The following is a 72089-nucleotide window of genomic DNA, read 5'->3' on the forward strand; positions in this document are numbered from 1 at the left end:
AAGCTGATTCTGCTAAGTTAAGATGTATATGTTAAATCTTGAGGCAACCACTTAAAATAGTTTAAAATTATTAAAGACATAAAATATGATATTAGAGAATATTTACTTAAGGCAAAAGAAAGCTATAAAAGAGAAATGGAGGAACAGAAAAAACATGAAACATATAGCAACAAAAAGTAAAATAACAGACATAAATCTAACTACATCAATAATAACATTAAATGTGAATGGATTAAATCACCCAATCAAAAGGCAGAGGTTATAGGACTAGATTAAAAAATGTATCCAACGCTATGCTATCCATAGAAGACACACTAATATATTGAAAGTAAAAGGATGGGAAAAGATACATTTTGCAAACAGCAATCACAAGAAAGCTGGAGTGGATATACTGATGTCAGACAAAATAGACTTTTAAAACAAAAAATGTTAAGGGATAAAGAGGGAGAATTTATAATGATAAAAATGTCAATCTATCAACAATACATAACAATTATAAACAGGTATGCATCTACTAACCGAGTACCAAAATAGCTGAAGCAAAACTGACAGAAGAGAAATAATTTGACAATAAAAATTGGAAAGTTCAATAAATATTTGTTCAATAAATACATGAAAGAAAAAAATAAGTAGAGTGAGGATATATAATAGATATAAGAATTGTGCAAAGGAGAGATAGGAGGGAAGGATCAACTCTGTTTATGTGAGTCAGGAGAATTGAAAAGGCAAAGGGTTAATAGCCACTAATGCATGGCTTAACAATCTTAGCAGGTGTTCTCTGCTTATTCATGTCTTCACTGTTGTTACTCACTCTGTATAATGTTACTTTTCAAGAGAAATACTGAATTTATTGGTTCTTTCATATTCTTTGCAATATAGAGGATTTGATTGATGAAAATTGATGGTATGAGATCACTAAATTATCACTTTCATCTCTAGATATCGTCTTATATGTCTGGAGATCTCTTTCTATAAACTTGAAAAACAGGTCATAATTTTTTCATCTCTAGACATGTTACAGTGATCATATTGCAAAAAGAAATATGAAAATCTTAAATATCAGATTAATTCTTTGTTTATTCATTCTTTCTGTCCTGATGAGGTATTTGCATGTTACAGATATTTGTGAGGAAGAAGCTTCAAGATACTGAAAGTTATATTTTGTGTTTTGCTGCGAGGTACTGGTTGATTTTGGAATTGCATCAAACTAGTCCACTGAGGTAAAATGGAGTTACCCCAAAATAATGCTGAGAAATAGTATCACGAATAGATTTATATTTGTGCCATGTATTCTTAGCTGACTATCAAGATCTGTTCTCCACTCTTTTCCTCTTTGCCTTGTGCTCCTGGGGGTTGACTTCCTTGGACTGCATCAGTTGGGCTCCCTTACCCTTTGGCTTCTGGTTAGGCTCTGCCTTTGATAGTCATTGGCAGGAGAGTAGAAGGTGGGATGAGAGATTCTGGGGGACTTATCCCTCTGTATCCCTCTCTGTGGGCAGGGGTTAGGAATGACTGCACCTTCCACCAAAGGCCATAGCCCCTGCCCAGCAGCCCTCGTCTTCACCTGCAACTACAGCTCTTTCTGGGTCACCTGCAGACTGGGGGTGGTAACAGCTCCCCTCCTATACCATGTTGTTAGCCCTAGTGTGCACCACCAATCTGTGTAGCCTTTCCTGTACCACATCCATCCCTTTGTAAATATTATAGATGCACCATTTCCTCTTGGTTGGCTAAGGTTAGTCACTGCTCACAGCATTTCATAGCATATGTCTTTAGTATATAGTTAATACCAGTACTGAAAAGTTAATTTTTCTAGGATACACAAAGTATCTCCCACTTTTTAAAATCAATGTTTGCCTTTTTCAAATAATGCAGTATAGAATCTTGGAGATTTCACTGGGAAGTACTGTTGGCATCTTCTGGAGTTAATCTCTGTGGCTACTTTGTAATATTTATTTAACTTGTCTGAGGAACATTAAAAGGTATGGAGAGAATAAATGTTTCAGATCCCTTTCTCCGATGCCAACTGGCTACCCAAGGCATTCTAATTAGAAGTTACCATCACACATAGTTGAAAACAATGTAAATTGAAGTCTTCTTCCTTTAGTGGATGCAATGTTGGTACTACTGCATAGACACACTTCTCTTTGTTTAGCTTTCATCCACTCATTAGCCATTCCTTTAAAAAGTTTTTACCCAGTGGAAATGATTGACTGTATTGACTGAAAATTTTGTAGCACTGTATGCATTTGCAGATTTTATTTTCGCGTAGAGCTAAGCTCTTCAGGGGATTGGTGGAAACTAGCTGCAAAAGACTTTTTGATCTATACAGAACATCACTAAGAAAACTACTGGCTTAATATTACTGGGTTGTCCCCACCCATCAAGAAAAGATTGGCTTTCACCATGAAGAGATGTTAGAGGAGACTAAATCAGTATCTTAGCTGCTTAAATGGGACTAATAAGTAAATAACCCCAAGATAAACTCGAGGCACCTAATAAGCACCCAATGCAGTAGTCCCACCTTATCCATAGGGGAGATGTTTCAAGATCCCCTGTGGATGCCTGAAACCATGGATAGTACAAATCCCTACATATATACTGGTTTTTTTCTCTCATAACTGAGATGGCTACTAAGAGACCGGTAAGTGGGTAGTATGAAGTGTGGATATGCTGGACAAAGGGATGATTCACATCCTGGGCAAGGTGGAGTGAGATGATGTGGGATTTCATCACGCTGCTCAGATAAGTGCACAATTTAAAAATTATGAATTGTTTAGTTCTGTAATTTTCCATTTAATATTTACGGACCATGACTCACCACTGGTAACAGAAACTAAAGAAATGAAACCACTGATAAAAAGAGAACTACTGTAAATATTTAATGATTAAATTAATTAACCATATATTATAGTGTTTAAAAAGCCCTATTTATATCTTAATTGAGATAAAACTAGTCATAGCATGTGGATCTTTATCTTCAAAGAGATATTTCCAGAAAAATATTTAAAATTTTAACATGGCATTTATTATCATTTAGTACGTTATTTATAATTTGTGCCTCATTTTGAGAATTACTAATAATTAATGATTTAAATAGACATTATTTATTCCTTTGAACATAACTTGCTGCATTATTCAGTGTGATTTATTGTACATCTTGGGACGAGAAAATGTTTCTGATGGGATTAATTTTCAGTTTCATTATGAAAATAGATGAGATGCAGCATGATATATTGGAAAGAGGCAGAATGTGAATCAAAAGACATGAGTTTAATTCTTAGCTCATCCACTTACAATGCAATATTGAAAAAGCTGTTTATCTTCCCAGAACTTTTAGTTTTATCATCCAGAAAAATGAAAGTAATGTCATAAGCAGGGTTGCCTCCCAAGATTTTGTGCTTTGTAAACTGAAAACCAACAATATATGTAAGTTTGCAGAAAATCTGATAAGATTTAGGACATTGGACTTAACAAGCAGCTTTTGCAGAGAGACACTTATTCCTCAAATCGGCCCACACTTGGAGCACACGTGTGGTTTTTCCTCCTCAAATGGTTTTCTGCTGCGACCATGCTCCCACATTATAATCATGATGGTGCTCCAGCAATCTTCATTTTCAAAAAAAGCTGGTTGGTGATTTATTTTTCAATAGAAAAGGGTAAGGATTTATGGAAAAAAATCCCCTTGATATCCCATATTCTTTAGCCTTCACGTTTATAATATTAGAAGATCATGCTTCATTTCTAGACTGGACATAAAAATAATTCTTTGAACACAGTAATTTCAGGGAGTAAGTAGCTTGAGTACCATCTTCTGATTGTAAAATGGCCAGAAGTAGCTCTTCTTTTATTATATAATAAACAGGTCTGCTCTAATTGTTCACTTGGTTTTACATATCAGTGACTATAGAGTCAAAAGCCATTTTATACAGCTAACTCGCTGGTAAGATTAGAAACATTGTGATTGGCATCTTTTAATATTAAATAAAATTGGAGCCAGCTACAATTTATTGGGGAAAATTTAAAACAAAATGCTTTAAAGACTATATATATTTTACAATGCACCTTTATTCTAATTGGCAGTGGATGGCAATTTCAATGTCCCAGGCTAAGCTTAACATACAGCCAAGAATGATTTCAAAATGGCATAAACTCTGCTTTTCAAGGAAGCTAAAGTAAAAGTAGAATGCATTCGAGCAATTGCACAATATCTTGGTGAAAAATAGAGTCACCATTAATTTTCCAATTAAACAGTAGTTGCTGTTTGGATCTTCTGTGATAGTTTTATTTAACCCCAGTTTTGGACCACTCTGGATCAGTCTTGCTTGATGAGTTGGGTGTGGCAGCAAAGTCTTACTTGGCCTTCTCTGCAGGTTTCAGTGAGTCTCAAACTATGGGGATAGTGAATGGGTAGGAGCCAGGACAACAGATTGCACAATTGTGATGGAGAATTACAGGAACAGCGTTGAACTTGTTCATGTTTAATGGCTAGCTTGGGGGGAGGGGGGAGGATGAGAGCCATGATGTGTCATGTTTGCCAATTCCGATGGTGTACCCAGGTGTCCTCAAACTACAGCCCTCAGGACGCATGCAGGCCGCCTAGCACATTTATCTGGCCCTCCGGGTGTTTTTGCTGCCACTGCCTGTCCTGCTTAGCAGCCAACTGGTCCCGGGCCCGCAGTACGCACGCTCCAACGGTCTGAAGGACAGTGAACTGGCCCCCTGTTTAAAAAGTTTGAGGACCCCTGGAAACACTCCCATTTCAAAGCTACCAATGGTTTAACAACTTACTCACAACATTCCTGAAAATTTAACTGTCCACTCCCACAAGCTTGGGTGGAGCCAGCTTTAGCATACTAATGAGAGAAAGTATAGAGGAAGGGAAGAGAGTCTCCCTACACACTCCCTATGCCAACAAAAAGGGTTGGGAGTGGAGATTTCTTCCAAGTCTGAGAGTCAGCCAGAAAGAGAAAGGGCTTCACTGAATGCTTTGTTTTTAACTTGCAGAGGTTAATCATCTATTATGCAGCAGCATAATCCCTTTTCCTGTTTCCTATGTGAATTCTACAGCAAATTCTACATCGATAATTATTGAGGGAGTTCAAAGAAGACAGGTACAGTCATGTATGGGGTTACTCATGACAAAAAGTATAAAAGTTTAACAGGACACACACATATAGTCACGCTCCCTTTCGTGCTAAGAAATGGGAAATTAGGAAGGATGAGTTGGTGAACTGACAGAATTGACTAGCTATTGAGGCCCAGTGTGAGAATTTTCAGGCATTACATTGAGGGAGGGCAAGACTTTCACACAGGGAGATTTGTGAGTAGGAAAAGTCAGTGGAAGTCAGTACTGGGGAAAGTTATTACTTAGAAGCCATAATCCATGGAATAAGGAAATGTTGCTTTGAGTTTATTCAGAGTAGCTTATGGCCTCATTATATTTCACATTTATATTTAAATATACATTTCTTCAGTTAACAAGAACAACCAGTATGTCCTAGGGCTGGTGTGGCTAGAAATGGTCTGTCCTCTGTGTCTTAAGGGGAAGAGACAGAGTGGGAAACCAACATGTAAACTCATAATTAAATTCAGTGAGGGAAAGGCTAGTGTAGAAATATTGGTCAAAGCACTGTGAGAGCTCACAGAAAGCGACAACTGATTAGCTATCCAGGGAACTCTTTAACAAGCATTACCAATTTAAATGTGCTCTAAGTTCTCAGTAAATTGAATTTCAATTTTTAGATATTTGCTCTTTAATAATGGCAGATATATAGTGCATATTATCTTCATTATATCATCATGGAAAATATAATGTTTAATCCAATAATGAACATTACTTAAAGTTTTTTTGAGGAGTGAGTGATGTTCCATAAACTCCAACTTAACTATACAATTTGAAGAGTCTTAGTGTATATATATATATATATATATATATATATATACCATCACTAAAATCAAGATTATGAACATGTCCCTCACCCCCAAAAGTTCTCTCATGCTCTTTTATAATCCATTTGTCTCCCCCACACCTCCACATGTTAACCCCATCCCAGGCAACCCTTGATGTGTTTTTTTTTTTCTTTTTCCTTATTTTTTTTGGAGACAAAGTCTCACTCTGTTGTCTGGGCTAGAGTGCAGTGGTGTCAGCCTAGTTCACAGCAACCTCCAACTCCTGGGCTCAAGCGATCCTTCTGCCTCAGTCTCTCGAGTAGCTGGGACTACAGGCATGCGCCACCATGCCCGGCTAATTTTTTCTATATATTTTTAGTTGTCCAATTAATTTCTTTCTATTTTTAGTAGAGATGGAGTCTTGCTCTTGCTCAGGCTGGTTTCAAACTCCTGACCTTGAGCGATCCGCCCGCCTCACCCTCCCAGAGTACTAGGATTACAGGCTTGAGCCACCGTGGCCTGCCCTTGATGTGTTTTTGACTCACGTTGGGAGTATCATTGAAGGGAGAGAAACCCAAGAGGAAGGTAGATTTCGTGAGCAAAGGTATGGCTTGGTTGACTACATTCCCTGCCTATAAGAAATACTGCCCTTCAGAAATGAACTTGGGAGAATCTGCATTGTACCATATGTGGGCAGGGGTATAATTTTTCCTGACAAAGCTCTTTATTGCCCACTTGGTCCCCTGTTCCTTCACCAGTATATACTCTGTCATTGTGGTAGAGCCTTAATCTCTAATAGCTGGCAACTAATGACTAAGACATTAATTGAAAGAAAATATAAAGGTTTTCTCATTCAAAGTGATATTTGCATTTCAAATGAGAATGCTTAAGAACTAACATTGTATTCTATGCTTAAGGAATCAATATTTAATGATGAAGTTTCACATAGAGGGAGATCTACTGGGGACTGAAGGGCTAGGAGAGGTGTTGTGTATTGATATAAAAATTTATAGTCATGGAGGTACAATTTGAGAAGCACTGAACAGGACCCCAATCTGTTTTTTTTTATCTACTATTCAAAATTACAACTTAAGATGGTTATTTTGTGGACATTTTATCTGTACCTCTCAAGGTAAATCTGTGAACTTAGAGTTTGAGAAAAGTGACTATGTACTTATGATAAACATCTATAAAGCATATATTTATTAGTCAATGAGTTATCTTTAACAGATAAGGTGAAATACCCATAATATACACATGTGAGTTGGTGTGCTATCATGGTTTGTAATACTATACTTGGCTTATGACATGTGCAAATTATACATACCAAAACCAACAGCATAATTATTTGCAAATTGTATTTTCCTAGGCATTTTGAAATGAGTATGATTTTAATTGATTCTACTTTACCTTATTTCAGAAGAGATTTAGAGGACTAAAATGAGTCGATTATAAAAATATCCTCTAAGAAGACTTTTATATGAGATCATTATTTTCTAATTTCATTGACATTTAACTCTTAGGTATTCGGAAGATGACTACCTTAAGATTATCGCAAATATACAGAGCTGTCCATGGAAACGACAAGCAGAAGAATATGCAAATTTTAGGTAAAAATTATTTTTTATAAATAATATGAAATTTAAAAATGTCTTGCTCATTTGTGTTTTGGGAAAATAGGCAACATATCATTAAAAAGAAAAGTAGAACTGACCAGTAAGCCACAATCAGGATGATTGAATTCTAAGAGCCTCTCACGAAGCATGTGGCACTATGTTCCCATCTTTTGTACAGAAATTTGTAATTATGTTACTGGAATTAATTATGAAAATCCCACATTCAAAAGGTTTTTTACTATGCCTTTTGTTACATTTTAGAAGATGTTGCCTCTTCTTTCTAACATTTTATATTTAGCATTTATTTATTTATTTTGTAAATACAAGGTAATAGCATTAGGGAATGTTTGGAAAATATAATCTGTAATCCCATCACTTTAGAACCAAAACTGTTTGGTTTTCTTGCATGTTCTCCTTCTAGTTTTTCCTCATTAGCTTTTTAACACAGGTGACATTCAGGGGCATGAGTTGTTCTATGTAATAACCTAGGGAGGAGACATCAACCTGGCAAAACCAGGTTCTCAGTTGACCATTCTAGAGCTGTCCATCATGCTGGGAGAACTTGAAGCCCTCCCAGACAGAAATATAGAAATAAATTTTGTTAAAGCAATATGATTTGGGGATGCATTGATACTTATCTGGTAGCTCCCCCGGCAATCTCTCCATATACCATAGAGCTGGGTCAGTTGTTTCTGTGCTTTCTTGGTTTAGATTGCTCTGTTTTTTATGTTGGCTTTCATTTTTTGTTTTGGAGATTTTTTTTGGGGGGGGCTCACATTCTGGTTCTTTGCTATGCATCCCATACTGGCTTTGTCCTGTGCCAAATTATGTTATTATATTTCAATCCAGAGACATTTCTTTCTCTTTACTTATATTTTTAATGTTTACTTTAAACATCAAATCTTTTAAAAATCTTACTAAAGAGGCTTTGCTTTCCCCTAATATACGCTCAGACATATCTGCTGCCTGGAGCTCTTCTTCCCGCCACTGGGTGGACCCATGGATGTCATGACTTCCTTTAGGATACCATTTAGCATCTTTCCCCACTGGCATTTCAGAGTGAGAGGCTGAAAAGGGGATTCCTGTTTACCTATTTTATTTCCAGGATATTTTATGCTACACAGTCCTACTCCAGACTGGATTTGAGAGATGCTGGTGGCAGGGAGACAACTGTAACCTAAACAAGTGGCAACACAGTTTGACTTTGAGAGAACTTTCTACATACGTTGAATAGGCAGAAAAGAAAGGGGGAGAGATTGAGGTATTGAGCTACTGAGGATCAATCCACAATCATTAGCTGGAAAGATAGACATGTAGTGACAGCAGTAATGAAAGTAGGGGTATAGAAGCTTCTACTTCTGGCTGTTAAGTTGACTCAAACTGACCCTCTTGGCAATAATGCAAAGTATACTATACACCTGTCTGAAGGCCTTGGCTAGCTACCTGAAGCAGGGAGAATTTATACGACTAAAACCAGGAAGAAGAGAGAAACCAAGGGAGGTGAGCTCAATCTTTGGGGCTGCTTTTTCTTGGAACCTGCCAAGTATGAATGCAAAAGTGTAGCTGAAAGGCAGAGAAGCTGGGCAGAGCTTCCAGCAGTTCCTGGAAAAATCAAATCAGTTCTTAACTGAAGCCCAAATTTGAATCATTTCCATCTTGAGTTGGAGTTAGATCTGCCCTTAGCTTGGATCCCTAATAGAAACAAAATTAAATCTCCCTGGAGGAAGGTAACCTTATTCAGAGCCTAAAATTATCTCTGCAAGTTTTCACACACAATGTCTGGCTCAATTTTTAAAATAAATTCTCTGTAAAGGTGTTTTGGTTTTTTTTCCTTTCGTTCCTCCTCCTCCTTCTTCTCTTCCTTTTCCTCCCCTTCCTCTTTCTTCTTCATCAAAAATCAGCAGTCTCTTCAAATCCAGAGATGCATGAGAATCATTGCTGCAGATTGTGATGGACAGAAAAGCCATATAGATGGATGATCCAAGGATAATATAGCCATTCTTTCCATAGTGCCATCTTGGTATTAAAAAATGCATCTGTAACTATGATGATTATCCAATGGCCTATCCATCACTTCAGGGCCAATTTAAATAAACATCTGGGGCTATAATACTTATTATTTGTTGTCATTGAAGAGAATAGGCATGATGGTATTTATTTATTTACTTGAATATTTATTATACCGTAATGTTCTTTTTATGGGCATATTTGTAAACTAAATTATATAAACCCACAACAGAAGTCTGTGCAATTAAATCCTAGTAAATCATCTACTTTCCTCAATTTTTACTAATATAGCTGGCCAAATCTGAGTCATCTCCGGCTTATGTATAAAGCTGGTACCTTAGATATGCCCCCTGTAATTATCGATGTCAAATAGCTAAATTGTTTTTCATTTGATTTATTTAGAGCATTTTGTACCAAATTGAAGAAAAGTAAAATGTGAGCCTAAAAATGTGGTAATTTCTTTAGCAGCAATTACAAAAGTTACATTAAATTCTAAAGAATATGAACACACGAATATGTTCTAAACTGCAACCTGATTGTTGAAACTTCTAACAGTTGACACTTAGGGACTATTTGAAAAGAATGGGACTCTTGTGGACAAATGATCTAATAGTAAGCTTAAAGCTTATTTTTATTAAATAAATGTGCTACTTGCAAGCAAAAAGGATAAATTCTATCCACCAATAAATTTATTTAGGGTTTACTAAGTCAAAGCACTGTAGACCCCTTTAGTGCTCAGTATGATGCAGGACATATGATAGGGCCTCCATAAATATATATTAGATAAATGGATGCATGAAAGTAAACAAGAAAAAATGCAAGGTTTTCCTACTGACCTCAAAGAATTTATAGTCAGTTTTGAGAGACAAGAAATAGAAATATGAATATTTATGATTGAATGTCAGAATGAGTGATTTAGACAAATACTGTGATATATTAATGCAAGATCACTGTGGGATATAATTTTTTGAAACATTTTGTGAAAAGAGCTGTAGCTCTGTCCTGGAAGCTACAGATGGAAAGGGAGGGAAAGATACATTTTGGGGTGATGGGGCCAGAATAAAAGCCAGTAACTTTCAAGGCTAGCTGGGCTGGAGCAATGAACTTGAACTACAAGGTGCTTGAAATAAAGGGGATAATTTTAGTGAGACAGAGGAGGTTCTGATGATACACAGGGTTCTGCTTATCAGAATAAAGTCCACAGACACTTTGAGACACTAGGAGCCCAATAAGGATATTGCTAGCAAGGGAATTACAAGGTGACTTTTTTGTTGCGGGCAGCATAATGTTATGAGTAGGCTAGAATGTTAAGAAGGAGTGAATGGTCTAAAGGAACCACACCAGTTAGTAGTTAGCAGTAAGAAAAGTGAGCACTCGATTGTGAGCATCTACAACATCAATGGTGCCTATGAAAATATCAAGGGAGAGACACTTGCCTATGAGCTCTACAGGGGTGTGGCATGTCTTATTTGTCTCTGTATTCCCAATGTCTGTCACACAGATGTTACCCAATAAATAGCTGTGTAACTGAAGATGTCGTAGGACCTGATTGCTTATTGACTTTCCAGTTCTCTAAGTGAAGGAGAAGAAAAATAAAGTCAAATGAGAAATCCTGGGTCTGGTTGATTGGGATAATCATGGTGCTTCTGACAAATCGAAAGCTTTCAACGGGAAATTGCTTTTGAGAAGACAAGTCCATCTTGGACAGTATATGTTTGAGCTGACTTTGGGGACAACTGGATACAGAAGACCTTTCCTTGGTCTGGGAAAAATCTAAATGCTAAGAGAAAATGGGCTTTCTTCCCCCAGAGAAAAGCAACTGCAATTTAAAGCTGGCTTATGCAAGAAATAGGGTCTCTCCAAGTCTATCTTCTGAGCAATTTTGTATGTGTTGGTGTGCAGTGATGGAGTTTATCCTCTTTTTTATAGATTCCTAAGATTTTATTTTTTTCATACTTAATTGTGGGTCTGAGAACTTTGTAGCCTGGGATTTGAATAGTTAGTGTCTCTTAGCCTTTACCTGGAAACATGAGAGGCTTAACTAGAAAGGTTCTTCATCTGAAGGCTATGCCAGTGGTTTCCAAAAACCCTTGAAACTGTATATGAAATTTTGTACATGTTTCCGGGGAAAGAATCCAGAACTTGCATCAGATTCTCAAGGAGTCTGGGAATTTCCAAATGGATTAATGAATTTCTAAGGACTTTTCTGCCCCTGAGACTCTTTCTGCTTTGGGACTGGACTTCTTGTTTCACTTTCCACGTTGGCATGGTTATCACAAGCGTAGGTGTCTGTCTGGCTCAGATTTACCCATCCTTGTCCTCCAGACAGTCTAAGTTTCAGTTGAATCTAGTTAAAGAGGGATTTAAGTAAGAGTTGAAGATGTCCCGCCCCCTGTTTTTTCTTGGCATCCAATTTCATTTACATGTAGTTGTACAAAGTCAACAATGTTGAGGTGTCTGCCTTATCTGCTTTTAAAACCATTTATTTATTCTCTCATTAGAGTTTGTTGTTCGTTTGTTTGTTTTTTCTAAGTACAAGCTAATACATAGAATAATTTTTGGAAAATCTACCTGGATTTCAATCTATGAAATTACTGTTTTGCACATTCTCACTCTCTTGATTTTGAAACTGATTAGATAGTCATTTGCTCGAGCATGAAACTCAGATATTTGAGAATAATATAGAGATGCTTAAATTTAAATTAAACATGATATGAGATACCCCCCATTCTGCCCTCCTTTGTAAAGCTCTAGAAACTTCTGGTAAACAGGTTTTATCCCAGCAGAAGATCTTTAAGCTTCAGTAATTAGTCTTAGATTCCCTAGGTAACTTGCATGGTAATTACTGCATTAGCTTTCTTGAGTGATTTTCTAAGTTAAAAGAACTGTATTCATTTGTGTGACCAATTATGGAAAACTAATAGGTACACAGAAACAGTCCTTAATTTCCATTTTACTCTCACTTTTCCCCCCAGAAATACACACACTATTATTTTGATTTTTCAGTTTCTTTTGAAGCCACTAATACCATTTGATTTTTTTTTAGACAGCCTCATGTTTCAAAGAGGTGAGTTGGAGTCCAAGATGACTGAATATTATCAACTACATATTTACTGAAAACTTAGTGGCAGAAAACAGTGCCATTATGTAAATGCACACAGTTAAGACTAATGCAAATGAAATACCTTTCAAAGGACTTGTAAAACAGGTATTTTGTGCCTGATTGCTTTGTTACAGATAATTATTACATGGTAGTAATTTTATTAAATCTGAAATTATCCCCTCAGGTTTGATTAAATTAAAATTTCTTGAGACTTATTTTTTTGTCTTTTTGTGTTGGATATGCAAGAAAATGCTTCAATGTTGTATTCATAGATTCACTGACATTTCTAAAATAACAGCCATTGTGTTATTTTCATTTTTATTTGAGATCTTTGGGAAAAAATACAGTGTTAAACAAAATAAACTTACCTACCTTATCACATATGTTAACTTTTTAACCTATTGATGTTTGCATTGTTCAAACAGTGTCATTTAATGACACTGTTAGCTTTGTGGAAGGATATAAATTCTGCAAAAAAATAGGTAAGTTAGTATTTTGCACGGAATCATAGAACTAGGCAACCTAATTTAAGTTTTACCAGCCAAGTTTTCAGTTCTCTTCTGAGTTAGTTCTCCAAAAGCAATAATATTGTTTGATTTTCGTTTGCATTTTGTAAGCTTACACTTTTTCATTCGATCAATATTTATTGAACATTATTATGTTCTAGGCATTTTGTTCCATAGCACAGATTTCTTGGAGAAAAGCAAACATCATCTCAATTAGGAGCTTCTTTTGATTATACAAAACCATATCCATTTTTCCAAGCCACTGTTCTTCTTTCTGTCCCTTTTAAATGTTTCCATTTCATATAGGATGACTATGATGACAGCTGAAAGCAATACGTATTTTTTTTTTTAATTTAAGAAGATGTATGTACTTTATGATAGGTGTTTTGGGTCAGTTGTCAGATTGAAAAAGCTGCTTTTGTTTCCTCTGCATCGAGATCATTTTTTATTGTTAATATCCTGTCATATCATCTTCTATTTGTCATGCCATCCAGCATGCCTATGCATTTAAAAAAGGAACAGAAACCACACCATGTCATTACTTCTGCTGTATTTAATAATAGACACTAGCTCGTGTACATTTAGGGACTAGTTCCTCTTCTTAGTCTTCAGAATATAAACTTTGCCATAAAAATGTATCAAACCCACGTGGGGTTCATTGGTCTTCTAAATTCTATTTCAAAATTTATCTCCCAAGTTGTGCTCAATAATAACTATGTATCTTTGTGCTCTCATGTCAGATAAGCCCCCTTCTAGGCTGCCTGTCATTCAAATCCTCTTCTCTGTATAACATTGCTTGCAATGTCTTCACTGGTACATTATGTTATTTACACTGGCATACATCCCAGTAGATAGATCTTTCTCTGGTGTTTCAACATTGCTTCTTCACTTCTGCATTTACATTTCAGTTGACTTCCTATCCTTTGCTTTGATAATCATATTCTTTTATATTTTATGTTACCTTGGTTTAGTTCTTACATTCCACTTAAATATGTGAGCTGACCTTTCATGAAATTAAAAATAGCAGTGTACACATTAGCTAATAAAGGAAAAGCTCAGATATCTGAGTTGCCGATTGAATTTGGCCTTTTTCCCTTAAAGTTTTAATTATTTTTTAATTCAACTTTTTATTTTTAATTGACAAATAATAATTGTGTATATGTATGGGGTACAATGTGATATTTTGATATATGCATAAATTGTAGAGTGATTATATCCAGCTAATTCACCTATTTATCATCTGACATACCATTTTTAGGTAGTGAGAAAATTTAAAATCTACTGTTTTAGCAATTTTGAAATATACAGTACATCATTATTAACTGTGGTCGCCATGCTGTTCAATAGATCTTAAAAACTTACTCCTCTTGTCTAGCTGAAACTCTGTATGCTTCGACCAACATCTCTCCATTTCCCTCAGCCTCTCCTCTCTACTTCTGTGTTTGACTGTTTTGGATTCCACATGTAAGTGAGATAATGCAGTATTTGTCTTTCTGTGCCTGGCTTACTTCATTTAACATGTTCTCCACATTCTTTCATGTCATTGCAAATGACAGAACTTCCTTTTTGAGGCTGTACAGTATTCCATTGTATATAGCACATTTTCTCTATCCATTCATCCATTGATGGACACTCACGTTGACTTCATGTCTTGGTGGTTGTGAGTAATGCTGCCGTGAACATGGGCGTGTAGACATCTCTTCAGCATGTTGATTTTAATTCCTTTGGATGTTTATTCATTCTCTCTCCTTAGACTGATCAACTCGTGTTGATCCCATATTGGACACTAGATCACATAACCCTCTTGGACTTTTCCATGGCTGCCAGGTTATAAAGCAGAACATGGAGTGGACTGAAGTGTAGGTTGGACGAACTCGCAGCAAAATGGCAAAGTATGTGAAGTATCTGTTCATTCATTGTATGTTTCGTATATATCAGCTCTGTCAGGTACCTGGGTTTCTTCCACCTCCCTTTCTACAAAATCTTCTGTGAATTTTCCCAGCTCCTCCTTCCTTTCTCCCTTGCCTCTCAGTGCAATCCCAGTGTACACTCTGAGGCCCAGGGACACCAGCCCATGTCAAGGTTCCATGTTCCCCAAATGTCCTCTTCCTCAAAATCCCAGTCACTCTGCTGACCTGTGATGTACTCATTCATTTTAAGATCTGAGTGATTAATGGACTGGCTCTAGAAGGAAAGGAGGTAAATGAACACTTACTGAGTGCCTACTGCATGCCAGCCCCAGTGTTTGGCACATTGAAATAAATGATCTCATTTAATCGCCAATGTGTGAATCACGTGTTATAATGCCCATTTTACAGATGAGTGAACTAAAGCCGAAACAAGTTAGTCTTCTAGACTAATTGCTCTTGGATTTCCCACTAGCATCTTAGACTCAACACAGAAAAAAGAGGAAGGAAGACAGGAAAAAACATAATTTACCAAAAGTCAATTTTTTAAACCCGTATCTAGATGATAGATAGATCTAGTAAGATCTAGATGATGCTTTGTGTCTGAAATTATCTGTATCCTTTCTCCATTATTCAGGTATTTATTGAGACACAATTTATATATCATAAAATTCACCCTTTAAAGTGTGTACAGTGGTTTTTAGTATATTCATAGAGTTATGCAACCATCACTGCTAATTCCACAACATGTTTATTATCCCCAAAGATGCCCATTGGCAGTAACCTCCCATTCTCTCTCCTCCTAGCTCTAAGCAACTAATAATCCACCTTCTATCTCTATGAATTTATCTATTCTGGACATTTCATATATATAGAATTATATAATATGTGGTCTTTAATTACTGGCTTCTTCCACTTATCACAATGTTTTTAAGATTCATTCATTATAAATTGTATCAGTATTTCATTCCTTTATATTGTCAAATAATGTCTATTATATGGGTATCCCATATTTTGTTTATCATTCATTAGTTGGTGAACATTTGGTTTGTTTCTACTTTTTGTTATTAAGAATAATGTTTCTATGAACATTCGTGGTTTTGTGTGAGTGTTTTCATTTCTTTTGGTATACTCCTAGGACTGCAATTGCTGGGTTATATGATATCTTTATGTTTAACATTTTTGAGGAACTGCCAAACTGTTTTCCAAAGTGGCTGCACCGTTTTACCTTCCCAACAGCCTATATGTATAAAGGTTCTCATTTCTCTAGATTCTCAGCAATACTTCTTATTGTCTTTTTAAAAATTTATAGTCATCCTAGTGGGTATGACGTGGTATATCATTGTGGTTTTGATTAGTATTTCCCTAGTGATTAATGATGGTGAGTATCTTTTCATGTGCTTATTAGTCATTTTTATATCTTCTTCAGAGAAATTCTATTCTAATCCTTTCCCCATTTTTTAAATTGGACTATTTGTCATTTTATTGTCGAGTTGTAAGTGTTCTTTCTATATTTTGGATACAAGTTCTTTGTCAGATATATGATTTGCAAATATTTTATCACATTCTATAGGTTGCCTTTTAAATTTCTTGACAGTGTATTTTGAAGCACAAAAACCTTAAAATTTTGATGGGTTCCAATTTATTTATTTTCTTTTGCTGCTTGTGCTATTGCTGTCTTATCTAAGAAACCATTCCTTGACCTAAAATCATGATTTACTCCAATATCTTCTTTAAAGAGTTAACAGCTTTAGCTTTTACACTTGGGTCCGTGATCCATTCTGAATTAATTTTTGTATACAGTAGAAGGTAGGGATCCGACTTCATATTTAGTTGTTTCAGCACCGTTTGATGAAAACACTATTTTTTCCAATGAATTGTCTTGGCAGCCTTGTCTAAAATCAATTTACCATAAATGTAAGGGTCTATTTCTAGACTCTGAATGCATTTCCACTGATCTGTCTATTCTTAATGCCAGCAGCACACGGCCTTGATTACTGTATCTGTATAGTAAATTTTGAAGCCTGGAAGTGTGATTACTACTCTACAGCTTACATTTTTAGTTTGCTTTGGGAGGATATGGTTTTCTAAAAGTGTTGATTCTTCCATTCCCTTTTCTCCCTCTATGAAGATCGCTTAATTTTGGCCAATTCCTCCTTTCCTTCTTTTTACTCTTTTCATTGCAGTCTTTACACACTCCTATTTATTGATAGTCAGCCTTGTGTCAGGCATTTTTCTCTATTCCTGTCCCTCTTTTTGGGTTCTTTGGTCCCTTTGTTTAGGTGTTTAATAGCAAATGCAAATCCAGCCAACATATTGTGTTCATTATTTAGATATATCCATTTACCGTTACATTTGTGTTTGGATGTCACCAATATTATCCAGTGAGGCAGTTTTGTTATTATGCAAATATAAGTGTGAAATCTCTATAGGGAGATGGAAGAAAATTATAGGAGTTGAAAGGTTGGAAGAAGCCTGAGGGGAGGAAAGCAAGATACCAAGATGATCTGTGGTCTCCTAACAACTCACACTTGGGTAATGGAGTAGACAAAGCAGGAATCTTAGGATCTAGTCTTAGCTCTGCTGGTTCCTGGCTAGTGACTCAGAAGTTGTTTCTGGTCCCCTGTTTCCTCTCTTTACTATAAAGTAAGGAGTTATAGAGAACATCTCTACAACTTCCAGCTTAAGGTTGTGTAATTGTACTCTTCTTCCCTTGGATGAATCTCTTAGATTATGGCAGCAGAAGAGAGCTGTATCCCTTCTTCTCTTGTGTATTAAGAACAATGGAGGAGTTTTCCAAGTTGGCATACACCTGCAACAAGATAAATAAATCAATCAGCATGTTTTCACTGAATATTTAATATATATGCAGGCAGCTGGTAGGTACTGAGCATACTTGATGTTCTTCTCTTCTCTTGGTGTTTGAGATAACTTTCTCTCTAAGACCTTTAGTGTATATGATGATATATATGCAAGGATAGATAACAACCAGTAAAAGATAACATATGGCCTAAACCCATGGATTGCTGTTGATGCTCAGAGGAGGACATGGGTTGCAAAGAAGATTTCATGGAGGAAGGAAGGCTGAGCTTTGGAGAACAGGAAGAATGCAGACAGGAGAGGATGGGCATGGATGGAGATAAGTCTGCTTAAGGGTATTTACAAAATCCCAGGAGGAAGAATGGACATTTCCAGGCAGTTGATGTCATGTTATTCCTAGTGTCATGTTGGGACCCCAGGAATCTGAATTTCACCTTGTGAGTGATGGTGGAATAACTGAAGGTTAAATGTAGATGTCATGGTTATATTAATAGTGCCCCAAACAGTCTTTACTCTGATGCTGGAAGAAATTTGGCTGTTTTCGTTTCACCCATTTAGCAGATGAAGAGGTAGAGGTTTGGAGGGAAAGTTTAGGTAAATTTTCCAAGGTGTCATCACTAGTATTAATAAAGGAGGGAACTGGATGTCTAATCTTGGAATTCTGTCTTGGTATCCATTGCCCACTCTGTCATACCATGGCGGAAATGATTAATCCAGTGGTCTTGTACAGAATGGACTCAACAAGCAGCCACTCCTGCGTTAGGCCACATATGAAGTAATGCAGACTTGGACTCAGGAGCCCAATAGAGTGATCTAGAAGACGGGAAAGGAAAGGTGGCAAGATGGTGATGCGAGGCTTCTGTAATTGTTGAAGTCTGAGAATATTCTTGGCTTTTCTGAACGTGATGTCGTCCATTCCATATCTAACTCAATTCATCAAAGGGCAATCACTGACATCTGACCTTCTGACTCTAACTGTGTGGGTCATCCCGCCTTCCTAATTTTGTAAGAGAGCCAGGAGTTTGAAGATAAAACTCCACTCCACAATTAGTGTCATGGATTAACCCGAAGCAGTGATGGCTTATCTACGCCCTTGTCCTACCAGCCAGTGTGCTGCTAGCCTGATGATCATGCAGGTGAATGACAGCTCCCCTCTGGGTTGCTGGGATTTCTCCCAGTGTACCCAGTGGCATCTTCAGTAATGTGGACCAACTTTCTTTTAAACTAGACATCGATGTGTTGCTGAAAAGGGGTGGGATTTATTCGAAGCCCTTCATTCTCTTTGGATCTATTGGGGATGAAATGGAATGTTTCCCCCCATTTGGAATCCCTGTAACTCCCTGTAACTCACTGGAGTTCTTTTATCATTGTATTATTAATAACACAAACTATTTCTTGAATATGAAGTAAGTGTTTATTGTGAGCCAGTTGAGTCTAAAATCACAATAGGTCCACATGCTATCTTGATTTTATTTTTGGTTTCACTTCTTATGTAAAGACACTTTCTCTTCCCCTACACGGCCAAACCCTGGAAATATTAATATATTACAGTTGCGTGTATAGCTTTCTATACCCACTCTCTGATATTACCTTCTGCTTGTTCTGTGACCTTTGAGCCGATCACCATGCACCTCGCTGGATCCTTCTTATTCATTTCCTGCACAAAAGCCAGAGGAATTTTTTTGTTGTTGTTACATGAATCACTTTTATAATGCTTGAGTCATAGTTATAAGTGTGCCCGCCGCCCCGATAGTGTTCATTGTACCCGTGAGGCAGGTTTTCACCCATCGAAAAGTCAGCGAAGGACATGAACATTTGGTGATACTTTCCTGGGGGGATAAATAAAAAAGAAAATAAAAGACCTGAACAGAAGCTTTTCAAAAGGGATTTTTTAAAAAAATGCAAACTGGACTGTGGACTCTGGCCGCAACTCGTTTCCACCAATTCCACCCTGGTCCAACCAATTTGCAACCCCTTGGTATTTTTTTCCATTGTACTCAAGACTAAAATTAAAATCCCACGAGGTCTTATGTTGCCTGGGAACTTCCTGCTCCTCTGGCCTCACTGTGTCCCACACTCCCCCTGGCTCCTCTGTTGGTCTTTTATTTCACCAAATGTACTGTACCTGCTTCAGCCGGAGCTGTGACAATGCTGTCCCTTCTGCCTCCCGACCTTCCCTAGTTAGTGAGTGCCGATCTTCCAGATCTCAAATCAGTTGTTCCTGCCCCGGGGGAGCCTTCCCTGAACAACCCGATGAAGCCATTACTGCCTCACTGTCCTGAAATTCACCTTCTTTTATGCTGGTCACAAGTGTGAGTTTTCATTTTCTGGGCGTGTGTGTGTGTGTGTGTGTGTGTGTGTGATTATTTAATTTACATAGGTAGTTAATCTGGGAGCCATGTGTTTTATGGAGTGCAAAACAATGATTGGAAAATATTTCCATCAGGAGGAATGAAGAATCTTCTGAATGGTTGAGAAAATGGGTCAAGGCTCAGCATAGTAATGAGGGGTTGAAGAGTATAGTCTGGTTTCTGGGTTTGGGAGCCTGGGCACAGCTTTAAGTTGACTCCACACTTGTCGTTTTCAAATTTTTGGCTCCGTGTGTCTTACCATGGACCTTTCTTATTTGTTATCCCTAGTTTTTAATTTATTTAAAATTTTATCTCCCTTAGAAGCGAATGAGTTCCCACTAGAACACCTTGAAGGCACCTTTTTACTTTTGACAGTTGGTCGTTGGTGTGTTGGTGGCATCATCATCATTATTATTAGACTAAGCCACATCTCCCAGCTGGTCTCTTTGTCAGTAAAATGGAAATAATACTTGCCTCTGTGAGTTTTTATGAATATTCAGCATGTAAAATGCTCAGCTCAGAGTCTGTTACATGTGAGGATCTCAGTACTCGTGGTAGCCATCCTTATTATTTCCAGTTTAATATCATTTTGCTAGATTACAATTAATTTTACTAAAAATAGCTTAAACTCCGCACATCTATAATAAATACAGAAAGTCCATGACGTAGCAATAAAGCTGTGATAGTTTCAGTTCTAATCCTGTGCTCGGGGAGACGTGTAAACACTTACAAACTCCAGTTTTGCTTTTTTTTTTTTTTTTTTTTTTTTGAGACAGAGTCTCGCTTTGTTGCCCAGGCTAGAGTGAGTGCTGTGGCGTCAGCCTAGCTCACAGCAACCTCAAACTCCTGGGCTCGAGTGATCCTTCTGCCTCAGCCTCCCGGGTAGCTGGGACTACAGGCATGCGCCACCATGCCCGGCTAATTTTTTATATATATATCAGTTGGCCAATTAATTTCTTTCTATTTATAGTAGAGACAGGGTCTCGCTCTTGCTCAGGCTGGTTTTGAACTCCTGACCTTGCGCAATCCGCCCGCCTCGGCCTCCCAAGAGCTAGGATTACAGGCGTGAGCCACAGCGCCCGGCCCCAGTTTTGCTTTTGTGATCATTTCGTATGGGTTAGATCCTGCACTTGGTAAGGACCGGCGCTTCCTATTCAAGTTGTTCTATTTGAACTTTCTTTGATCTTTTCATGATAGAAAGTAGGCCACATGGAGCGGAAAGTATTAAACATCAACTTTCTAAGTCAGGGTCTTCCTGTGCATTATTTGCACCAGGAAAGGACTTACCTTTCTGTGAACAGCGTGTGTCCCATCCCCCGCTTTTGAGGAGCAGGTCACATCACGTGATCCAACCAGAAGTGACCCCGAACTGCCTGAAGATGAATCAGCTTGGTACTAGTTCTAGGCAGAGCCAAACTCGCGTATCTCACCCCTCAAAAATCCTCAGATTATTCAGCCCTCGACTGCGACTGAATAAGGGGTTGACAAGCTCAGGGTAGGAATGGATAATTCTTATTTGAGGTTCTGTTGGGTGAAGCCTGAGGACAGAGATGAAAAATGGGGATTTGGGAGGAAGCCAGAGGTCAAAAGCAGTCCCCAGAGGCCAGGCAACAACAGAAGCTGAGTTTGGGGCTGAAGCCGAAAAGTAGAAGATGAATGCCACAGTGAGCCACCGCGGGAGCTGTCCGGGAAGGATGCCAGAGACGAGAGCCGGCTTTCTAGGAGCATCCAGGGCCTCTCTGTGTGAGAACCAAGCTTGTTAAATGGCCATGAGCAGAATGGGCCTGCCTACTGTGTTTCCCCGAAAATAAGACAGGGTCTTATGTTTGTTTTGCCTCAAGAAGACACCCTAAGGGCTTATTTTCAGGGGATGTGTTATTTTTTTTTTTTAAGTATGGTACAACCATCTACATTTATTCAAATATAGTTAAGTTGTCTTCTTCTGGAACATCATCATAACTCTCCAAACCCCGAATTCCATCTTGAATTTCTTGTGACTCTATTTCCTTTAGAAACATTGGCCCCAATCTCTCATGTCGAGCAACAGAGCTCTCATGGGGCAGATGAGAAGGGCTGCTGGTCTTCTTTACCGCTCTGCTACGAAATGCATGGGTTGTGCAGATGCGCTGTGTAGCCACGCCCATCACTAGGTCTTATTTTCAGGGTAGGGTTTCTCTTGCGCAAATGCTTACAAATCCTGCTAGGGCTTATTTTATGGGTAGGTCTTATTTTCAGGGAAACATGGTACCTGTTCTTCCACCTGTGCAAAGCACAGATGAAGCCCTGTGAGATCTCTGCGTTGCTCAGAGTCGCTGGAGCGTATAGTGAGCACTTGGTCTGGTGGACTGAAGTTCATGAAATGGTGAGACCTTCTGTAAAAGAAAGCAGCATAAACACAAAATATACTGGGGATGTTTCCCTTAAGAAATGTTTCACAGAGTAGCATGTTGGTATAATTATACATAAGACTGATTCAGCGTTGTAATTACAAAACTCGGTTTTCATAGGATACAGAGTGTTAATTCAGGATCTCAATATGTTGCCAGACAAAGTCTGCCAAAAAAAAAAAAAAAAAGAAAAATGTTTCCTGCTCTTATCTTAAAAATATCTTACTAGAGCAGGCACAGTGGCTCACGCCTGTAATCTTAGTAATTTGGGAGGCCAGGGTGGGAGGATCCCTTGAGGCCAGGAGTTCAAGATCAGCTGGAGCAACATAGTAAGACCCCATCTATGAAAACTAAAAAAAGTTAGCCAGGCATGGTGGTGTGCACCTGTAGTCTCAAGTACTTGGGAGGCCAAGGCAAGAGGATCGCTTGAGCCCAAGAGTTTGAGGCTGCAGTAAACTATCATGATGACACTGCACTTCAGCCTGGGCGATTGACTGAGACTCTGTCTCAAAATGAAAAACAAAAACACTAAAACCACTAAATAAATAAAACTTTATACTTTATCAACCAAGGTTTGGTCAAAATGACTTCTTTACATTCTCTTCACACATTGCACAATAATGGCAGTGACCTGGATTTCTTTTTTTTATTTTTGGACTGTAAACTATTAAATAAAATATATTCAGAAATCTTAACATTCATCTGAGCAGTTGACTTTGTATTTTTAGAGCTTGTGTTTCCCACACTTACGTAATTCGCAGTTGGCTTTAACCTAACAGTTTGAAAAAGGCAGGGGACACTCGTGCAGCTAGCGAGCTGGGGGGACGAGAGAGGACAGTGGGGGCATAGCTTTGTGCTCGCTCCAGATGGCATCTGAGGCCAGAGGGGTGAGTCCCTCCTGCTTTGAGAGACTTCACAATCCTATTCTTTTCACAACCTAACTCCCGGTTCTCCTGCTGCAGCGTGGTCCCATTTGGTAGGTTACAAGCGTTAGCATGAATTAAAACCGCAACAGGTCACTACCTTCATTATGAACAGGGTGTTTCCCTCGCGCCTGTTGTTCAGGCCATTCCCCATGTCAGGGAAGGCACCACTGTTCTCCCACTGGCCCGAATCAGAGCTCCCTGCATGGCACCTGCTGTCATCTTCTTTTTCGGTGTCAATGCCCAGCCTCACACCAAATTCAGCAGTCTCGCACCCTAAATATATTTCAAATCTGCCTTCGTTTCTCAACACTGCCACCACTACTCTGGACTAGGTGACCGTGATGGTTAGTTTTGTGTGTCAACTTGGCTAGGCTGTAGGATCTGGTTACTTAATCAAATGCTAATCTAGGTGTTGCTGTGAAGATACCGTGTAGATGTGGCTAGCACCTGCAATTGATTGACTTTAAGTAAAGGAGATTACCCTTCATAATGTGCATGGGCCTCATCCAAAAAATTAAAAGCCTTAAGCGCAAAAGTGAAGGTTTCCCAGAGAAGAAATAAGTCTTCCTCCAGAGTGCAGCATCAACTCTTACCTGACTTTCAAGCTGCCAGCTTATCCTACAGGTTTTAGACTTGCCAACTCCCATAATTGTATGGGCCACTTACTTAAAATAGATCTCTTTAGACAGACGGTAGATAGATAGATAGATGAGTAGACAGATACTCTATTGGTTCTATTTTCTCTGGAGAGCCCATACTTACAGAGCTACTGTTTATCTCTTAACTTGTATTCTGTTTATCTATTTGCTATGTAATAAACTGCCCCCAAACCGACAGAGTAAAGCAATGATTTCATATTCTCTCAGTTCCATGGGCTGACTTGGTTCAGCTGGGGAGCCCTTAATGGAGGGCTTTCATACAGTTGCTGTCCCAGTCGTGGCTGGAACTGGAGTCATCAAAAGCTAGGTCGTCCAAGGTAGCTCATTCACACAGCTGGCAGCTGGTGTTGAATGCTCACCAAGAACTCAGCTAGGACTGTCATCTAGAGCAGTGGTCCCCAACCTTTTTGGCGCCAGGGACTGGTTTCATGGAAGACGATTTTTTCATGGACCAGGGGTTGGGGTGTGGCTTGGGGTTCAAGTGCATTCAAGTACATTACATTATTGTGCAGTCAAACCTCTCTCCTAACGATAATCTGTATTTGCAGCTGCTCCCCAGCGCTAGTATCACCGCCTCAGCTCCTCCTCAGATCATCAGACATTAGATTCTCATAAGGAGCCCGCAACCTAGATCCCTCGCATGCGCAGTTAGTAGGGTTCATGCTCCTATGAGAATCTGATGCCACTGCTGATCTGACGGGAGGCGGAGCTTATGTGGTGTTGCAAGTGATGGGGCAGATACAGAAGAAGCTTCGCTGGCAGCCACCACTCACCTCCTGCTGTGTGGCCTGATTCCTAACAGGCCATGTGTTGGTACCAGTCCATGGCCCTGGGGATGGGGACCACAGGTCTAGGGTGCCTCCAAAGAGCCTCTGCATGTGACTTGAGCTTCTTGCAGCATGGTGGCTGGAGTCCTTGGGGAAGCAGCTAAAGAGTTAATGTTCCAAGAGACACAGGCAGAAGCTGCAAGGCTTTTTCTGACCTAGCTTTGGAAATCCCAGAATACCACCTCTGCGGCATTCTATTATCCAAGTAGTTACTAACTCTTCAAGGGGAAGAGTTGCAGATTCTATTTCACACGTGCATACAAGGAGAGAAGGAATTGATGGGGCCATCTTTGGAGAGTATCCACAATGATCCACAAGTGGGATCGTTTTTCACATCCCACAGATCTGTCCTCCTCACTGAAGTCAGGGTGCACATCCTAAAATGCATTTTTCACGTGTCACTTCCCTAACTGAGACCCTTCCGTGGCTTGCCCTTTCCCGTGGAAGACAGCCACACTGTTTACCTTGGCTTGCTCCTAGCGCTCTTCATGGGCAGTTCTGCAATGTCCCCACCAGCGCTCTGTCTCCTGAACCACACAGGATTTTTTCATAATTGTGCGTGTTCCCCTCTCTCTCTGTCCTCCAGGCTGCCACACTCCCTCTTCCCTGCTTCTCAAATAGCCTTTATCCCTCCGTCTCCTTCTCCCACCTTGCCTGGCCAGCTCTGTTTATCTTTAGGTTTCCAGCTTAAACTTTGCTTCTTTTTGGGAGCCGAGCCCTGACACCCCCCAGTGGGTTAGGTGCCTTCTTGTGTGCTCTGGATCCCACAGCTGGCCCAGGTCCTTGGGTTTCCCTGGACTTGGAATCGGAGTCAGTCGACCTTGAACTTGCTTTCACTTTGCTCTATTATGGATCCAGCAAACCATAAACACAAGATTAAGGATTTAAGCAAGTGGATTGTTCCACTCAGAGCAGCACCTGAAGAGCTCCAAAACCGTGGGCTTCCCAACCCCACACGGGCAGGGATGCCAGTCTCGAAGGGCCACTCTGTCACAAAAGGACGTTCTCTTTGGGCTGCAGTTCCACCAGTCTTGGCTGGGGCTTTTTTGGATATGTCAGTGGTATACAGCAGGCCTGGCATGGCCTGGCCCAGCTCGTTCTACCTCCTGCCCCTGTTGCAGTGTAGACTGATGGTGTTAATTGTTTGCTATTGTCTCTCTCCCACTAGACTACTAGCTCTCCGTGGGCATGTGCTCTGTCCTTTTTCTGTTGTATTCCTAGTACTAAGAACAATAGTAAGAGCTTGATTTGCCAAACAAATGTGCACATGAATGGATAAATGAATGAATGAAATCTTTGATTTTCCTTGAACGCTGTTCCACGTCACTCGAGTCTTGACTCTACCCTCTTTTGTGTTTGCTGTTCATATTTGTTCTCCTGAGTGTGTCCATCCTCTTTCTCTTAGGAGCTTTGTCTTGGTTTATACAGACCCAATAATCTGTTGCCTGGGGAGGGTTTCTCTGCCTTAGTCTTGACTGCGTGGACCCCAGACCCCTGACCCTGTACTTGGCTGGGTCTTCCCTCGGCTTCACAAGGGAGGGATTTGGATGCTATTTTCCCCTTTTTATTACACATACAGCCATGAAAATTTGGCACTGCTTAAAATATGTAATCACAATTTCCATGATGTCCCAAGATATAGATATTTTCCCTTGAAGGTCAGAATGTATCCATGTCTTGTGGCAGTGGTTGTGTGGGCTATCTCTGTCTCTGATGTGGTTTATTTATGCTATAATAGGCAACATTTAGAAGCAGTTTAGGTTAGTATTAAGAGCACGCAGATATTCAGACTGGACATTCTGTGTTCAAATCTCAGTCCTGTCATTTGCTGGCTGTGTGACCTCAGGCAAGTCACTTCACTTCACTGACTCAACTTCCATATCTGGAAAATGGGGACAACAGTAGAGATAATAATAGTGTTTCTCTCAGAGGGCTGTTATGAGGATTAAATAAGTTAATATATAAAGAGTTTGGAAAAATGCCTGGGACATAGTAGACACCTTGCATGTATTTACTGTTATCATTTATGCATCTGTGTACATGAGCCTCAAACTCACGTTTCCTTTTTCATGTTCCTATGTGGTCCTCTATCTTGTGTCTTTCTGATCCCCTTTCTGTTGAAGGTTCTGTCTGTATAAATCCGTGACCATGTCGGTGTTTGAATTCCTCTCTGTACATTTCACGTGTCTCTATATCCTTGGTTTTTGTGTGCAACTATCTTTTACCTTCTGTCTTCCTCTCTTCTGCTTTTCTCAGGGGTTTCCTTTCTTGTTTCACTTTGTGTGTCTGATGCTTTTCTTTTCCTTCCCTGTCACCTGCTATGTCCATCTATTTCTTTTTTTTTAATTAGTTTCTGTGCAGTTTTAGTTTGCTCTTTCTCTTTAACCTCTCTACCTTTCTTCTGCAGTTCACAGTAATGTAAATGCCGAAATGTAAAATATATTTTCTGAGTTCATTAAATAGTTTTCTGTTCCCTTTTCAAAAATTTATAAGCTTATGAATACAATATTTTCTATGGCTCTTGGGAGGTGGAGGGGAATCGAATTGTTCTTTGCTTGCACAACCAGTTATTGATTTTCCTACCTGCGGTTCAGTGACCCTTTGTAGAGAAAAAGTTTCCCCTTCTTTTGCTGACCTTTCCTTCCAGACCAGAGTTAACCGTTTTTCACCGTCATTGCCTTGCTCTGAAGTGCCTTCCATGTTCTGCTTGTCATCTACATTGTGCTGTCCGGGTGCAAGGGCTGGGGTCTGACTCATTCACTGGCCTATTCTCCGGGCCCAGCACAGTGCCTGGAACATGAGATCTCTTGATGAATTCTGTGAAATGAATGAATTCCCCAGAGGGCATTGAGGTTTGGGGGGAGACCTAGAAGTGCACCTGCTCATTGAGCCATCGTCTGATCACCTGGTGGCCTTTTTTTTTTTTTAATCCCTTATCTTTGTTTTTTCCACCTACAAATCTTCCTCCTTCCCTTTCACCCTACAAATCACTTGTTTAGTGTAGGCTGTTTTAGTCTTTAATTCGGTGATTCTAGCAATAACCTGCCAGTCACTTCCCAGTCTGGTCTCTTTCCACTGCCGTCCATTCTACATGACCTGACAGGTTGTTCCCAAACAGGTTTATTCATTCAGTGAACAAATATTTATCAAGTGCCTCCTGTGTGCTGGGCACGGTGCTAACACCACAGTCATGAAATCTCCCTTCAATGCTCAGGTTAAAGTGCTCTTCCCGTGTGTTCTTAGTGTAACCTCATAGTACATTGAAATGATAACATCGAAATACCAGGCATGATTCTTGTCTGTTTCTCCTGATGTATGTAAGCTCCCGGAGGGCTCACCCATGTTTTATTCATATTTGTATTTAATACTTTGTAAATTGTAATTCTGTGACTTTGGGCCACGGACATCACCCATCTGCTGCTCTACAAATGTGTGCTGAATTGCTCTACGCATTGATCCTTGTCCTACTCCGCTCGGGCTGCGATAATAAAATACCATAGACTGGGTGGCTTCAACAACTAACATTTATTTCTCACAGTTCTGGAGACTGGAAGTCCAAGATGAGGGGCCCAGCATACTCCTGGTGAGCTCTAGTGAGGGCACTTCCTGCAGGCTGCAGACAGTCAGCTTCTCACTGTAACCTCACATTCATGGGGACCCCCCTCATGACCTAACCATCTCCCAAAGGCCCCACCTCGTCATACCATCATACTGAGGGCAGAGTTTCAACACAGGAATTTTTTTCTTGGGGTGAGACACAGGCATTAAGACTATAACAGAGTCCTAGTTCTATACCTTGAAGCTCCATAAGTTAAATCTAATTCTTCTTTCACTTTATAGTTCACGAAATATTTGAAGACAAGTATTGAATCCCCTCAATCTGCTGTTCTCCTGCCTGGACATGATCAGTTCTTCATCTGTCCTGGATTCCAATCTGTTCCCTCCAGACAGGCCCCAGATTGTCATCGTGCCTTTGAAAGTAAAGCCAAGCACACCGGCATGGTGTGAACGTTACAGGGTAGAGTGTGTCTCTCCTCTCTCCTTCTGGCCACTGTTCCTTTAATTATGCAGTTTCAGGTCACATTTGAAGTTTGGTAAGCCAGTGCACACTGCTGGGTTCTACAAGTTGGGCGAGAGCCTATAAATCTTCTTCATACCTTAAGTGGCCTCTAACCTGGGAGGACTTGTTCTCAACCCGCAATACGAGGTTATTCTTTCTCTCCCACCTTCCCCAGACCACTACTCCCCAAAGCTATGCACACAGGTCCACACACAAACACACGGACTCCTGCAGAGTCTACACAGCCCCTAGAACAGGACCACTGCGTGTGGAGAATGTGTGGGCGGGGTTTCCTACAGTATGTGGCATGAACAGTAGTAGAAAGGCCCTTTGAGCCCATCAAGCTCTCCGACTCTTTTCTTTAAGAAGTGCTTCCAATTATGAACTTGAGGATTCTAGAAAAATCAATTGGGTTGTAAGACATGGCAGCTTGGACAAGAATATTTCATTCATGTTAATTTCTCCCACTGCACACCATAGTTCTTTGTAGGGCATGCCCTGAACGTGGGCTTTGGAGTAAATGTTTGAATCCTGGGCTTGAATCTTGGCTTTGCCACTTACTACCTGACAAGTCATCCTTGTAAATGCTTTTTTCTTCCCTGCTAGATCACAAACACTGTGAAGGCAGAGACAATGCTTAGTTTATTGGCCAACGCATAGACAGCAGCACCTCTCAGTGCTTGGTATTTGTTAGGTGCTAAATAAATATGAATAACTGAATGAATGAATGAATGAATGAATATGTACTCTGGGACCTTCTTAACTTTGGGAGCCTGAATTGTTCTTATCTGCAAACTGAGAGTGTTAATTGTACCTATTTTGGAGAGCTATTGTAGGGCTTAAATGAAATAACCAATGTAAAATAGGTAGCACATGGGGAGACTGCACCAAATGTTTGTTATTGAATTATCAGTCAATCACTGAATTATATAGGGTTGGGTGGGGCCAGAGGAAAGGCAGAAAAAAAGGAATATCAACAGGAGCAGGTGGTGTATTTCTCAGCTTAGGTTTGTTGTGTGTTTGGTGAAGGAAAAGAAATTTGACTGTTTTAGAAATGGTTAGGATGGTAAATTTGTCCTTTGAGTTTCTGCAGGTGCTTACATTTTAAAACCCCTTTCTTTAGGACCCTCATTAGAATCACAGAGAATGAATCCCAGACATCTAACTTTTTATTAGTGCTTTTACAAAATGCCTACAGCCTCTACCTCCCCATAACAGCCCTGCATCTCGTTAGGGAGTCTATCAGAGGGTTTAATAAACAGAAGCGATGCCTGGGAGTTTGGGCTCCGGCCTTTAGGTCGTTAGTATTCAGGGTGTCCTAGAGTGTCCTCTGCACTGAGAGCCTTAGGTTGTCATTAACATTTCATGGAAATCCAGGGAGCTTTGCATTTAGAACTGAAGAAGAATTTTGACCTGAGACTTGAAACCAAAAAAAACAAAAACAAATGTTTTTTTAGAAAAGAAAATAGTGCCTACAATGAAAAAGAAAAATGAATTTCCACAATTTTTACAAAGGCCTCTTTCTCAAAAGTGTATTTATTAGACCATCTGTGATGCAAAGATGATTTTGCACATTTTGAGATTCCGCCTTTATAGATCAATGCTACGAGGATTCAGGCAGATTCTCCCAAGACCAACCTACTTCTTGAAAGTTAAGCACTTTTGAAAGAACATGAACTCTGAATTCTCTTCTGAATTCTGGAACTCAGTGCAGTACAGAGGGTCCCGATTTTTTTTTCCTGGGGGGTGGAAGGCAGTATATTCTCTTTTGAACCTGAGTTATGTGGAGGAAATTGCTGAAGGTGGGACACAGCAAGGGCTAGATTGTCATCAAGCTAGGGTTTCTCTTCCATTTTGTTCAGGGCACATAGACCAGATTGCCTGATAGCCCTGATCCCATAGAGGATCCTGTACATCTTCTATGTAAAATGAGAGACTCAAATGTCTCAGTTGTATATAGGATTTGAAGCATTTATATGTAAATTGCACAGTAGCCTTCAAGTAGTGCCTGGTTTTCAGCAGGGTGCTACCAGCATTACTTTGTGAACAACCACGTTATCGTGGCATCATTTCAGAAAGCGTCCAGGAAGAAGAGGCTTAAATGACAGCATTCCGCCCAATGACAACAACTGAATTGTGCAAACTGCAAACTGCCAAGAACTGAATGTCAAAAGACAGAACTTTGAGTCATTTACAACCTGCCTGACTTGGTCATATTATTTTACCCTCTCTCAATCCCTGTTTTCTCATCGCTAAGATGGGAATAATAGTATTTTCTACCTCCTTGCCTGTAGCACGAATCAGATGGGATAAGGAGTGTGCAAAGGCTCTGGGAAGTATAGGGTTGGGCTCGTGCCTTCTGATCTGACGGGGACATTTACTATTGTGGGATGGAAAAGCTCCAGTTGCAGACAGCTGTGGTGTCACAGAAATGGCAGGTGTTTTGGTTAACGCCCACATGAGCAGGGACTTGATGAAGACCATACATTTGTCACCCTGCCACTGGATGCAAAGGTTTAACAAGTCCCCTTAGTCTGTGACTAAAGGCAGGTTGCAGAAATGACATTTTGAATGATTATTCTGTTATTTTTCCTGGGAGATTATTATGAGTGTTTAGATGTGTAATGTTGACTCTTCATGGGGGAATGGCTAAACCAACTCTGTTATACCCATACCACGGAGTACCACTCCGGCAATAAAAAGGAACAAACTGTTGATGCACACGGCAACATACATGAATCGCAAAACCATTTATGCCGAGTGAAAGAAGTCCTACCTAAAAGCACACAGCCAGTATGATTCTTTTCATATTCTAGAACAGGCAAAACTAATCTGTGATGGAAAATAGTCACAAAAGTGGTTGCTTCTGGGGCTTGGGGGAAGGCTGGAGACAGGAAGTGCTTAGAGGGGAAGCATGCTGAGACCTGTAATTTACTTTGAATTGCAACAATTACAACAAAAATGGATTGCTGAATAGATATGCAATAGGGCAAATATAATGAAAAGTTAATTGGAGAATCTAGCTGGTGGATAATCAAGTGCTCATTGTCTACTTCTTTCAACTTTCCTATAAGTTTGAAAATTTTAAATTTTAAAAATATAATTTCAGAAAAAACTCATTAATATAACAAAAAGCACACAAGGAACTCTGGTTAGTGTTTTTGGTGATGCAATATTCATGTCAGTACCGAATATCCTTAGAGAAATTAAGTTACTTGTCAGAGCTAAACAGGAATTTATTATATTATGTTGTCTTTCCTAAAAATGCTGGATTAAAGAGACATTTAAAATTATAAACACATAAGGATTTCTGAGTTTGCAATATGTACATGAATTGCTATCAAATTAAATTTGTAATTAAAAATTACTTAGTATCATGTTTTTGACTACACATCACTTCATTTTCATTTTTTTTTCTTTTGCTAATCTCCATGAACTATCTTTTTGCAATGATAGGTTCTAAAATACAAAAAGAAGTTGTGAGCACGTGACAGAATTCAATTGAGAAGACTATACTATTTCAGCCATACAAGTTGACTGATGGAAGAAGCATTGTTGTAAACCTTGACTATAGGATGCAAATAATAGCATCTTGACTTTTCATACCTTGAGAATTATTGGCATTCAGGAAGACTAGATTTAAAATGACTGTGACAAGTTAGAGAATTGTATTTTTTCAAAAGGACAAAATTCATTAGAAACATGTACAAATGTTTACCATTCAGGACCAAAAACCAGTAATAAGACTGTGGAATGAGAAAGGGCCAATTCTTATGAATATAACCAGAGACAACGTCCTTGCTGAATATTCCCTCTCCTTTGTCCAGTGATTGAATCCAACTTGAATACATATTTTTAAGTAATATGGAGAAATAAGTCAAGATTTAAAGAGGAAAAAGATGACTAAACTAATGAGAAACTTTTCCTTTGAGGAAAACCTGAGAGAAAAGGAAATTCTGTAAATTCTTCAAGATTGAAAAGGTTATAGTTTTGCTTGATTACCATTTTCAATTACATGAAGTGTTTTTATGAGGAGAGTCTATGAAAACCAAATGATGAAATGGATTTAAGTGGAGAGATAGTTCCATTGTGCAAATGGAAGAATCTCTTGACTTTGCCTCTTGACAAAATCAAGGGGTGCACCTTGATTTTGACTTTAAGGTTTATTAAACCCCAGACTATTTATTAAGAGATGGTCTGGAATCTACATTTTCAAAGAATTATATCAATGGAATATAAATTCTGAGTGGTTCTATAGTCACTTGCAAGAGGTTAAGAGCTAACTAGGGTGATCCCTAAAAGCATCTTTTTGGGTCTGTATTCTCACGATGATGTTTCATTCCACAGTGATAGTTTTGAAATATAGTTGGGACTATTTATGCTTTTCTGGGCTTTCTATGAGGAATGACATCTTTAACATATTAACTGCCACGTGAGTTGTATTTAACTCATGCTAGTTTTGAGCCCGGGGCCTCGTGAAGCATATGTAACTCACACGTCTCTACTTTGGCAGCCACATGAACTATTTTTCAAGTTGCATATAAGTCACACACAGAAAACAATAAAAAATAAATTTTTCATTAAATTAGAAAGGATCATTTTGTTTCCAACGTTTTTATTCTATTTTCTTAATAAAACACCATGGGTCCAAGCGAAAAAAAAATGTTTTTTCTAATGTGGCAGTCAGTGTGTTAAATTCACTTCCCTTAAAGATTCACTGTGTTCAATAATTCTCCTTTTTGTTGGACTTGCCTCATAATAAATGATTACATACTGCTTTGGTGACTGTGATTCTGTTCTTAGTTTAGATTCTGTTCTTAACCTGTATTTTGTAAAATAACTGTAATGTCATCCCACGTTTTTCTCTTTAACGTTTTAACAATAGTTTTAGAAGGAGGTTTTTATATTTAAAACTGTCATGTTCATGAGTATTTTCTATGAGTAAGAAGGTCCCTACCTGAGTGTAAGTATGTTTAACTGCTTTGCTATTTCACCTTGACGAGTTATCATCCCACCATTCAGGGATAGTTAGAATTGAATGAGATAAAAATGTCATCTTTGTGAATAATTTATCTTCCTCCAGAAAGTCAATATGGCAGACTTTTTACATTTCCATTGTAGTCTCTATTTTTGGTTTTTTAATCTTATGCCTTGGCTCACTTGTCTTCTTTTCCTTTGCAGAGCGAAACTTGCTTCCTGTTGTGATGCCGTTCAAAACTTTGTTGTTTCTCAAAATAATACTCCAGTTGGGACTAATATGAGTTACGAGGTGGAAAGTAAAAAACACATCCCAATTAGGGAGAGTATTTTTCATATGTTTCCAGTGGTGAGTAAAGATTTGTTGTGCGTTATTTGTGTCACCATTCTAGATGAATTCTCTCTCACTTTAAGCTATAACTTAAAATAACGAAGGGATTGATTAAAACGCCATAGACTTATGTTGTATAAAATGCATACAGTGGACCATTTTAAAAAGGCAGTTTGAATGCACTGTGGCTCTGCAGGGAAAACTATTTATATCTTAAATGATGAGCTCTTCCAGTCCCAAGTCTTCTGGATTCTTCTTCAAATGAGATGTGGTGCTTGAGTTTTCTGCATACTAATTGCTGGGGCTTGTGAAGGTGGCCATTTTTCACCTGGAGTAAGATTCTTCTGGTAGCGAGTTTGGGTGGCTACATCAATTCCTTCACAAAGAACTATAGGCTTATGTGGCTTGTGTTTGGGAAGGAAATTGATATGCATTTGTGGTCAATAAACATAACCACCATAAAAACAAGGCTTTTTGTCTGTGTTCATTGATGTATCCCAAGCTCCTACAACAGTTACCAGTACATATATGCATTCATTACATATGTGTTAAGTAACAAATGAGTGAGATGATATGAGATAGTGCCAGTTGACACAGTGAGGAGAAACTTGACCCTTAATACAAATCCAAACATGGGAAATTTTTACTATGAAGAGGAAAATTACCATTGCTTATAAATATACATTCTCAGGCACCTTTCCATGATTTGATTAGAAGCAGTTAGACCAAGTCAAAAAGGCCAAAATGGGATTCCCTTTATATGTACAGTTTACCAACTGTAGGATATTAGATTGTTACCATTCTCTTTTGTTGAACCTTTGACTTCTTTCAATTAATTTATTTTTGATCATGTAAGAGTTCCAATTTTTTTATACTATGATGCAGAGGAAGAATAATTTGCAGAGAATAAATGAGAAACAAATGGAAAATTATAAAGAAGAAAATATTGTAAATTTTCTGGGAGAAAAGGGGTGCAAAAATAACTCATAAAGAATTCTCACAGTGTATAGAAATTGCCAATAATTGAAAAGATAACAAAATAATATTTCTATTCCCCATCAGGGGAAGGCCTTGGAGAATTTGACAATGAGCAACTTTTTCATTTATGCAATTTTTGCTAGTGTTTGTGTTGCTTTATGCTGACCAGAAAGAGAAGCAGCAGCTATTTTGTTTCTCATTGGGTACCTTGAAAGAAATAACTTAGCATAGGTTTGATAATTGTGATGCAGTTAACAATTGCATCTGCTTCCCAAATTTACACTGATTTTTTTTAAAAGCTGGGGAGAGGAAATTCTGCAGTCAATGTGGTAACAGTTGTAGAGCTGGGTCACTTTATGGCATTGCCTTAACCTTCACTTTCCATGGATAGATGGGGCTCATGGTCTACTCCACCCTTCTACGTGCAGCTCTGGGGGACTAACTGCTGGGCACACAGCAGATTGCTTTTGTTTAAATGGTGTGAAGTCACTTCCTCCACAAACTTTTCTAAGTCACCTGAAAAGGAAAACAACAGTTAATTTGCAACCAGAGTGAGCCAGGAGCAGGCAGTAGAGCCTTGCAAATTTGCATTTTCGCTGGAGGTTTATTTAAGGGAATGTAGAGGTTTGTAATTTATTTAAATTCCTACTGAACACGAGATACTGAAGCATATGTATGTTTTCCCCCGGTTGACCAAGAAACCATAGAAAAACATTCATTATTTTGAGTGCATAATTTGAGATATGTTTCCCTCAGTAATCTTTTCTATTTTGCATCATAAAGAGCATATTTTCATTTTTGCATTCTATCCTATCTATTAAATCCAGAATTTATTGTGGAAGCATTTAGTAGACACTGTCTAAAGACATCTTGAGCCAGAAGTTCAATGCCATGAAATAGCCCAAGGTATCTGGGAACCATTCATTTAAGAGCCAGGCCCTCTCCACTAGGCATTGCAGTTATAACGAAAAATAAGGCACTTAATGAAGTCAACATTTTAACTTAACTGGTGAGAAACTGTGCAGTGGGTTGTGGTTAAGAGCATGTACTCTGGAACAGACTGCCTGGATTCATATCCCAGCTCTACCCCTTACTAGTTTCTGCTCGAGCTCATCCCTCTATTTTCCCATCTGTAAAATGCTCCTAAGGTGGTTGTGTGGATTAAATGTGTTAATAAATTATGCACTTGGAACAGTGCCTCTCACATGACAAGCACGGTAGACAAACCTACAAAGAGAGAAGTACTGAAATGGAGTTCTCTTTGCCTGTTAGGCATCCCCCAGTTGCAGCACCAGGAGCAGACAGCAGTCCTAGGGGTTCAGGGGTGTCTGCTTGTTCTTGGGGCTGCTCAAACCACATGGGCCATAGGCTGTATTGCCAGCGCTGCTGGTAAACTGGCTCTGGGAAGGGGTGCACTTGATTTTGCACCCTTTACCAATTTCAATGCTGTAAATATCCCCATGATGGACAATTTCAAGCTACTAATGGTTTAACTACTGGCTGAAAAAATTCGTGAATATTTACCAATATGAACCAGATTGCACAAGTTAGGTCCAGCACCTAGAAACAGGGTAGGTGAATTGGGACCTCATCATTGTGGAGTATGAGCTGGCACCTTTGCTATGGGCTCCAGGTAACAGTCTTACTTCAGGGAAAGTGACCAGAAAAGGAAAAGTGCACCGTTGACTTGAAAGATTATGTTTCAGACTGTGGAGGACTTGGGGAAAGTGGGAATGCTTTTGGGGGTAAGCAAGTTGGACCCCAGGAGGAAATAAAAAAGATTCAGGCCTTGGAAATTAATTTGAAATATGTCAGCACAGAGTTGATAGGCCTCCCCGAAGCACCCTGGCTGGTCATTTGTAGAGATGGCAGGCATAAATCTAATACCATTACCAAGCCTGAAGGTCTAATTTATATTTAAGAAGCACAGGGAATTTTTGCTAAATTACCTATTAACTTTATGCCTTGGAATAGAAGATTGCATGCTACTTTATAATTTCTTTATTTTCTCTTTTTTGCTAAAAATGTCCCGTTTGTCAGAAAGGCACAATGTGGAATTTTGCCATTCTCATTTTATTTACTTTATTGTATGATGTAAGGTATGTCCAGTTATATTTGTATACAAAGATATTATATTTCATAGTATTATATTATGTTGCATATTATATGATGTATATTCCTCTCAAGAGAAATGAAATTTAGGTTCACGATGATGATTTTTTATTGTAAGTCATAATAAGTTGATCAGCATGCTACATTGCTGCTTGTTCCTTTTCTTGTTCTTTTTCTTCTCCTTAGCCTGCATAAGAAGTGAAGTTATTAGAATTAAGCTGATGTTTGTGGTTCTAAAATTAATGGTATTTCACATAGTTTTTCTTTTTCTCCTGCTAGTCGCAGCCTTTTGTGGGGTACCCTTATAATCAGTGTGCGGTGGTTGGAAATGGGGGTATTCTCAATAAGTCTCTCTGCGGAGCTGAAATAGACAAATCCGACTTCGTTTTTAGGTAAGACCTGTCAAATTGGTTTCTTTGAAACAAAAGATCAGGTGGGTATTTTAGAGGGATAGTGGAAAGATATCTCATGGAAATTTTGGCCTTTGAGCTATGTTGCTGAAGTCTACAAATTATTCAGGTTAGCTTTCCCGAAGTGTCACATGGTTCCTGGGTTTCTCAGAATGTTGATACCAGAAGGATAAAAATGTGCTATGGTCAGGTGAAAAATTCTGGGTGAAATCATGGTGAATGAGAGATTTATAGTACAAGACTTATCAGAGGTTTCAGTATGTTAAAGTGTCCCATGGCTCCCTTGGAAGAACTCTAAGGAGCAACATTTCTCAGACTCACCTGACCTTAAAGACCATTTTTCTTGCAGAGCATTTCAAGGATGTTTTGCTCTTGGATAATACTTGGGAAAATGGCGACCACGGTATTTTTACAGCCATGCAATGCCATTGTTTAGTTTTTTGGCTTGCAATTTTTAAAAAACCGTGCAGTTTCTAAATTCTGGTCTTTTTAAACATTTTCTGTCTCGATACCGGCTAGCTTGCAAAAATAGAAACAAAATGGTTTCTATGTGTGAGTGGTACTAACAAGTCATTCTGTAAAGCATCTCCACTTTCAGAATATATATGATGGAAAGATGATTTATCCATGTGAGGATGGACTTCAATTAAAATTAAATCGGTTTCTCCCAGTTTTAGGAGCACTGATTTTATACATCAGAGATATGCTTTGATCCCTAGTGAATCAATGCTGCAAATAAAAAAGAAACAGGATTTTAAATAAAGAGCTCCACTTCATTTTAAGATTTTATGCTGAAGATAATGATGGAACAACCATAGACCTGACAGTCCAACAATTACTGAATATTCATGTTCTTCATGATTAACGTTAAAATGGCCAGTATGTGAATGGTTGAGCCATTTCCTTCAAGAACTCAGTGTGAAAAGGCCATAATGAATATAAATAATTCTTCTTGCAATAGAGTTTTTATAGACTTAAAATTCCCAAAACATCTGTGTTGAGGATTATGCCTAAACATTCATTTTACTTTATAGCAAGTATAGGAAATATAAATTTAGTCTCGAATACTAAAAAAAAAAATCTCAGCAGATATTTAATTTATAACTCTAAAATAAATGCCTATGTTTCTAGATCCTACATTTGCTGATGCCAGGTATTTTTTCTGAATATAGAATTCCCTTTGAAGCCAGTTATTTAAACTGAAAGACAAAATGAGGGCTAGACATGGTTGGTGTCATTAAAATTTAATTTTTTTTTTTTTTTTTTTTTGAGACAGAGTCTCACTTTGTTGTCCAGGCTAGAGTGAGTGCCGTGGCGTCTAGCTCACAGCAACCTCAAACTCCTGGGCTTGAGTGATCCTTCTGCCTCAGCCTCCCGAGTAGCTGGGACTACAGGCATGCACCACCATGCCCGGCTAATTTTTTATATATATATCAGTTGGCCAATTAATTTCTTTCTATTTATAGTAGAGACGGGGTCTCGCTCTTGCTCAGGCGGTTTTGAACTCCTGACCTTGAGCAATCCGCCCGCCTCGGCCTCCCAAGAGCTAGGATTACAGGCGTGAGCCACAGCGCCCGGCCTAAAATTTAATTTTTTAAGCCTGAACTTATTTTGGCTATGCATGTTGATAGTTTATAACACAATCTGGAAGCTGGTTTTTTTTTCACTTCAAAAGCTTGGGAGATATGAAATAAGTGAGGGAGAAAAAAATAGGCAATGATTATGCTATTATTATACTATGACTATACTACTGTATGTGTATAAAATGCAGTGTACTACTGTATGTATATATGTATGGTATGTAATATATACATGTACATGTAACACTGCTATACTAGAACTATATACTGTGTTTGTGTATATGTGTATGCATATGTAAATATAATTATATATGTGTGTGTATGTGTATATATACACACACAAAAAAAATACCCTTCCCTCTAGGAATCTCCTATGATACTATATCGTAAGTCACTTTTTATTCTTCAAAAGAACATGAGACTGTATTAGGAGGTAGACTTGTTATGGGAAGCCCACTAATGAGGTCCTTTCTATGGCTTAGTACCTATGATTAACATTTATTTTCCCAGGGTGCCATATTTATTTTCTGACTTATCTTTTATATCCATGAGAGAAGTATATGTTTCATTTATTTGTATGTTTCATAAAACATAGTATAGACTATTTCAAACTCAGTTGTATTATAGACTTTCTCAACTTTAAACAGCCTTCCTTAGGAGTCACTCAAAGATGCTCCCTTTTTGTTCTTAGCTTTACTACTTGAAATTCTACAAACGGTACTGAGAGAGTCATAACCAACTTTTCCCTTTCTTGTGACGGGAATATAATTACTCAAAATTAGAATTCTTAATTTGCTTTCCAATTTAAAAACAAATTAGTACTCAAAGGAAGATGAGAACACTGGTATGAAAACATCACTATAAGAACATTAAGGTTTTATTTATTAACACCATAATTTGGTGGCAAAACTATCCATGTGGGAATCAGAAGATTTTGATTTTTTTAATGTAGTCTTTGCTTCTGGCAGACTCTATAACTTTAGTCACAGTACCTCAATTTTTTAATAGTCTGTAAATTAGTGCTCCTACCACTGTGGGAATAAAATCAATATAAATAACAATTTTAATGAAAGGATTGGGAACTCCTCGAAAGTTAGGCAAGGTGTAATTGTCCTTTCTGGTTTTGATACTTAAAAGAGATCATTATCAATATTAAAAGCCTTTATCAAATTTGTGTGTTTCATACAGCATCACCCAAATGCTCAGTAGTTATTAAATAATTTTAAATGGAAATCAAATGGATTCTGAAGATCTCTTAACAGCAATGATTTTCTCCAATATAAGGACAATTATATATATATATATATATATATATATTATGTGCATATATACTTTTTGTTTTACAAGTTCTATTTTGAACATAGTTTCCCTTCCAAATTTCAGATGTAACCTTCCCCCAACCACAGGGGCTGTTAGTAAAGATGTTGGAAGCAAAACAAATCTTGTGACTGTCAACCCCAGTATCATAACACTAAAGTAAGTACCTGCAACTTACATAATTTTTAAAGAACATTTTTCCAGTGTTTAACATGTTTCTCAGTCTGAACGTTAATTTTTTTGTTGAGACTGACTTGCAATACAGCTGGAAGGGCTTTGGGAAAAATATATAAGAATACATTTGCAAATTTTGACATTCTAGCAAGGTTGTGGTTCGTAAGAGGTATGACTCAGTTGTACTTCTAATGCCATAAGCTAAATGTTTTAAATCAAATGAGAAATTTTCTCCTCATCTTTTTTTTTTTTTAAACACAGGTAAAGTTGCTTTTTTCCATTTTCTTTTCAGAGTTTTAGCATTACTCTTTTATCTTGGCTGCATTTTCTTGATAAAACTTAATGTACTTAGAAAATTCAGAGAGTAAGTTCTAGGACAATCTGGCAAAATGTACTTTTCATTTTGAATAGTTTATCACCAAAAACTAATACCCAGTCACTTCTGCAATGTAACTACTATGAAATTGTTTGTTGGCTAATAAAAAATTCCATACATGGTTTTACTTCATTTTTTAAATCAAAAGTGACTGATAATTATTATAAATAGATTCTGCCCCTCCAAATAGTTCTAGCATCTCTTGAGAGAAAATAAAATATTGTATTTGCATTCCAAAAGCTTATTTTCTAAACACTCACAATCGTGCTTACAAGAATACTTAGTAAGGTATTATTTAAATAAGACATATAGAGATAGCACAATACATAGAGGAAATTTAAAAATATATCTGTATTTATATAGAGATATTTTAGGTTTTCTAAAGGAAACTTCTATTTTATACTTAAATATATACAAAAGGTACATATCATAACATACACAAATCTCAAGCGTATAGCTCAATGAGTTTTTAATCTATTGAGATGCATGCTATACTTGAAAAAGTATTTCATCGTTATAAATTTGGAAGCTGTTTCAGTACCAAAAATATAACTTTAGAAAAAAATTACTGAGTCAGAATATAAAATAATACAAGAAATTTCTGTCCAGTAAGAATATAGCCCAGTAAGAAAGTAGCAATTGAAAGCCTACGTATTCCATGAAAGAAAGATGAAGGTTTAGTCTTTAATATTGTCATGATGCTTATTTGATTGGGTTTTCCCTGAGGCTGCAGTTTATCTCTTTTATATGCAGAATATATAAATGGTTCACTTTTTTGACCATCAGTACATCCAGCCTCATGTTACCAGAACTGCTGCTTTGATTATTATCCTTGTTATTATTATAATTTCTTTGAAATTTGGCAGATATGGGAACTTAATGGAAAAGAAAGCAGTATTTCTGGAGGACATTGCAACCTATGGAGACGCATTTCTTCTTCTGCCAGCATTTTCTTTCAGGGCCAACACTGGTGTTTCTTTTAAAGTGTACTACACACTCAGAGACTCTAAAGCAAGACAAAAGGTTCTATTTTTCCATCCCAAGTACCTGAAGCATCTGGCCCTTTTCTGGCGAACTAAAGGTGTGACCGCGTACCGCTTGTCCACCGGTTTGATGATCGCAAGTGTCGCGGTGGAACTGTGTGAAAACGTGAAGCTTTATGGATTTTGGCCCTTCTCTAAAACTATGGAAGACACACCCGTCAGCCATCACTACTATGACAACACGTTACCTAAACGCGGTTTCCATCAGATGCCCAAAGAATATAGCCAGATCCTCCAACTGCATGTCAAAGGAATCCTCAAACTACAATTTAGCAAATGTGAAATAGCCTAAACGAAATGTCTTAGAATGGGAATACTTTTAATAAAATGTGGTAGGAATGTTTCCATACACTAAAGGATGTGGTAATAGAGTATCATAGGAAAAGCCCAAAATTTGGTTTGACCAAAGCTCCCCAAATAACTTTGCAACCTCAGAAAATCATTCAATTGTTCTGATCTTCAGTTTCCTTCCCTGTAAAATGGGGATCATGATATCTGACTCATGCAATTAAAATGTGATAATTTGTGAAAATTCTTGGCATAATGTTTGGCGTGAGGTAGGGACTCAATGAATTGGTTTTTGGGTTTTTTTGTCACTATTTATAACAGCCATTTCTACCCTCAACACGCTGATAATAAAAGGCATGCCATCTTGGATACACTTTCTGAAGAGAGCAGCTGAATTGCCAATATTCATTTTGTTTCTTTCTCTGGCAGATTTTTCTTAATTAATAATATCCTTCCCATTTTTCCTTCTGACTTAAAGAAAGCATACAAGAAAATTGTGTACTTCAGTAAGAAATCCTTGGTCATTCAGGAATGAAATTCTTCTCTTTGCACAGTGATATGTCACTTGTAATATTAGTTGCAATGATGTTGGATTCGGGCCACTTCTTTTCCTCCTTTATCTACATTTTTTCATTGCTTTTTACAATTGTGTATTAATGTTCCTCCTTACTCTTAGACCTTTTTCTCCCCCACTGATGGCATGTGCTTCAAGTATATGAGCAATGACAATAATCTGGCCTTTCTTACCTGTTGTCTTGTCTATGAAGTCACTCATTCAATTTATTTAGTTTTTTAAATTATTGAATAGCTACTTAATGCCAGGCCCGGTACTAGGATCTATGAGAGTGGTATAAAGATGATAACTACCTCTAGCAGGAGGAAGCAGATAGGCATATCACTAATTATATTAGGATATAATAAGTATTATAATGACAAAAGTTATAAGTAGAGTGCTAGGAGGAACAGAAGCAGAGATAATTAAATCTATTTCAGTGGAATCTATTTCAACATACAGTGGCTTTCTCTTATCCAAGAACCCCAGTGGATGCCTGGAACCACAGATAGTACTGAATCTTATATAGACTATGTTTTTTCCTATCCATAACACCTATGATGAAGTTTAATTTATAAATTACGCACAATAAGAGGTGAACAACAATTATAATAAAATAGGACAATTATAGTATACTATAATAAAAATTATATGAATATGATGTCTCTCTCCGTCTCTCTCAAAATACTATAATATTTTCTGACTGTGGTTGACCGCAGGTAACTGAAACCATGGAAAAGGAAGCTGCAGATCAGGGGAAGACTACTGTATCTATTTCAGAGAAGAGGTGATTTCCGAATTACACCTAGAAAATGAGTAAGTTTTTAGCAAATGAAGAAGATTTTAGGTAAAGGGAATATGATAGGGGAAAAAGCTGTCCCTTTGATTTTGATCTAACAAAACAAGGTCATTTGAAGGTAGACAATGGTCTTTGCCCCAAGAACTGCCACAAACGGGGAGGCCACAGCGTGTGTGGGGGTGGGGTGGGGCGGTGGGAGCCTTCATCTTGGAAATGGGAATACTGGCCAGACCAATTTCATAGGAAGGCTGTGAGGATTAAGACACACCAAAACTTAATTCCCAGTGTTAGCAAAATTGCAAGGGTCCTAGGTCCAGGTGCTCACGGCATAGAATAACTAATTGCTGAGACAACAAGGATTGCCAGGGAAGAAAGGAAATTTTAATAGGAAAGACATCTTGTTTAGAGAACAAGAGAAGAAGTCTCAAGTCCATCTCTCTAACTAAAGGAGAGTACAGGCCTCTAAAGGAGGGGAAATTAACAAAGGGCTACCTGCATTGGGGCAAGTTACAGAGGAATTGACAAGGGGCTACGTCGTGCTTCGGGGCAAGTTGTAAATGGTGATTCTTGGGGCTGGGAAGTCTGTGCAGGGGCCTTTAGAATCTCTACTCTCGCAGAAATTTCACCATTTCTGAGAAACAATTCAACAGGTCAAGTAGTTAGTTAAAAGTTACAGGGTTCTGATCATCAAGCTCTACTGGCCTAATAATTTAAAACATGAGAAGGGAGAGGATTATAAAAGAAACCCACAGGTTTCGTCGAAATTTGTTCATAAAGTCGGTTACCTCACAAGGAAAGATGTATGCTCACATGAGAAATAAGACTCATGATTTAGACATCAATATAAAACAAAACTAGAGTAAATTCTGAACATTAGCATTTTCATACCACTCCCTTATGTTATGGATGATACCTGTTGATATAGGTCACTCCTAAGCATCTACTGAATAAGTTATTTAACTTAAGTAATTATAATTTTCTGTTCATTGTACTGTTGCAAGATGACTGGAAATAGAAATGTAGCAGACCAGGTCAGCATGCCAAAATAATTATAAATTTTGATTTTTATCTAAGCCAGATTATTGTTTTACTAAAAATGCTCGCTTTCAAGAACACTCTGATGTAAATTGCTCATTTCGATAAAGTACATCTTTACTTTGAAATTGACATTGGTGATGTTATTTTTAGTTCATATGTTCCTTTGTTCTTTTATAGCAAATGAAACTTATAAGCTTTATAAATTGCTCGAAAGTTCACGTATAAATATTTTCTAAAAGGAAAATGATTTTTGTTATGTAAAGTCTAACTTATTTATTATCTTTCTTCTTGTGGTGGTGAATAGGTGACTTTTTTCTATTGCTCCTAATGAATTTAATTAGTCTTAAATAATCTGTTAGCAGGATTGGTAATGTTTCAATCATGCTACTGGCGATGAATTATTAAAAATAGGTCAGAACACTCTAGTAGTATTTTACAGTCAGTAAAATGTTTCCCTCAAAATGTTTTATGACAAGCCGGGCGCTGTGGCTCACGCCTGTAATCCTAGCTCTTGGGAGGCTGAGGCGGGCGGATTGCTCAAGGTCAGGAGTTCGAAACCAGCCTGAGCAAGAGCGAGACCCCGTCTCTACTATAAATAGAAAGAAATTAATTGGCCAACTGATATATATATAAAAAATTAGCCGGGCACGGTGGCGCATGCCTGTAGTCCCTGCTACTCGGGAGGCTGAGGCAGAAGGATCACTCAAGCCCAGGAGTTTGAGGTTGCTGTGAGCTAGGCTGATGCCACGGCACTCACTCTAGCCTGGACAACAAAGTGAGACTCTGTCTCAAAAAAAAAAAAAAAAAAAATGTTTTATGACAAGTAGAAATTTAAGCAACTTCTTTTTGATGATATTGGAAATATATGATTAATGAGTAAAACTAATAGAATCCATTGAAATAAATAACTAAATATGAAATGTGGAGACTTTATGTTATTTTAATAAAAATCACTTATGATTAAGACATTTAGAGCTTAAGTTTTTCCCATATAACATCTTATTTTAACTTGGGACGTTTTCTCTAGAACATCAAAACAGAGTCTCCAGTGTCATTGTTATGAATTTCAGAAATATTCAAAATGGTATGAGATCAAGAAGCATGATGATACTCAAGTTCTGATAAAAGTTGTTAACTAAAATAATAATAATAATAATAATAATAATAATTATTATTAACAAGGTTTATACTTTGGGAAAAGGAGAGCTTTATTCTCATAAAGGGTAGCAGCCTGGAGAGCAGCCATTCCAACAGGTGGGGAAGCAGACCCCAGGTCAGAAGCCAGGCAAGTGCTTCAAAGAAGAGACCAAAGGCATCAGGACTGTATGCTGAGTGGGTAGTCAAATATACATATTCAACAAGCTATAGGAGGACCATGAATATTTATGAAGGGAAGTCATGCATATGTAATTGTGCTTTACCTCTCCCATTCCATCATGCCTGTGAACTCAGTTTTAAGGTGTTTCTAGGGTACCTTTAGCCTAGAGGGGTCCATTCAGTTAGAAAAGGGCTTAGGATTTAATTTTTAGTTCACAAAGTTCAGTAGAAAATAATGTTTACATGGTTTTTTTGTATGTGTGGAGGAAATTGTAGACCTTTCCACATGAACACATCTGAAGCTTATGTCTTGTGTTTAACATTTGTGTTGCCATCCTAAAAGCACGTTCTAAATTTTACAACCATCCTGCCTCGATTCAAATTAGCCAAGAGTCTTTGGTTGAAAAGATACCTAGAGATTTCTTGAGAGTGTCACAGTCAGTCTGAGTGATGGTTAATCTACAAATCTACAAGGTGGAGTTGATAGTTTTTGTTTTAGTCTTGGTGGAAAACTTGCAGTAATTCACTATTATGGAAGGAAAAAAAATCAGTGACTTATGTTTTATAATTTACATAGCTGATATGCTGCAAAATTTGTGTTCTATCATATTTTGTATATTGTAAGTATCACATAGAGCATGTGCTTTCCTTTTCTCTCTTTCTCAGGTGGGTCTGTAGTTGCTGTGATTTCACAACTACTCTCTCTAGTGTAGTCAGTGTGTTGTGGAGAATGAAAGAAAGTGAACTATGTCACATCATAACATTTCTATCCTAGAGCATGACCTTCTGCATGTCCCCCTGTGATGTGCCAATCATGTCCTTTAGTTCCAAAACAGAACATTACTTAGAACTTTCTAAAGGAAGGAAGGAAGGATTTTAGGAACATGAATTTTGACATTACAGCGTATCAGCTGTGTACATTGTAAAACATAAATCACAGTCCTTTTTTGTTCTGTGCTGGTGAATTACTGCAAATTTTTTGCCAAGATCAACACTACACAACCTATGAATTCCGTCTTGTACATTTGTAGAGTAACCACCGCCAAGTCTGACTGTGACAGCGTTGAGAAATCTGCGTGTATGATAAGCATCACTTAAAGGTTAGATGGATTAAATTTGACATTCTACTCTTAAATTTCAAGTATATCCGGGGCATTAAAAATGGAAAGTCTGAGTATTACTGCTAGACAATGGTAGCCCTTTAGTTAAGATTCTAGCTCATAGTGCCACACACTATCAGTTTTTAAGAGAAATACTAGCATGCTCGGTTCTATTTTCTACTTGTTGTTCGGTGTCACTAGGCAATGTAACAGATAACAAGATTCCAAAATAATTTTCAGCTAAGTCCGAGGGGAAGGCAGAAATATCCACTTAAGTACATAGTCTGTAGTGCTACTGTATGTTCCCCATAAAGGACTCCATGAACAGTTGCATAGAGTTAATTTTTGCACAGTGTAATAGTCCTTGAACTGTTGGATATTTTTTCCTTAGAACAAAAGACAATGACAAATACATCATGACTTTCACAAAAGATTTCCCTCTGCATATAAATTCTAACCCAGTAAATATGTGGGCTGTCAGCCAGGTAATCAGGCAAGGACTTTTGCCTTTTGAGGACTTTCTGTGTATAGAATACTGAATTAAGCCATAAATCAGAACCCGTTTTTGTCTAGATTTTCCCCTTGCTTACAAAAAATTTTACTAGTTAAATATTATATCATGTCAAGTACCTTAAATCATTCCATGAATTTCATTCAGGAAGCTTTGGGAAAATTGGAAAATTTGGTGGATAACAGGTCCACTAACATGCTAAACAGCTACTGGAGAAGTATAGTTAGAATGTAATGTATAATATATTTATGACATTCAAAACTTTTTATTTATTTAACATGACATGGAAACACATTATTATGCTACTAAACATTGAAGGAATTGTGGGAATTTACCTCATATATCTGATACACTTGACCTAGCAAGACTATTTCTTTCCTTATACTTGCTCCAAAAAATCCATTTGCAACTGCTAGGGGTGTTTAAGGTTTTCTATTTGCACATGGCTTCATAGGGCTGACTGCATAGTCAGCAGTGTCCCCATTATCCCCCTGAGAGAGGATAGGTAGGAATATTTCTTTTTCCCTTTCTTATTCTAGGTCATCATGCTTCCAGAAGCATTCTTCTTTTTATCCAAAAAAAAAAAAAAAAAATGTAAATGATGTATGATAAAGACGTTTCACTTGTGTAATAGAGATAGGAAACTCTTTAAGAGATGGTATTGGAACACTGGATCACAATCTGGAGAAAAATAAATGCCTACATTGTACCATATAAAAGCTGGACTCCAGATAGGGTAAAGATGGACTAAAAAGTAAAACTATAAAGCTAATAGAAGAAAATAGAGAAGAATTAAGTCAGATATAGTTGATGATCTGTACTTTTAAAATATGACCCCAATTAATTTTTTAATTAATTTGGTTAAGAAATGATGGCTATGACTATATTAAAATGAAAGATTTCTAGACAATGAACGACACCTTAAAGTTAACAGGCTGATGACAGACTGGAATAGTTTTTAGCAATGCATAAAATTAATGACATTAATAGAGAAACGTTTCAAGGAACTGTAAATCAACAAGTAAAAGACAGGAAACCCAACATAAAAATGAATGAAAGATAAGAATGTGATTTACAAAGGGGGAAGCTGAGTAAGTAATAAGAACAGGAAGTGATGCTCAAACTTACTAGTAATCTGAGAAATGCAAATTAAAGTGAGATACTATATGTATTGGCAAAAATTGGTAAGTTCGTTAATTTCAAGCGCTGGTGGAAGTATAGCATAAGTGAACTGAACCATTTTAGAAAGCAATCCGAGAGTACTGATTTAGTAAAATTAATCATACGTCTGTCCTATAGATCAGCAGTTATGCTTTCAGATATATATTTCAAGAACCTTTTTTGCAGGTTCACAAAAAAAAAAAAACAACACCAAGTATTAAGATATTTAGTTCATTATTGTTTCATGGTAGCAGACAATTGGACACACAGGTGTCCATCTCTTAGGGAGTCAATGAGTTAACTTTGGTGGACATATGTGTGGAATTCAATACAGCAGTTAGAATCAACTTACTGGACATATATAGAGGAACAAGGGTAGATCCTTAACATTTAGCATAAAGGGAAAAATAAGAGCTTTAGCACGATGCCATTTAATTACTTTAAAGCATATCCATGCATGCATACATATGTATTCGAAGCCACATATCAAATACATAAAGGGTTCCCATCAAGGAGAGGCTCATGGGAGTGGGTTATGGGATAAAGAGGAAAAATATACATGTTATCATGTTTAAAACAGCAAGCCTTTAACACATAAATTCTTATCCTCACATAAAATACCCCTACTACTACATAAATAAATATAGAAGCTGAGAATCAAAGCAGTAAATAACTTATGTAAGGTTGTATTATAACAGGTCTAGCATTCAAACTCACATGTCTGACTCTAAAGCCACTATAATTTCCATTATGCAATTACAAAATGAAAAGAAAAATCAATATCAGATATCACTGACATATAATAAACTGCACATATTTAAAATTTACATGTGTACACCCATGGAGCCATCTCTACAATCAAGACAATGTACATATCATATCCATTGTCCCAAAATGTTTTGATTTTTTGTGCTGCTTTGTAATCTCTCCCTCATCTTCCTCCCTGTGTATCCCACCCTGGCCCCCAGGAAATCCCTGACCTGTTTTTCTATAGACTAGTTTACATTTTTACACTATGGACTATTTACATTTTTTAGAATTTTATATAAATAGAATCATACTATGTGTATTTCCTTTTTTGTCTTGCTCTTTCACTCAACATAATAATATTAAGATTCACTCATGTTTGTGAGTCAATGGTTCATTCCTTTATTTACTGAGCAGAATTATGTTATATGAATGTAACATGATTTATTTGTCCACTCACTTGTTGATGTACATTTTAATGTCTCCAGTTTTTGGCTATTACGAATAAAGCTATCACGAACATTCATGTACAAGTCTTTGTGTGAACATGTATTTTTATTTCCTTGGGAGAAATATCTAGGATTAGAATGACTGGGTTACATGGTCGATGTGTGTCTAATATTTTTAAAAACTACCAACTGTTTTTCAGAGTGCTTATAACACTTCATATTTCTATTAGGGGTGTATGCTGGTTGCAGTTGCCTTATATTTTTGACAAAATTTGGTATGGACAGTCTTTTTAATTTGAGACATTCTATTGGATATATAGTTGTATCTTATTTTGATTTTAATTTGTGTTTCCCTATGATGATCTTTTCATGTTAGTTTATTTGCCTTCCATATATCTTTGGTGAAGTGTTTGTTCAAACATTTTGGCCATTTTCAATTGGGTTCTTTTCTTATAATTGACTTATAAGGGGTCTTTGTACATTCTAGATACAAGTCTGTCGTCAGACATGTTTTGTAACTGTTTCCTCTCAGTCCGTGGTTTGCTTTTTCATTTTCTTAAGAGTTTCTTTTTGAATAGCAAAAGTTTTAAATTCTACTTAAGTCAAGTATATTGATTTTTAAATTTTAAGTTTGTGTTTTTGTGTAAATTAGAAAATTAACCTTTGCCAAACCCAAGGTCACTAAGATTTTCTCCTTTGTTTTCTTCTAGAAGGTTTATTGTTTGTCTATTACAGTTGGGCCTATGAGCTACTTTCAGTTAATTATTTTTTGTATGTGTTTAGTTAGGGTATGAGGTAAAGGTTAAAGTTCATATTTTGCATAAGTTTATACAATTGTTCCAGTAGAATTTGTTGAAGAGATTTTCCCCTATTATATTGCTTGGTACCTGTGTTGAAAATAAATTGATTTATCTTTGAGTTTATTTATTTGTGGACTCTATTCTGTTTCGTTGATTTATTTGTCTATTTCTATGCTTATATCATACCATTTTGATCATTATAGCTTTATAAGTCATGAAATAAAACAATGGGAGCACTCCAATCTTACTCTTTTTTCAAGTTTTTTTGTTTGTGTTTTGTTTTTTTGGTATTCTGGAGGAGTTTATGTAAGTTTAGTATTTTCTTCCTTACATATTTGGTACAATTCACCAGTGAAACCATCTGGCCTACAATTTTCCATGAGTGACAATTTTTAATTTTGAACGATGTCTTTAATTGATATAGGGCCATTCACAGTATCTATTTAGTTCTTCTTGAGTGACATTTGGTAGTTTTGGTCTTTCAGAGAATTTATCCTTTTCATTGAAGTTGTGGAATTTATTGTCATAAAGTTATTCATAATATTCCCTTATCCTTTAATTTAGTAGTGTCTGCAATGAACTCCCCATCTTATTTCTCATATTGGTAATTTGTGTCTTTGCTCTTTTCCTCTGGTCTACCTGGCTAGAGTTCTAACAATTTTATGATCTTATCAGAGAACCAGCTTTTGAGTCTCTGATTTCTGGTTTGGTCTTTATTATTTCCTTCCTTCCTTCTTTCTTTCAGTTTTATTTGCTTTTCTTTTTATAGTTTCTTAAGGTCACTGACTAGAGATATCATTTTGTTTTGACATGGTAATTTTATATTCCCATATATAAAATTTTCCTCTGAAAACTTTTAGCTATTTCCCACAAATTTTGGTATGTCATGTTTTTAATTTTTTTTTCATTCCCAAATACTTTGTAACTACCTTTTAATATCTTGTTTGTATCATGTATTATTTAGATGTATGTTGTATAGTTTTCAAATATTTCTGTATTTTCCCAGATATGTTACCATAGATCAGTTTAAATTAATTTTAGTGTGCTCAGTAAACATGCTTAGAATGATTTGACTCCATTTAAATTTATTGAGACCTTTTTACAGCCCAAAATATGGTCTTTTGTGGTAAATATTCTGTGTGCACTTGAAAAGAATGAGTATTCTACTGGACTTGGGTGGAATGTTTTACTAATTGTCAATTACTTCAGATTGATGGATATTGTTATTCAAGCCTTTTATCTTTCCTAATTTTCTGTATACTTGTTCTGCCAATTTTAAAGATAAGAGTGCTAAGTCTTTAACTGTAATTGTGGATTTATTTCTTCTTACAGTTCTATAAATTTTTGCTTCATGTTTTTTGAAACTCTATTAGTATGTGCATGAATGTTCAGGATTCTTATGTCCTCTTAATCAATGACCCCATTATCATTCTGAAATGATCGTCTTTATCCCTACTTTTTTTCCTTAAAATCTAGTTTGTCTGATATTATTATAACCACTACAGATTTTTTTATTAGTGTTAGCATATCTATTTTTTTATTATTTTACTTTTAAGTTGTTTCTTTATGTTTAAAGTTATATTCTCATAAAAGGCATATACTTGGGTTTTGCTTATTTACAAAATCTGAGAATCTGCCTTTTATTTGGTGTGTTTATACCATTAGTACTTAATGCCATACGTTTTACTTCCACATATATTATAAACCCATTTAGACATTAGTTTTTGCTTTAAATTGTCAGTTATCTTTTAAAAATATTTTTAAAAAGAAAAAAATTACATTTACCAAAATATTTGTCATTTCCAGTGTTCTTTATATTTTGCATAGATCTAGGTTTTCGATGATTAGCATTTCTCTGAAGGACTTTCTTTAACATTTCTTATAGTGCCAGGTTCCTGGTGATAAATTCCTTAAGTTTTTGTATGTTTTAAAAGTGTTGATTTCATCTTCAGTTTCAAAAGATATTTTCACTGAGTATGAATTTTCAGCAAACCTTTTCCTTGTTTCTCAATGGTCCTAATTGGCTACATGCTTATTCTTAAACTAACATTGGTAAAGGCATTATGTACATAACCTTTATATTTAGTCCTGTCCCTGGAACACACGGGCTCCTAACAGGACAAATATATACCTGAGCAAATTCAGGGTTCTGTTGGGAATGAAGAAGGGAGGAATAGAGGAAGTTGGATGGGCGCCTAAACATATTTGCCACGGCAATTTCCCCTATTTACTAAGTGATTGAACTAGAGTTTGAGTTCAAGTATTTCTGACTCTAAATTTCATGGTCTTTCTCTCAAAGCCCTGAAACTTCTTAGTATGCCATCCGGCTGATCCCTGAGAAAATATGCTGTGGGTGACATTTACATTTTTTCCCATGAAAGTAGTTACTAGACACAAAATGCATTCACTCTAGAAACAACTCTTATATGAATGATACCTTGTAAAAAATTCCTTTTGGGCAATGATCTGTCCTCTGTATTGTATCAAAATGTGATACGTAGTATTAGATATTCTTATTTGTCTCTCTTATAAGACAATAACTTGATTAGTTTTTCATCAAATACATGAAACGAAATGTTTGCTCATGTGTGAAGTCTTAGAAATAGCTATTAAGACTGTATCTTGTAGGAGACTTTCTGGGCCTGTTGATCGTTGAGCAAATATAGTAATATTCTAACAACTTTGTCCAAAGAGCACAATGCTGACAGCTTCCCTCTCATTAGGTATTTGCCCAAGTTACTCTTCTAAGAATTTTTGTGTGTCATCGGCACCATGCTAGTCACAGAGGAATGGTTGGTCTCCTAGTAATAAACATCTCTGATGAGAATGCATTCTTTCCTTTTGTATCACTAAGTCAACAGCTTATTGAAAGTTTATTCTTAAAATGGTAATCATATATCCTGGTTTGCTCCTACCATATCCCTTTTCATTCTCAGAGCTGTCCAGTTTGAATGACAATGTATGTAGTCACCCTGAATCTCTGAAATTTGAATTTCATGAACAGGGTGCATTGGGGGTATATGATATACCTTAGTAAAAAATTTAAGCTTTAAAAACTCTTCAACAGGGATGTAATATTTCTGTCTCTCTGTGAGTCACAGGGGAATGTGAAGTTCCTCAGGGAGAATTGCCTGGATTTTGAATGCTTTTTGTCTCCACCATAAATGGATTTTGTTTTCTGAATGTGCTGCTCTCTATAAATGGCACATAATTAGAAGATTATCTGGTCAGTTCCAGTACTGGCCTGGTCCAGTCTAATACCAGCTTCCATTTGAGGCCATGAATATATTAAATCTCCCTTGTTCTTTTCCATCATGCTATGAAACGCAGATGGAGGTGCCTGCCCTACAGAATATCTTCATAGATTAATATGCTCAGTGTTTCAGAGGCAAAAGAAACCTATTGCTTAGCTATTTTAACGTATTTATTGTCAGCTTGTCAAAAATATTTCTAGGTAAAATTAAAGTTAGAAATTGAAGTTGCTAGAGTACTTAATTATAGCTCTCATGAGGATCAGAAAAATAATCTACTATGTGAAAAATAGAACTGGTTTTAATTATAACTCAAACATCAGCCTACCCAAGAGGAGGTGCCAATGCTTATTTTCTCTATTGATAAAATATTTCTCCCATCTCCATGACACAATGATAAGGGGTAATAGGCTTCATTGCCTGTACATGCCCAAAACAGTTATTCACATTTTTCACTACATCTTAGAAAACGTAAGGAAACATTTCTTTGCTTCTTGTTTTCTGTCTGTCTTTTCTGTGTTTTGAGAAGCTACTAAAAATTCCACAGCTTCTAAAAAAGTTTTGATGTCTAATAAGTTTCCAATCTATTCAGTTTCATTTAATAAATAGCTTTGGGTATGTAATTTTTTAATAATTAAATGGGGTACTTCTGTAATAGTCTGCTTTACAATGTTTGCATTTACAAAAACTGAGTATCATTGAGCACTGATGGCTGTTTAATAACGATGGTAGTGGCATATTTTCTCATCATAGTAAGTATCATGTAAAAGACTCAGCTGCTTATTAACTTACCAAAACCAAAATACTAATCAGGCACGAATAGGAAATTACTGTTAAGATTTGTATTAAGCTATTACTAACTTATCTTGAATTATTATTGCATTGAATTCTTTGTGGTTTTCACTGGTATTTTAGCCTCATTTCATTCAAAAGAAAATTGAGAATTCAAAACAGCAAGTAACTTGAAGTAGATTATACAGCCAATAAGTGGAAGACTAGAGAAACTATATATTTTTAACTTCTTATTTTGAAAGATTCAAATTTACAAAATATTTACGAGAATGGTATAATAGATTCCCCGTATACCCCTTCACATGGAATCACCACTTGATTTGAGGGTAAATGGATGCGATCATGGTCCTTTACCCTAGATCAGGAAGTATTTTCTAAGAATAAGGTCATTCTCTTAAACAACCACAGCATAATTAGTAATGAATTTCGGAAAACAAACTTCCTTCTTAAGCAATATGCTAGATAATTGTCTCCTCAATCTAGGTGGAGAACAAGAGCATTACTTACCTACATAGCTCTCTAGTCAGTTATTTATTTGGTTCCTGAGAATAATTTTTCTAGTGTTTTTGCTGTACTCTGGCATATTTGTAGTCAACCAGCGAGTGCTATTTTGAGTTGGCAGGAAATGCAGTCTGCAAACACTTCACAAAATTCTTATTATTATAACTCATTTTTTTTTTAGCTAGCGTTTAAACAGCCTATATGGCCTCTGGATGCAAATTAGGAAATTGAGTAAGGGAGGGAAGTCAGCAGATTTCCTCTTCCACAATATCATTCAACGAATTTACTGCAGTGAATCAAACACAACAGAATCCTTTGGTCTTCAAAAGTCTGTGATTTCTTCTGTGTGCCTTTAGAAGATGTAGTCTAAGGATGTTTTTCTTTCTTCTGCATAACAACCGCTGGAACCAATGGATTCTGACCTTTCTGACTTCATAAAATTTCCTGGTTGAGCCACGCACCTACAAGCATTTTGTGAGCTCTCAACATTGGCACCGTTGCAAGGCAAGACACGAAAACAAACCAGCCCCCTACTTAATCCATCACAAAGTGACAAGTTTGACTTTTCATTCTAGTTCCTCAATAGATATGCAGCAAAAGTGTTTGCATGCTATTAGACACTTGGAGGTATGACCTGTCAATCTTGGAGACACAGGGGATTGCAAAGCACCTTTGCTTAATAAAGAGCAGAATGAAATGGCACTTCTGACACTAAACATAACATCTGTCTTTCCCTAGACACCTCATGTAAGCAGATTCCTGAGGAGACAATTGTCTCATTCTCATTTTATTTTTCGTGTGTCTACAGTCTCAAAGCCTGAAGCTGTCATATTCTTTAAGTTGCCAATATTTCAGCTATGTATTAATGTGCTGAATTGGTGGGCTTAACTCCCTCCTCTTGCTGGGAACTGTGCCTGTTTAGCCATCAGCCAGAACCCAGAAGAGGTCTAAGAGACACCTGCTCTTAGAGGTTTGTTGTCTTTATATCCAAAGTTCTTGCCTTCATTTCCCAAATCAACAAACCAGCGGAGACTATTTTGTACAAGACGGGGGGAAGGAGGGTGGGGGAGAGGACATTTTAGAAGCAGAATGGCTTTTGGAATGATTTTAGATGCAGCTAATTATTTCTTCAAGTTGCCTTAAAAACTTTTGGAAGACAGATGCTCTTCAACTTAACTGTAGGCTCACGTCCTGATAAACCCATCATAAAGTTGGAAAATTTTAAGTCGAACCATTATAAGTCGGGAACCATCTGTGGTTGGCTCCAAACTGTAAATAAATTTTTTTCTTCAACATTAAATAACCTAAAAGCTCGAATTAGTCCAAACTTGAAGAAATGAACGATAAGAACTATAATAAAAGAACACATTGTGTTTTACTGTTAAATTTGTCTTACTGTGATAAATGTGACACTGGTTTTTGCCAAATAACCATATAGAGCTCAACTGCTAGGATTTTATGGTAAGGAAATTATTGTAGAAAGTTGCCATTGTCTGTCAAATAACAGTCTCCTTCCTTTCCTTTAAGCTTGGCTTCTGAAATGTATTGAGGTTTTGGTTCTCAAATGTCACGGATAAAAAACTGATTTTAAAACCTAGCATATACTTTTATATGGAAACTAATATTCTTTTATTAATTCTCCAAATGTTAGTAGAATGTCTATTATGTGCTAATTGCTAGAGATACAAACATGGGATAGTTTGCTCTTAAGAAATTCATATTCTAGGGAGAGAGCTAATATGTTAAAGAATTATAATGCAGTGATGTGATGATAGAGAAATGCCCAGAGGACTATGGAAACATGAAAGAAAAACCCCTAATTATGCCTGGTTGTTAGTTGGTGGATGAAAGCTTTACCATCCATTTGAAGGCAGATGCCCAGGAATAGACAGAAATTATAGACTCTTGCTAAATTTAATTTCCTTACTGTAATACTCGACAGTATAACTGTTATTCGTCTTTTAAAAAAGAATTGATTTTAATCCCATCTCCTCAACAAAGAGAGTCTCTGGCACAAGTTTTAGTTTATTAAAGTTTGTTTTCTCCTCTCTCTCTCTCTGACCCAATTTCCTCAGCTGTAATGTGAGAATGAACGGCTATGGAGGCTGTGCACTTCTCAACTCTAGGAGGTACAATTTATATAGACCGATATGTATGAGTGGCGCCCCCTGGAGTTAGGCAGCTATTATTAACAGCGCCTACCCATCGGGCTGTGGGGAAGATTAAATGATCATAAAAAAAGTGGTTAGCGTAGTGGTGAGCCTATAAGGACTCAATACATGTAGCCATTGCTGCCATAATTGTTATTATTATTGTTACTATCTCTCACACATTTCTCTTGTATCCTTTAAAATGTGCAACAGAGATGCGTCAAGGAGAAAATCCTAAAAGTGATGATATGCAAATATCATGAAAGATGAAATTAAGTCATTATTATATATTTAAAGAGACTTCTCTGCAGTTATACTTACATTGTAATTAATCGAGACTACATTGTAAAATATACTTCTTTCTTTTGAGGTATGTAAATGGTTGTCTTTTAGTTTTTATCTCTGAGTGGAGGAATTTCTAGTAGGCACCCTGGATTTCCCCTGCATTGCTTTTGTCCACTGTAATGCAGCTTCCCGTAGGTCTCAGAAATCTATACTTGGGTGGAGTTATTTTTCAAAATAAATTAATAGTAACTGATTCCAAACACATATTAGAATGGCTGAATCTTTTAAATGATAATATTAAAGAGAAGCAAAATTAAGGCATTTGTGCTTGGTTTTGAAGTATAAATTGAGATAAGGTCTTACTCTGTTTCCTGGGCTAGAGTGCAATGGCATCATCATAGCTCACTGCAACCTCAAACTCCTAGGCTCAAGAGATCCTCCTGCCTCAGCCTCCCATATAGCTGGGACTACAGGCGTGAGCCACAATGCCCAGCTAACTTTTCTATTTTTAATAGAGGTGGGGTCTCACTCTTGCTCTGGCGAGGCCGATCTTGAACTCTTGGCTTCAAGCAATCCTCCCACCTCGGCCTCCCAGAGTGTTAGGATTACAGACTTGAGCCACCATGCCTGGCTGAATCGAGTATTGTTAAGATAGCTCAGTAACGATACTCTGTGCTTAAATCCTTGACGAAGTATACAGATGCATTTGGTTCGTTATGGATAATTTCCTTAGAATGCTGAAATTATTGATATTTTAGTATTCACATTTCATAATAATAAAAATGTGCTGGACATATTTTTGTGCTTTCATTGATGTAAAGTCTAAGACAGAGTATTTATCTAATGGATTTCTCCAGGTGTTTAATTCCACGGACTATGACAAGGTGGAATTACTCTTACTCTCTTGCTATTTGCATTTACTTCATCAAAAAATTTTCAGAAAATTGTATCAAAAAGTTAAGTGAGGCCGGGCGCGGTGGCTCACGCCTGTAATCCTAGCTCTTGGGAGGCCGAGGCGGGCGGATTGCTCAAGGTCAGGAGTTCAAAACCAGCCTGAGTAAGAGCGAGACCCCGTCTCTAAAATTAGCCGGGCATGGTGGCTCATGCCTGTAGTCCCAGCTACTCGGGAGGCTGAGGCAGAAGGATCGCTCGAGCCCAGGAGTTTGAGGTTGCTGTGAGCTAGGCTGACGCCACGGCACTCACTCTAGCCTGGACAACAAAGCGAGACTCTGTCTCAAAAAAAAAAAAAAAAAAAGTTAAGTGAATGAAAAATATTAAATTATGGTTTAGAGTCAGGCTAAGAAGCTGATTCAACAAATCTTGAAATGCAAAATGATTCAAACAATGTTTATTTCTAACTTTTGTGAAGTCAATAATAGGGGTTTCTGATTGGTGGGCAGCTCGTTTCCAAACGGCAATTCCAGGACTCTCAGTCCTTCCCTCTTATGGTTCTATTGTCTTCAACACATGATTTCTAAAATTTCCCATCCACATCCACCCAACAGGAGAACAAACGTGGACAAATACGGGTTGGAGTGTTTTTTAGGGGCCAGATCTGAATTGGCATCCAGCAATTCTACTTGCATGACACTGGTATAGTCACATACAGACGGGGAACTGGCAGGCCCTGTTCCATAAGGAGTCGTAAGACCCAAACCAAAGTCTCTTGATTAAACAGGAGGTGGTAGAGAAGCTAGCCAAAACCAGCTAGAACCAAGGTGGCAAAGAAACACGACCTTAGGTTACACTCACTGCTCATCATACCCTGCTTATAACGTATTATCATGTGAAAAGAAACTCCCAGCAGTGCCATGACAGTTTACAAATGTCATGGCAACTCCCAGAAGTTACCCTATATGGTTTAAAAAGAGGAGGGACCCCCAGGAACTCCCCACCCCTTTCTCAGAAGTCTAATATTAATAATCCTCCCTCCCTCCTCTAAATATAAAATTAAATATGGAAGGTAAAAAATAAGACCCTGGAAGCTCACAAAGTGCTACTCTCTCTTGCTCTGAGAGATAGCAACTGCTCTGCCTATGGAGCAAGACTGTTTCTTTGTTACTTCAATAAACTTGCTCATGAATTCCTTCCTGCACGAAGCCAAGAACCCATGTGGCCTTCAGGCCGGCCACTTCCCTGTATCAACATGGCCATTCCGAACTGCACCAAAGGGTAAGAAATGCCATTCGTGTGACTAGGAAGAAAAGGACAAGTTTGGGTGGGCAGCTAGGAGTCTCTAGAAATAAGACATCTTTGCTACTTTTCCTCCCTATAAAGAACACACTCTCTCTCCCCAAAGGAGACAACCCTAAATCTCATGCCGTTACTGAATACAACTGAAAGACCGGAGTCTCGGGGGATGAGCTTTCTTCTCCATAAAGCCCAGAAGTAACTCCCTGTCAGCATTTTGGAGATCTATGAATTAAAGGATGAATTATCTGAACCACTCACATCAGGGATGGGATCACCATAATAAAATCCCCAAAAGAGAAAAGGGAAGAATGCGACACACAGGCTGCCACCGTTTCAAAGCAACGATGCAACCCCGATTGGGCAGGCAGAATGAGATCTTCTTCTTGGTAAGGCAAGAATTACTGTGTTGGTCTTAGACTTGCTTCGTTGGAAAGTTCCCCTGTTTATCACTCTATGACCCCTAAATTGCACTTGTAGGAGGGCTTTCTTTGTCCAATTTCCATAATTTTATATATATTATTATGTTAAATATATCATATAAAAATTATATTTTATTTTATATATATATATATAATGGGTGTTGAGGAATATGGAATATGCCCTCTTTGGGGTATGTATAGCTTTTGTAGTTCTCTTCCAACTTGCATAAATTTGGAGACTAAGGAATGTTTTAAGGCGTGAGTAGTCAAAGGCATCTTTCTATTCTGGATTCATAGTTTCTCTGTCAATGTGCTCCTTTTAAAAACTTAAGAAGCCTCTGATTTTTTACCCAAGTTCTTTCCTAGACATAATCATCAAGATCAATTAATTCTTTTGCAGCTTCTCCTGCCTCTTTCCAGTTAGTTTTGGTTCCCTCGAGGCCATGGGAAGCAGATACAGCCGACTTGGAGACTGGAAAGGCTTGTTATGCTGAGCCAAACATTTGGCAACACTGTCCCTGAAAATAACTTGGAAAGAAGACAACATGCCTACTGAAAATCTAGCTCTAAGGAGAGCATTCGGAAAACAGAACATCAGAAGCGTTCATTGTTATCACTTATATTTAGCAAAGTATTACGAGAAAGAGCTGGGCTCAGGCAAGCACTGGCTGACTCGACACACAGACGCAAGGGAACCAAGTGAGATCCTCAGTCTGGTGACTTGAAATGTTGGAAAGTCCCTGCTTTGGGACCCCATACAATAAAGCAGGGGTCCTCAAACTTTTTAAACAGGGGACCAGTTCACTGTCCCTCAGACCATTGGAGGGCCGGACTATAGTTTAAAAAAAACTATGAACAAATTCCTGTGCACACTGCACATATCTTGTTTTGAAGTAAAAAAACAAATGGGCAAAAACACCCGTATGTGGCCAGCGAGGCCATAGTTTGAGGACGCCTACAATAAAGGATAAGACCAAAAAATGTTTCTCTGAGATTGCCACTGGACAAACATAATTCTGAAGTATTAAATGCTGCTGCTAACCACTCAGCTTTAGTTGAAATTTTTAGCATTCACAAATACAACTAGCAATTTCCAGCTTATTTAGTGATTGCCTAAATAGAAAAAGTATATAATGAAATCTAATGTGATCTCCATTAGATGATATTAAGCTACCCCTAATATAATTACAATCTGAATTAAATAACAGATGAAAATGCATTATTGTCATCTACATAACACACACACATGCACATAACACATACATACTCACATGCACATACGTGTACCTAAATCAGAGCTGTGTAGCCCATTAGCGGTGTGAAAGGCAGATTATAGAAATTTCATATCTGGGTTTCTAGGAAAGTACATTAGAATAAATTACAACACTTATATTTGCTATTAATTTACAGCTTCCCTCTATTAACTGAACTTACTTTAAAATCTCCCTTTAATGTTGGTCTTTATTCCAAGTGTATTCACAGTTTACTCATAGGATAAGTGACATAAAAATAGCTACCACTTAACTTTCACAATTGCCTTCATATGTAGGTACTATCAGCCTTATATTGGGCATTTTCTATTAATAAGAAATTCACTTTAAAATATCTTACACCAAAAAAGGAAATTTACTGAAATTTGTGAATTAAGCCAAGAAATGGAAAGCCATAGGATACCAAGACAGCCCCCATTTAGTCATGTTCTCTCTTTCTGGAACCACATTGACTTTGATTTCTGCATCTGGCTTCTATTTTGTTTTCTCTTTGCCTCCTTTCCTCTGCTTTCCCTTGCTCATGTGGCCCTGCCATTCTCTGGTTCCAGTCACAAGCAGGGACTATATGGTGGCTACTTCATCCCATTACAACTTCCGAGGAGAGGAAAGCTGATGATCTTGGTTTGGGTCAAACATCCGCCCCAGATAATACTCACACAGTACATATGTAGCTCCCAAATTCTTCACAGTAGCCAAGGTATGGAAACAACCCAAGTGACGAATGGATGAATGCATAGAGAAAATGTGATACAAATGCATACACACACAAAATGAGTAGGATTCAGCCTTTAAATAAAAAAGGAAATCTTTCCCATTTGCAACAGCATGAATGAAGACTGAAAGACATTATGTTAAGTGAGATAAGCTAGACACTGAAAGACAAATAATGCATGATCTCACTTATGCACGGAATCTTTTTTTTTTTTTTTTTTTTGAGACAGAGTCTCACTCTGTCACCCAGGCTAGAGTGCCATGATGTCAGCCTAGCTCACAGCAACCTCAAACTCCTGGACTCAGGTGATCCTCCTGCCCTCAGCCTCCCAAGTAGCTGGAACTAATTAGCCTGGCACCACCATGCCAGGCTAATTTTTTCTATATAAGTTGCCTGGGTAATGTCCTTCATTTTTAGTAGAGACAGCATCTTGCTGAGGCTGGTCTCGAACTCCTGACCAAGCGATCCTCTTGCCTCAGCCTCCATGAGTGCTAGGATTACAGGCATGAGCCATCGCACCCGGCCTACAGGGAATCTAAAATAGTCAAAATCACAGAAGCAGAGAGTAAAATGGTGGTTGTCAGGGGTGGGGGTGAGGAAAGAGGAACATGTTTATCAAATGGTAGAAACTTTCAGTTACAGAGAAGATAAATGAGATCTGAGACCTAGCATACAGCTTGGTGACTTTACTCAGTAATTATGTACTGTATACTTGAAAAGTGTTCTTATCCTTCACACACAGAAAAAATGGAAACTGTGTGAGGTGGTAGCTACATTAATTGTGGTCATCATTTCACATGTTTACATACACAAAACATCACATTGTACACCCTAAATGCATGCAATTTTTTGTCAATCAGCAAACTTTTATTTGTCTCAATAAAATTTCAGGGGAAACCCCACTTGGCCGCCAATGCCACAGTGTAAAGAGGGACATATGAGGAGGGGGCCGTACTGAGAGAAAGGACACTATCTTACACCCACCATTTTGAAATTGAGGAAACTGAGACATTGAGAAGGCTAATAATTTAGCCAGAGCTGCTAAAAAGAGGAGAAGCCATCAGGATTCAACTTTTGTGAATTCAGAACCCGTGCTGCTCAGCTTTGCTACTCAGCTTACCACGTAGTATTCATCAGAAGTTCTTTGAATCACTGTCTTCCACATTTACTATTGGGATTCAAGCGTGTGCAAATCCTAAACAGATAAATATCCTGTGATTGTCAAAATCCTCAACTACTTCGGAGATTTCAATGCGTTTTCAATTAACCTGTCTCTCCTTTAGGATTTCCCCAACACAAATGCACATGCACACGGACGGACGAAAGAAGTTAAGATTTAAAAGCCTTTCTGTTAATTTATTTTCCCACTAAATCCAATGGATTTCCCAGGAGTTAAATGCAAGGAAAAAAATGTCTCATTCATTGATATGCAGAAAGGAGAGACCCATTGAGTAGACAAGATTGTTCCTTAAGAGATGACACTTCTTAGTTCTGGAAGCTGCTGCTTGTTGTTGTTGGAAGCTTGTATAATAATTCTCTTTTATAACCGAAACAAAGGAACCCATTTCGAACCAGCTAGTTCCCTAGTTATGATACCTCTTCTGTTCTGCAAGGAGAAATAGAGGTGAAAGGATGGTGCAATGTTTGCTGTCATCAGGAGACAAAGATTTTATGAATTCTGGGAAAACAAAGAGCAGCGCAATGCCAGGTGAAGGATTCTGTTCCAGAATGGCTCAGCTTTTAATCTTGCAAGGAGAGAAGTGATTCCGCTCTGTGGTACTTGAACCTGTCTAAATGGAAACAGGCTGTCACATAAAATCAGCGCAAATTCCTACACACAACGGCTTTTTGATGTGGATTTACTATCCTGTAGGGCCCTCTAGGGACTGAACTGCAATCTCCAAAACTCATTTCAATCAGCCCCGAGAAGCAGAGGTGAAACCAACAAATGTGAAGGCCACGCAGGGCTTCAGCTCAATCTTGCCTTCAAGAGATTTTCTGCAATATGTTATTTGACTTCATTCACTAGGTGCAATGCTAATATTTGAGAGACCATGGAAGGGGACACCGTCACATTTTCTTAAAGGACTATTTTTTTTAGCTGAGAGTAGCTGTCGAGGGACAGAAGTTTCATAATCACCACTATCTCCTTAGAACTTCCACGGTGGCAAAATCAGATTTGTTCTTCTACTGAAATGAAGGATTAGAAGAATTGCAGGTGCCAAAATTTGATTTAAGCTTCTATTTTCTACAGTTGAACGCAAGCGAAGGCAGCTGGCATTGCATGGGACACCAAGGGGTCCAGTGGAATGCATATACTGACAGCCACGTGGCAATGTGTCTACTCTAATAAATGCTTCTTCCTTGTTAACACACGGAATGCTACTAGCAAGATATAAGTGCTGGAGAGTTTAAAAATTAGATTGCAATCACAGTACAGATTAAAAATTAAACCAGGCTGTCCAAATTGTTCAGTAGCGACACAGGGTAGTAGTTTTTTTCAGCTTCTGGTTTTCAAAGGTTTCACGTGGATCAATGTTCCTCTTTTTCTTTCATAGGGAAATGAAATTCTCGCCTCTTGAGTGTGAGGACGATTTTTCATCCTCAAACAAATGCACAGCAGAGGAGATTCTCCAACTTGCTCAGGATTCAGCTTGTAAAGCCTCTAGTATTCATAAATTTCAGCTCATGTGATCTTTATTGTAGACAATTTAAAAAATTCTAGCCGGGATTTCTTTTATGAAGTGGGTCTTCTGTGTTACAAATGATTGAGTGGGAACTCAAAAATATTTATTGATTCACAATCTCATAAATGTGGCACAAGCGGCTGGGACAAATGAAAGAATAGTGTTTCTTTTTAAATAAAATAACACTCAATAAAAAGTTAGTTCTCTTTCCCTCCTTTCTCAGGCTAGACATTAATCCTACCATGCTCCTGGCATTCTGAAATACAACAGTTCGAAGGAAATGCTTCTTTCTTTCTATATGTATGTATATTTGAGTGTATGGAAACCACCTTCTGTGTTTTTAACTAACTGATTTATTGGCAAAACAGCAATATTAGTGATACAAATAAAATGTGACCAGTGTGAGTAATATTGACACTGGATTATAAAAAAAGAATTAAGACTATAATCCTTTAAATATTTTTTATGAACCCTTTAGGGCAGCAGCTCTTAATCAGTAGTTCAAAAGAGCAACCTTTATATGTTCATTTACAAAGAAAAAAAAGAGCTATACCCACAAACAATGCTGACCCAATTTTGCAAAATGGAATTGTTGAGAAGAGAGATCATTCAGACTTATCCTGGGGTGGGTAGCAGTGGTCTATTTTTTTTTTTTTTTTTTTTTTTACGTATTTGTGTTATACACCTACCATGTAAGTAGAAGGAAAAGTTGAATTTGGTTTATTCAAACTGGAACTGCTTATCAAGTGTCTTCGGTGATTCATGTCGCCTATACATATAACTTGAACCCTTAACAGGTACATGGTAAAGTTTTGATAAATGTGTAAAGGTAATGCTGTTTTATTCATGCATAGTGTCAGATGCAGTGTCGGGCTGAGTGGATGGGAAATGTGGTACCCAGCAGGTACCCACTCCTGCAAATGACAGGCCTTGCTTAACCTCATGCCGCTGTCTAGGATGGAGAAGTCTTTAGGAAGCAGGTGAACGCTTCAACTCTAGTGCAAACAAGAGAAGGCTGTCAGGACAGGGAATTGTTGTATTGGAAAGATGCTAAGGGCAGCCGATGGATTAATTGCAGTGGCCAGGGAAACCCTTGACTTCTCGCCACAAGGCATGACACCTTAGAAAAGTCACTATTCCTATAGAAATCCATTTCTGACTGTTGGGTTTGAGTTACGAGTCTCTAGGTCCTTCCAAGGATATCACAGCTTTGCATATTTCCAAGAATAAAGCAGATATGGATCCCATTCTCCAGAACCTACCAAATAGATAGGGAAGTAAGATATGGTGTAAATTATCCTACCAAAGTCTGGAAGTGAGACATGGCATGGGAGAGAGTGTGGCAGCCCTGGTGTGCTGCACAGATCTTCCTCCTGGATGGGGATTAGCTGTGGACCTGGAGTGGAATTAGCTGCCACATGTCCCCTGGGACGCCCTGCAGAGGCTTCACCCAGGCCACGCCCTCAGTCCCAGCTAAGGAGGATAGATGGGTCCTGGGGTCCAGCCGTCTCTGCTCAATGAGAAACTCTAACAACCTTTGTTCCAGGGCGCTCCATCAGCCTGGCCAGACTTCCCCCGAGCTGCACTGAGTCTGAGGTCCTTCCCTGCACTGCCTCTTTCTCAGGATCCAGAGGATTTCCCTGCCCTACTCTCTCTCCCGCTTCCCTTTAGTGCCTATGTGGGATTCCCCCAGTGAATCTCTTGCATGTCCATTCCTATCTTGAGGTCTTTTTCCTGGACCACTTGACCTGATACTCAAAGCTAAAGTACTTTGAAGGTTTAGAAAAGGGATTAGTTCATTGATTTGTAGGGATTAGGAAAGAAGACAGAGATAAGGGAACATTGAGCTGGGCCTCTCTGTGATGTACATGGGAATAAAAGTAAAATAAAGTCGTTGGCACAATTACACATAAGTGTGAAATGGTTTATACTAATGAATGTTAATATCGTTCATTGAGACTGCCATAGGGAATGACAGTCTCAATGTTTATTTCAACATCTGTTTATTTCAACATCAACTCTAGCAAAATTCACCATTAGGATCTTGTGAGGTCTCTTTCCCACCAGGTAGTCTAAGAAAATTTACACTGATCTCTCCTCTCCTCCTCTGCCTATACGATAGATGAGGAAACTACAAAGTGGTGAAGTTGCATAAATCACTAGGAGCAGCTGAGGAAAAAAGTGAAGAAAAAAATGTTCCCCTAGTGATCTCAGCCTTGAAATATTCAACTGCTGGGCTGGAATTTATGCCGTTGAGAGGCAAAACCATTAGTGTCTTGCACCTTACATCTACATTAATTGTCCTAAAAACATTTACTAGCATGCTCAAAAAATGTGAGTGACTTTCCCCTCCCAAAAGAAGATCCAGGGAATACAAGAATCTCAAAATACTCTCTGAGCTTGGAGTGGGATATTCTGTGGTTAAATAAGATCTAGAAACATTTTGTCTCATACCCTACACTGGGGAGGGGAGGTGCTCACAGGGCTCATTAGTACATGGAAGATTCTTAAAGTTCCAAAGAAAGCCATTCAGCTTCATTTATTTCAGTGTTTCCCAAACTTATTTGATCACACAGAGTTCTATTAATAAATTCAACTATACCTAATAAATATAAAATTATTCTTCATTGAGACATTCTCTCTTAGAATTATCTGTTTTTACTTTATTTCACAAAAGTTTTGTTTTATTTTAATCATAACACTGCGATGGTTAATTTTAGGAGTCAATTTGACTGGGTTAAGGGATAATTTCTTTACCCATTTTTCTGTTGATGGGCATTTACTTAAAACAAAACAAAACAAAACTCTACAATATTGCTTTAAAACCTTCCTGAACATATATGCCTATAGACTTGCTTTTAATTTGTTTCCATGGCATGGATCCTTAGGATTGAGAATGCTAAAACAAATTTTATACACACACACACACACACACACACACACACACATACACACACAGACACGCAGAGTATATATCTAATTTGAATTTTAATGGCTATTATTAGATTGCTTTTCTAAAGGTTGTGACAATTTATATTTCTACCACTACATATAAGAAAATCCTTTTCCCTGTGGGCTTCCAGAATAGGTGTCTGTTATTCCTTTTTATAATTGCCAATATTGTGGGGTACAGTGGTGTCTGTTATTTTAATTTAGATTTTCCTGTTTATGAGGGCAGTTAAACATATTTTTGTGCCAGTAGTTGTGACAGATACTATTACTCTTCTGCCATTTTCCATCGCTCTTCCCTTTTCTGTGAATGCCAGGTGGACTTAAGCTGCCAACACCTGCATTTCTTTGCCACAGGGCTTTCCTTCAGCTGTGACAGTATCTTGTACTGCTGTCTTTTTTAATAGATCTTCCATCATCTCTCCAATCCCATCTATGGCAATTTGTTTATTCATGGTTTTTACTTCTGGGATCAATTGTGGCAGTTTATGTGTTGCTCAAAAAATACACATTGCCTCGAGGTGTTGAATTTCATTTCTATGAATTGTATCTAGGATTTTCTTAAAATTCTTTTACTGTCTTCCTTATCTGTGGTCACATTTTCTTTCTTTCTCATTCCTAATCTTGTATATTTTTGTTCTCTTTCTTTCTTGGTTAAACTCATGAGAGTTGATCTATTTTATTGGTCTTTTGGAAGAACTGGCTTTGGGATCAGTAGACTTTGCATTTCTTTTTGTTTTCTTAATTTCCCTTTCTGCTATTTTTGTTTTTGATTTTATTTCTCATTTCTTAAAACAGGCATTGCATTTCTTTAATTTATTGTTTCTTCTATAATCATGAAGGCATTTGTGCAGGAAAGTGCTAACTCTGCAGATCTAACTGCTAAACGCTGCACATCCCCAAGAAAGGCCTATCTTCAGGACTGGCCCTTAGCAGGCTCCTAGGAAATGAACTCTGACCTACTGGAATATTCTGCATGATCAGAGCATTTTTGAATGTATAGGGCCTTGGGCTACATGGTACTAGTTTAGTCAGATGGTTTATGCTAATAACATAATTTATGATGAATGCCTAATTTTTCTCTGAGTAGCTGAGGTCAGTTATGTAGGTACTATATATCTATATTACTGACTCCCAGTAAAAACCCTGGATACTGAGGCTCAAGTGAGGTTCCCTGGTTGGCAATATTTTACACGTGTTGTCAACATTATTGCTGGGAGAATTAAATACATCTATATGGCTCCACTAGGCAAGGATACCTGAAACTTTGCACCCTGGTTTCTCCTAGACTTCACCCCATGTGCCTATTCCCTTTGCTGATCTCAATACATGTCCTTCCCCTATAATAACTGTCATTGTGAGTACAATAGCTTTGCACAGTCCCGTGAATCATTCTAGTGAACTGTCAAGCCTGAGCGTGGTCTTGGGGACCCCAGCCAGCTTTCAATATTACAATCTTTCACTGAGTACAGTCTTCACTGTCTCAGAAGTTTTATAATAGAATTTGGTGGTCTTCCTTTCACTGCTTTCTCTATAGTTCATGGTTTCATTTTCATTTTTCTCTTCTATCCAAGATTTATTTAGAAGTAGATTTCTTGTTTTTTCTGAGTAATGAAGGCATGTTTTAATTTTAGTCTAATTTTATTGGATTATGATCAGAGAATATGGCCTCTTAAAGTTTCAACTTTTCAAAATGTGCTAACATTTTTCTCTTTGTAAACAAGTACCTTCGTAATCAAATGCCATTTCTCCACTAGTATATGTAAACAGGATATAATTCCTATCAATTTCAGATACTGTATTTTCCTACTGCTTTCTCTCACATACCAGAAAGAAGATCAATTTAGAGTACTTTTAATTTTATTCAACTCTCTCCCATTTCCTCAAGTCCTAGGTATTGCTAAATTTATAACTTTTAGTACAAGACTGTTATTAGCATTTCACTCACAGTGTGTGGAAGAAAGAAGCTTCGTTCCGTATATGGATCAGATCTGTCAGAGGCAGCTTGAATCACTTCTATACCTGTTGTGAAGAGAACTCGTGAAAAAAAAAAAATGAAAGTGGCTCTCTGAAAAACAGGAGAACAGGCACAGTGTGGTGGATTCATTATCACAAGGCCAGAAAGTTCACATCCTGAATGGTAGGCTATTTATCACAGGGCTGATGAGTTAATTTACAGCTAAAGTGAAGAAAATCAATTTCCCATAACAAACGTTTTCAAGCTTTGTGGTTAGACCATTATATTTACAAGGCTGGTTGTCAAATACTTGTATGTCTCAGGAATTCTTGCTTTTTTCTTATAACTATCAGTAATTAAGGACAGCAGCTCTAACTGATTTAAGGTATAGTTTAATCAAAGACCATGATCCCTTCTAGTGAGTTTCCAGCACTGTGTGTTTGCTTGGTTAGAGTGGCCCTCTGGTCACCAGGATGTGAGTATCTTTCTCTTTCTCTTTGTCTTGCTAAGAAAGGCAATATCAACACAGCTCTTGAGGACTTATATAACCAAGATCTGTTTCCTTTCAAAACTTCTCATCAGATAAAATTGTCAAGTATATTTCTATAACTAAGATCAGTCAATACCTTAAATCTCTAATTTCTAATCTTCATATCCTACCATTCTTCATTTAGATTTAACGCTATGTAAATTTCAACATTCATTATTAACCACTATTTTTTATTCTTTTCATCTTTATCTTTTAATCTCTGTTCAAAATCTTTTATTGTTTGGCTAAAAGCTTTTTTTTTTTTTGAGACAGAGTCTCACTCTGTTGCCTGGGCTAGAGTGCTGTGGCGTCAGCCTAGCTCACAGCAACCTCAAACTCCTGGGCTCAAGCGATTCTCCTGCCTCAGCCTCCCGAGTAGCTGGGACTACAGGCATGCGCCACCATGCCGGGCTAATTTTTTTCTATATATTTTTAGTTGGCCAATTAATTTTTTTCTATTTTTTTTTTTTTTTTTTTTTAGTAGCGATGAGGTCTTGCTCTTGCTCAGGCTGATTTCGAACTCCTGATCTTGAGCAATCCACCCTCCTCAGCCTCCCAGAGTGCTGGGATTATAGGCGTGAGCCACCGCACCTGGCCAAAGCTTTTTTCTTGAATATTTTCCTTGAATGAGGTTCATGAATTATATAATTTTGGAATCTTTGCATATTTATGAATAACATTGTTTTCCTCGATGGGTGACTGATATCCTAGATAGAAACGCATGGCTCGGATTTTAGTTGGCAAGTGCCCATACTCTTGCATATTCATTCAATAGATAAATTTAATGCCAATCTAATGTGTGCATGTGTGTGTGAATTACTACATTTTCTTTCTAGAATGCTGTATAAATTTATTTTAGGTTTAGAATTCAATAATTTTGACAATATGTGCATAGAGATGGCCCAGAACTCTCAATTGTTGACTCCTAGACTCAGTTGATGTGGTAGGTAGAATAATGACCCCCCCAAAGATGTCCTAATCCCAAGAACCTGTGAATATGTCATCTTACAAAGGGGAATTAAGATTATGGATGGAGTTAAGATTGCTAATCAGATGACCTTGAGATGGAAAGATTATCCTGGATTATCTGGGTGGGCTCAATCACCAGGGTCCTTCCAAGTGAATGATGGAGGCAGGAGAGTCGGAGTTTTATAGAGATCTGAAAATGCTGCTCTGCTGGCTTTGGAGGTGGAGGAAGGGACCACAAACCAAGAAAATCGACTTTGCCCTAAAGCTTCCTGAAGGAACTCAGCCCTGCCAACACTTTGATT

General features: G+C 37.7%; 1 protein-coding gene across 1 annotated transcript; it reads left to right on the top strand.

Annotated features, from left to right (window-relative positions):
- The first annotated feature begins 7426 nt into the window (after positions 1–7426).
- Positions 7427–42891, top strand: ST8SIA6 (ST8 alpha-N-acetyl-neuraminide alpha-2,8-sialyltransferase 6). Its single transcript, XM_020284178.2, has 5 exons — positions 7427–7502; positions 34243–34387; positions 37739–37851; positions 40833–40925; positions 42183–42891. The coding sequence occupies exons 2-5, from the start codon at positions 34319–34321 to the stop codon at positions 42649–42651; spliced, it is 744 nt and encodes a 247-aa protein (XP_020139767.2). The 5' UTR covers positions 7427–7502; positions 34243–34318; the 3' UTR covers positions 42652–42891.
- The last annotated feature ends 29198 nt before the right edge of the window (positions 42892–72089 follow it).

The sequence above is a fragment of the Microcebus murinus genome, chromosome 25 (assembly GCF_040939455.1).
Source record: "Microcebus murinus isolate Inina chromosome 25, M.murinus_Inina_mat1.0, whole genome shotgun sequence".
NCBI classification, from domain to species: domain Eukaryota; kingdom Metazoa; phylum Chordata; class Mammalia; order Primates; family Cheirogaleidae; genus Microcebus; species Microcebus murinus.

What these genes read in the sequence shown, in the direction of transcription:
- ST8SIA6 (XM_020284178.2), top strand. Translation starts at nt 34,319, where the DNA reads ATGAGTTACGAGGTGGAAAGTAAAAAACACATCCCAATTAGGGAGAGT. An exon ending in TTTTTCATATGTTTCCAGTG is followed by an intron (nt 34,388 to 37,738) that starts GTGAGTAAAGAT and finishes TTCTCCTGCTAG; the next exon opens with TCGCAGCCTTTTGTGGGGTA. An exon ending in AAATCCGACTTCGTTTTTAG is followed by an intron (nt 37,852 to 40,832) that starts GTAAGACCTGTC and finishes TCCAAATTTCAG; the next exon opens with ATGTAACCTTCCCCCAACCA.